The 59,526-nt window shown below is 53.3% G+C and overlaps 2 protein-coding genes across 2 annotated transcripts; one reads left to right on the forward strand and one right to left on the reverse strand.

Moving 5' to 3' along the window:
* Positions 1–973: 973 nt before the first annotated feature.
* LOC132678113 (uncharacterized) lies at positions 974–15,444 on the reverse strand. The gene is made up of 6 exons (XM_078435675.2): positions 15,373–15,444; positions 14,529–14,658; positions 10,159–10,910; positions 9,514–9,645; positions 6,144–6,285; positions 974–3,013 (listed from the first exon to the last, which is right to left on the reverse strand). Exons 1-4 carry the CDS (start codon positions 15,442–15,444, stop codon positions 9,544–9,546), a joined length of 1,056 nt encoding a protein of 351 aa, XP_078291801.2. The 3' UTR covers positions 974–3,013; positions 6,144–6,285; positions 9,514–9,543.
* On the forward strand, positions 10,510–49,950 carry ELAVL1 (ELAV like RNA binding protein 1). The gene is made up of 6 exons (XM_060630068.3): positions 10,510–10,624; positions 23,586–23,773; positions 34,593–34,696; positions 40,487–40,640; positions 45,354–45,579; positions 48,341–49,950. The coding sequence occupies exons 2-6, from the start codon at positions 23,602–23,604 to the stop codon at positions 48,663–48,665; spliced, it is 981 nt and encodes a 326-aa protein (XP_060486051.1). The 5' UTR covers positions 10,510–10,624; positions 23,586–23,601; the 3' UTR covers positions 48,666–49,950.
* Positions 49,951–59,526: the final 9,576 nt, after the last annotated feature.

Genomic DNA, 59,526 nt, shown 5'->3' on the forward strand with positions numbered 1-59,526 from the left:
CAGCGGCGTATCGGGTGCCTACGGATGTGGGGAAGGAACAAAGACCAAGACAGACCCTTCCTCCATGGCCATGGCTTCTCCGCTCTCCTGTGTGGACCTGGTGCTTTAACTGCACCGAGGAGGGTCTCCTTCCCTCTAAACTCAACCATCTTAAGCCCCTGGGCCCCAGTTGAATGGGGGAGTGGAAAGAACCCCCCCCAAGATGCCACCATGAGCCGATGACCCCCCACCCAGCTGAGCTCTCCTTCTCCACAGTGGTCCGTGCAAACTTTCTCCTCCGGACCCTCCTCTCTCCTAGACCCCACCCACCTCTCATCTGCATCCCACTTGGTCTTTCCTACTGTCCATCCCCTTGGGCCCGTACCCTACTCTCCCCCTCATTTTTCCAGCCTGGGGTGGAGGGTCACGTGCAGTGTAGGTGCGATTCTGTGCCCCACCTTGTTCCCGTACATCACGAGCTCTTTATTTAGCACCACGGTCCCAGCCGGTGGCTCCTCTCTGCCGATCTCTGGGAACGTGTGATCCTGTGCCCACTTGATCCTTCTGTAAAATGGGGCTAAGAGGACCCAGCTCAGAGGCTGACTGTGAAGACTGAACTGCAATCCACACAGTGGTCCGCCTGGAGGCGGGGAGCCCCTCTTATTCCATACGGTTGCAGGCCTCCTGTCTTTCCTAGCGGACGTAAAATTCACCGAGCCAGCCTCACCTCTGGGCATTCAGGTTGATGCCAAGCCAAAGGTGAGTCACTGAAGTCCACGAGAAGTGTCCTCCGGGGGGCGCCAGGGTGGCCCAGCCGGTTAAGCATCCGACTCTTGACTTCCGCTCAGGTCACAATCTCGTGGTTCCCGAGTTCGCACCCCATGTCGGGCCCTGTGCTGTCAGTGCAGAGCCTGCGTGGGATTCTCTGTCTCCGCCCCTCCTCCTCTAGCTTGCTCTCTCTCTCTCTCTCAAAAATAAAAAAATTTTTTTAAAAATTTATAGGAGAAAAAGTAACATCCTCCTGCAGACAGCCCTTCCACGGGTGACTCAGGATCACTGTGAGTGGTACGACCACAGGGGCAGAATATGAACCCTCTTCTGTGCTGGGCAGGTATCTTAAAATGGGTGTCTTCCCAATTTAATGGGGCTGCCGCCCCCGAAGAAAGCCAACGTGGGGGGTTCTGGCATGATCTTCACCTGGACTAGCCCTCATCCTTGGGCCTCGACAACTCGGTGGGGGAGCTGCTCTGAGGTTTGTTGACTCTCCCCTCCTGCGAACTGTTTTTGATCTTTGCTCCTTTGGTTCTTATCGATTTGTGTGAGCTTTTAATAGACTGATAACCCCTGGCTTGTTCCTATCACACAACTGGCTCTTGACACAGAGTTCAGGGTGCCCGGAGCACTCCGAGAACGGCTGCTGGGTGTGCTTTGGGTATTTTGTCTGGGGAGCTGGGAGGTTTGAAGATTTTTTATGATACAGGGAGTGTGGGTGTTGGGGGGGGGGGGGGCAGAACCTGGTAACAGAAACATCCATCCTTTGGTGCTCCTGCCCAGCTCGTCAGGGGCGGGTGGGAGGCACCGTGCACGTGGACTGCGGCGAGTACGTGAGTCCCTGGCCTGCTCCCTGTGGGCTGGAGGAAGAACGAGGCTGGAGAAGCGTCGCAGAGGCTACCTCCCTGCCAGTGACTCGCGAGCACTAAGTCTCCAGCTCATTTATAAAGACAAGATCAGGGAAGCCAGCCTGGTGGTTTCTTACAAAGTTAAACATAGCGTTACCATGTGACCCAGCCATCCACTGCTGGCTGTACACCCAAGAGCGTGGAAACCATGTTCGTAGGGGCGCCTGGGTGGCTCAGTTGGTTAAGCATCTGACTTGATTTCGGCTCAGATCTCGACCCTATGGTTCATGGGATCGAGCCTTGCACTGGGCTCTGTGCTGATGGCACGGAGCCTGTTTGGGGTTCTCTCTCCCTCTCTCGCTGCCCCTCCTTCCCTCTCTTTCAAAATAAATAAGTAATAAAATATATATGTATATGTATATGTATATATATATACACACACACACACACATATTCACATATCTCGTGGTTCGTGGGTTTGAGCCCTGCGTCAGGCTCTGTGATGACAGCTCAGAGCCTGAAGCCTGCTTCAGATTCTGTGTCTTGCTCTCTCTCTGCCCCTCCCCTGCTAGTGCTCTCTCTCCAAAAATAAACATTAAAATTTTTTTTAAATAAATAAACGTTAAGAAATATTAAAGAAATAAAAGAGGGGTGCCTGGGTGGCTCGGTCGGTTAAGCGTTTGGCTTTGGCTCAGGTCATGATCTCACAGCTCATGAGTTTGAGGCCCGCGTCGGGCTCTGTGCTGACAGCTCGGAGCCTGGAGCCTGCTTCGGATTCTGTGTCTCCCTCTCTCTCTGCCCTTAACCCACTCACATTCTCTCTCTCAAAAATAAACAAACATTTAAAAAAAAAAAAGAAAAGAAACATTCACAAAAATCACTACAGAAAACCCAACAAATACATGTGAAACATTTACAGGCAAAGCGAGAGACCTTGTTTGGCACAGAAAGGAAAAATCAGAAATCTTAAAAATGAAAAACAAAAGTGAGAGTGGCTACTCAAGTCACTGTAGGAACGCGGGTGACCGAGTGCACACACCTGGAAGTGAAAGCGATCGCTATGGGCGATACTCCAGGACAGGAGGGGAGGCCAGGCCACTCCGTGACCCCGGGAGCCAGAGCTACAGGGCCTTTCCTAGCCTTTGACCTGATGAGAGATAAAGCGTCCAGTGCTGTTCTTGCAGTGGAATGCTTACAGGTCAGTCAGATGCAGAGAGATCGTTCTGGAAAACAAAACTTGCCAAGCTCGTCCAGGTCAGTGACCCACGTTATCTCAGGTGGTGGCGGTCGAGGAGTCGCGGTTTTCAGACGAGAAGCGGGGCCGTGCTGCTCTTTGGGGCGTTAACGGCGCCACGTGCTCTGCCCAGTGCCCGCTCCCCTTGTGTCCCTGAGCAGGTGCTGCCACCTGCCTTTCACTAAGAAGCAAACAGAGGCGCAGGGAAGTTACTAGCACAGTGGTTCCTGAAAGACAGCCCCGCATCTCTTTGCCTGCTCCAGGGACGGGCCTTCCAGGTTAGAAATGTGCGCAAATGGGAACCACAGGGGACCGACACCCAGAAGGAGCCTTGGCTACCTGGTTTTCCAATTCTGAAATGATCAGGGACCTGAGCTCCAAACCGTTGCTCACCTGAAAATAAATGCTGCTGCCTGAGAAGAAATACAGCTTCTTATTTCTTTACACAACTGACCTACTCAGGACTCGAGATGGAATCAGACCGGAGTTGGGGCTGTGAAGTGCCTGAGTGCCAGAAGGTTCTCTGGGCTTGTCCAGGCGTGCCCGGCCTCTGTTCTCAGAACAAATATCTGCTTTGGTGCCTCGGCTCTGGGAGCTGACCAGTGAACGGCTGGCTCACTGGACAGCGACACCCATTTCTTATGGCAACAAAATAGCCCCCACCCACTTTGGGAACCCTGTAAATGGTTCAGATGTCACAGCTTCTGATGCGGACAGCACAGAGCCTACTTAGGATTCTCTCTCTCTCCCTCCCTCCCTCCCTCCCTCCCTCTCTCTCTCTCTCAAAATAAACGTACATACATACATACATTTCTCTTTTGCTACAAGACAAATTTTTTTACATGCTCACTGCCTATGGCAGGTGTACTGGTTCCTTGAGGCTGCTGTCACAAATGACTGCAATCTTGGTGGCTTGAAACAACACACATTTATTCTCCTACGGTCCTAGAGGTCAGAAGTCTGACATCAGTCTTGCCAGACTAAAATCAGGGTGCCAGCAGGGCTGCGGCCCTTCTGGAAGTGCTAGGAGGAAATCTGTTTCTGGCCTTTTCTAGCCTCTAGGGGCTGCCTGCATTCTGTGCCTCAAGGCGCCTCCTCCACCTTCAAAGCCAGCAACGGGATCACCGAACTCTGACCTCCGCTTCTGTCATCACATCTTCTCTGACTCTGATTCTCCTCCCCCCCTCTTGTAAGATCCTTGTGATTACATGTCCCATGTAGATCATCCACAACAATCTCCCCCTCTCTAGATCCTTAATACCATCTGCAAAGTCCCCTTTGCCAGGTAAGGTCACACAGTCATAGATGCCAAGAGATTAGGACATGGACATCTTTGGGGGCTGTTATTCTGTCCACCATAAGAGAATTCACATACTTTTTCTGAAGAGGGCCCAACAGTAAATACTGTGGGCTTTGGGGGCCATCTGGCCTCCGTTACCAGGACTGGCTACACAATTTTCAGGGCCCAGTGCAAGATAAAAAGGAGGGGACCCTTATTCGTGTGTTATTAAGAATTTTAAAACAGTGGGGTGCCTGGGTGGCTCAGTCGGTTAAGTGTCCGACTCTTGATTTTGGCTCAGGTCATGATCCCATGGTTCACGGGTTTGAGCCCTGCGTCGGGCTCTGTGCTGACAGCTCGGAGCCTGGAGCCTGCTTTGGATTCTCTGTCTCCCTCGCTCCCTCTGGCCCTCCCCCGCTCATGCTCTCTCACTCTCAAAAAATAAGCATTATTAAAAAAAAAAGAATTTTAACACGGGGACAGAGATGCAGAGCCCTATGAGATTATACAGTTTGCACAGCCGTGACGCAGGCCCTGCCTGAGCAAATTTGCTTCTGTTATGGCCAGAAAGCAGCCACGGGCCACATGCAGACGACAGGCGTCGTTGTGTCACTATCAAACCTGATGGCGACACGCAAACTGTGATTTCCTCGTGTCACAAGATGCTATTCTGCTTTTGCTTCTGGTTTTGTTTAAGTCGGCTCCACGCCCAACGTGGGGCCTGAACCCACGACCCTGAGACGAAGAGTCACATGCTTCACCGACTGAGCCAGCAGGGACCTCCTCTTTTGTTATCTTTTCAACCACTTAAAAATGGAAGCATCATTTTTACGTACAGGCCGACAAAACCAGGTGTAGGCTGAACTGAGCTATAATCTGCCAGCTTCTGGCCCACGGGATAAAATCCCGTCTCTGCCTGACTCGCCAGGGCCCTCCGAAGCTGGAGACTGACATCTAGTCCCACCTCACAATCTGCATCCAGCACTCCTGGCGGTTCCCGTTCCCTAACAGATCCCCCAAGACAGATCGTGCCTTCGTGCCCTCGGGCCCCTCCTTCCAGAAGCCCCAAGTCCCACATGCTCCCACTGTGCTCCAGCTTGGACGCTGCCCTCCACGAGGTGGCTCTGTGCCTATCCCGTCACCCTGGCTGGACTTACATGTCTGTGTGTCCTCCTCTCCTTCAGGGAGTGATGTGTTCAAGTGCGGGGGTGCAGGCCAAGTTATCTTTGGGTCTCCTGACCTCACGGGCCCTCTGAACTTAAAGTGACACCAAGAAGAATCTAGAACTTTGGTAGCTAGAGTGTACTCAGATTCCAACCCCTAAAAACCAAAACTATGCTTCTTACCTAAACCAAAAACAAAACAAACAAAACCCCAGAGCGAGAATTTCCTACCTTAAATTCAGACCAAGAAAATAAAGATCTCGGAGACCAAGCTGACCTGGGTTCCAATCCTGACTGTCCTTGTGAGACATGTGCCTTTGGACAAGTCACGTCCCTTGCACTTCAGACTGAGTCTCGATTCGCCACGGCTCACCAGGCCGTGTGACTTGCCCCTTCCAGCCCATGAGTCTCCTCTCCTGCCCCTGTCTCCACCACTGGCCTTTTCTCAGTTCCTAAGTGTGCCAGGTTCCCACCTGCCTCAGGGCCTTTTCACTTGTTGTTCTTGCTGCCTGAAACATTCTGTCCCTGTTTGCCTGGTGACCTACCCTTCCTGCCTCAGCTGCAGCCCCACTGATCTGGAAAGTCTTCCCTGGTCACTCCAAAATGAAGTCAGGCTCTCCTGCTACATGCTTTGCTGGCACTCTGAACCTCTGCAGAGTGTAATTATTTTGAAATTTTGTAATGATAGTCATTGTGTGATTTCTCATCACTGTTAACAAGAATAGGATTTAATAAGTACTTCATGCCACACTCTGTTCCAAAGGGTCTAAAAGTGGGTGATTTCATTTAATTCTCCCAGTGCCTTCACAAAGTATTATAATCACCCCCATTTCACAGAAGCTGAAGCCCAGAGATGTTAAATAACTTACCCAAGGTTGCACACCCAGTCGATGTTGGAGTTGACCTCTTACGCCTGTACCCACAGGTTGACTGGGACTTCCGTGAGGGCAGATCCCGGTTCTAGCATAGTCACTGTTGTATCCCCAGGGCTGAGCACCTACACCGGGTACACTGTGGGTGATTAAAAAGTATCGATGACCTAAGGGGCACCTTAGTGGCTCAGCCGGTTGAGCATCCAACTCTTGATTTTGGCTCAGGTCATGATCTCTGCTGACCATGTGGAGCCTGTTTGGGATTCTCTCTCTCCCTCTCTCTGTGCCCCTCCCCTGCTCTCTCTCTCTTTCTCTCTCTCTCTCTCTCTCTCAAAATAAATAAAATAAACTTAAAAAAAAAAACTTTCGATGACCTAAAAGAAACAACACCCCAGTAGCAATGAGCATTCCAAGTGCCCAGATCTTGGTTTCTTTTTATCTTATTTTTATTTTTTATTTCTTTAACGTTTATTTATTTTTGAGAGAGAGAGAGACAGAGTGAAAGCAGGGGAAGAGCAGAGGGAGGGAGACAGAATTGGAAGCAGGCTCCAGGCCCTGAGCTGTCAGCACAGAGCCCAATGCGGGGCTCGAACCCACAGACTGCGAGATCATGACCTGAGCTGAAGTCGGACGCCCAATTGACTGAGCCACCCAGGTGCCCCCAGATCTTGGTTTCTAACACTACTCTCTAATAAAAGGAACCAGGCTGGGAGAAATGACTGATTCTAGGACTGGGGCAGGAAATATGTGAGATAAACCCGAGGCAGCCTGTAGCACCAGAGAGTAAGGAAGCGCTCCCAAGAAAACCAAAAAAAACCCAAACCAAATACACAGACGGGAATGTGTCGAGGAACCACAGGAGCCAACTGAAAGCACCCTCAATGGCCAAAGCTGGAATAATTCAAATAAAATAAAGTAGTATTGGGTTATAGCCCAGAGAATAAAATAAATATCTAGAGATCACACTGATATAATCACATAATGCATAAGCTGGGGGCGCCTGGGTGGCTCAGTCGGTTAAGCGTCTGACTTCAGCTCAGGTCGTGATCTCGCGGTTTGTGAGTTCGAGCCCCGCGTCAGGCTCTGTGCTGACAGCTCGGAGCCCGGAGCCTGTTTCGGATTCTGTGTCTCCCTGTCTCTCTGCCCCTCCCCCGTTCACACTCTGTTTCTCTCTCAAAAGTAATAAATACACATTAAAAACGTAATGAATAAGCTGACAAATCAGGGAAAGAAGAGAAATCTCCCATGCAGAATTCCACAGAATTTACATAGATACCTCATTTAAGGAAGGGAATGTACCTCTTCGCTCTTTAGGTACGTGCTGCAGACAGTGACTTTCTTCCAAAGTATACAGTACAGAGAGGGAGGGGGAAGTAACTTTAGAGTGGACAAACCTGACAAACGCTACCTTGGCCCACGATCAAGGCCAACACCAACAGGCACAGAACACAATGGAAGTATATACCTTTAATGGGGTGTGATGAGAGTTACACCTTACATCTGTGGTCTTCCTCCCCACAAACCCCATCCCAGTCTTACCACAAGGAAAACACCAGATAAATTCCGACAGGGGAGCATTCTACAATACCTGATCAGTCCTTCTCAAAATCATCAAAAACAAGGAAAGTCTGAGAATCTGCCATAGCCAAGAGGAGCCTAAAGAAACAGGGTTCCTGGGTGGCTCAGTCGGTTGAGCGACCGACTTCGGCTCGGGTCATGATCTCACGGTTTGTGAGTTCGAGCCCCGCGTCGGGCTCTGTGCTGACAGCTGGGAGCCTGGAGCCTGCTTCGGATTCTGGGTCTCCCTCTCTCTCTGCCCCTCCCCACTCATGCTCTGTCTCAGAAATAAACTTTAAAAAAAAATTTAAAAAAAAAAAAAAAAAGCAGGGCATCTCAGTGAATAGGATCGTAAAAGTTCTCATTGCAACAGCAACGAGATATTTGTAATTACGGGTGTTAACTAATTGTAGTAATTATCTTATGTTATACACATACACCAAATCGTTATGCTGCACATCTAACACTAATAGTGTTACACATCGATTATAACTCCAAAAAAAGGAAGAAAAAAAAAAAACAAAAACAGAGTACCAGGACAACCAAAAGTAATGTGTCATCCTGCATGGGATTCTGGAAGTTAAGTAAAAAACAAGGAAATCTAGTAAACTATGAACTTTGGTTGACATGTATCCCTACGGCTTAGTCAATCCTAACAAATGCATCGTGCTAATGAAAGATGTTACTAACAGGAGAAGCTGGGTGTGGGGAAAACGGTAACTCTGTACTTTCAAATATTTCCGTAAATCTCCAACTGTTCCAAAAGACAAAGTCTATTCATGAGAATGATAACAAGGCATAGATGAATAAATGAAGGATTTCATTCTTCACCATGGTGACAATGATTAAAACTCCCATCTCGGGGCGCCTGGGCGACTCAGTCAGTTAAGCATCCGACTTCAGCTCAGGTCGTGAGCTCACGGTGTGTGGGTTCGAGCCCCGCTTCGGGCTCTGTGCTGACAGCTCAGAGCCTGGAGCCTGGTTCAGATTCTGGGTCTTCCTCTCTCTCTGTCCCTCCCCTGCTCGTGCTCTGTCTCTGTCTGTCTCTCTCTCAAAACTAAATAAATGTTGGGGCGCCTGGGTGGCTCAGTCAGTTGAGCGGCCGACTTCGGCTCAGGTCACGATCTCGCGGTCCGTGAGTTCGAGCCCCGCGTCAGGCTCTGTGCCGACAGCTTGGAGCCTGGAGCCTGTTTCCGATTCTGTGTCTCCCTCTCTCTGACCCTCCCCCGTTCATGCTCTGTCTCTCTCTGTCTCAAAAATAAATAAACGTTAAAAAAAAAAATTTAAAAAAAACAACTAAATAAATGTTAAAAAAAAAATTAAAAAACAAACCAAAAAACTCCCATCTCACAGAGCTTTTGTGAGGATTACACAGAAGAATGCACATGAAGATTCAGCACCAGATTCAGAGGATACGCCACCACATTCTACGAAATCTATGCCATCCGCTAGAGGAGCCACAAGCTCTATGTCACTCAATTAATTAATTGATTGATTATGGTACTAAATTTAAATTAAGTAAAAATGAAGAATGTTAAAAATTCAATGCTGTGGTGGCACCAGCCACACGTCAAGTGCCCAAAAGTCACCTGGAGCTGGTGGCTACTAAATGAGCCGTGATAAAGAACATGCCCATCACTGCAGGAAGTTCTCCAAACAAGGCACTAAACAACGAATGGCATAATTACTTGCTCAATTCCTGCCATCCCTCCGCACATGCCATCTTCTCAACCTTCCCCACCTCCCTCTTTCAAAGCGCAACCCCCACATTCCCCATACTCCCCTTCTCCAGTGTACTTCTTCTTCTTACCTCTCTCCACCACTTGATGCGGAATCCGCTTCATTTCTTTCCCGTCTCCCCAGCTAGCATTGCAGGGTCCAATGCAGGAGCCACGTGGTTGCTGAGCTCTTGAAACGTCGCCAGTCGAACCTGAGATGGGCCCTACGTGTAAGACATACAAGATTTCAGAGAGGTGTGGGGAAAAAGAAAAAAAGAATGTAAAAGACCTCTTAAGTTTTTATATTGATTACACGTAGAAGGAACATCTTACACATACGGAAATAAAACACATCGTTAAAAGTAACTGTTTTCAACTTTTCTTTCCCCTAACACAGCTACTAGAAAATTTAAATCACGCCCCTGGCTAACATTTGGGGCTAGCATTTTTGTCTGTTCGCTGCCCATACAAGTGACTGGCGTATAGTAGACACTCAATAAAACTTTAATGACTAACTGCTGAGCTGGGCCTCTGGGAACCCGCTAGCTCCAGTAGTCAACGCTGAATTAAGGCTGACCACGTCCCATGCTCCACCTCCTCACCATACCAGATAAGGAAACTGAGGCCCGGAGAAGTGACGTCAGTCCCTTCCCAACGGCACGTAGTGCGGAAACGTCGGGGTCGGGATTCGAACCCGGGTCCGGTCCCCACAGCCATGGCGCGCTGACCATTACTACCTGGCGGGGCGGCGGCGGGAAAGACAGGCGCGGGTCACACAGCATGCGCTCCACAAGGGGCGCGGCTCTTCGGCCACCGCCTTCCGCCGGCCTCCGTGGGCTGGGCGCCAGCCGGCCCCCACCGCGGCCATCGCCGGCCACCCGCGTCTCCGCCGGCCGCCGAGCCCTTCGCAGGCGGCGCCAGCCGGAAGTCCCGCCTCCGCCGCGCGCCCCTGGGCGCCGAGACAGGCACGCCGGCCAATGAGAAGCGCACCGTGGAGGACGCCGGCCAATGGGCGCGCGCGCCGGGGGGGCGTGTCCGGGCCGCGGGCCGGAGCGGGTCGTGCGCGCTGAGGAGGAGCCGCCGCCGCCGTCGCCGTCGCCGCTGCCGCCGCCGCCGCTACCGAGGCCGAGCGGAGCCGTTAGCGCCGCGCCGCCGCCGCCCGCCCGCCCCGGAGCAGCCCCGGGCCCGCCCGCCCGAGTCCAGGTGAGGCGGGGGCCTTCGGCGGCCCCCGACGGGGTAGGCCGCGGCAGGCCTGAGCTCGCCTGGCCCGGCCGCGGGCGCCCGCGGGCCTGCACCGGCCGAGGCCCAGGCCGCACCGGGCCGGGAGGGGACGCGCGCGGGCCGCGGCGGGCGGGCGGGGGCCGGCCGGTGTGGGCGCCGGCGACAGGCCCCGGGCCGGATTCCTCAGCCGCCGCGAGGGGCGGGCGAAGGGGACACGGCGTGGGCACGCGCCTGGCGGCCGGGCTCCGCGGCCGGGGCCCTAGTAGTCCTGGGAGCCGGGGGCGGGAGAGAGAAGCCAGAGGCGAGGGAGTGGGGTGAGCGCCTTCAGCGCGCAGAGGTCACGGCCCACAGGCTCGCTCCCGGGGGAAATCCTACAGATTCTTTTGTGGTCGTTGTCAGAGGATCGCGGTCGAGCGGAGATCCTTTTAGAAGTGTGCATACCCTTCAGGATGTATGGGAACCCTAGGGGGGAAAAATATATTTTTTGAACGCCATCTCTAACAAAGCTGTTTTTGGGGCGTGGGACGTTGGGATTTGTAAAATGTGTGTGTGTGTGTGTGTGTGTGTGTGTGTGTGTGTGTTGAAAACACAACCTGCACGCATTTGAACAATGGGGGATGGATGCTCTTCCTTTTCCGGCCTCCTCTGATGCTCGGCTTCTGGGTTTTGATACCTACTGTGTGCAGGGAAGGTGGAGAAGAACTTTTGCTTGTGCTGTCCCTGGAGGGACAGAGCCCCCACCCCCACCCCCCCGCCCCTTAGCAGAAGTGTGCACATAGGATCCATATGGCCATTGCTCCAGAAGTGGGAAAATGAGAAAGATGATCCGACCACAGTAGGGTTTCTCAACCTGGGCACTAACATTTTAGGTCTATCACGCTTGGTTTGGCAGGGGGAGGGCTGTCCTTTGCGTTGTAGGATGCACGTTGTAGTATTTATTGACTAGCATTCCATCAGATGCCAGCAGCATCTCCCCCCCCCCACCCCCCCCCCCCCACCCCCAGTGCTGAAGATCAAAAATGTCTTCAGACGTTGCCAAAAGTATCACACACACGAAAACCACCACGGGACTGAATGATCTTTTACTAAAAGTTGCTCCAGCCACAACGCTGATGCCTTGGTATCCAGGGCTCCCAAGACCTTGTACAAATTCAACTGTGGGAGCCTTAGTTTTCTTATCTGTAAAATGGGGTGGAAAAATTGCTGTGTGGATTTGAGAGTGTGGGAAGCTCCTAGCAATGGCCTGAGTGTGGGAAACACCGAAGAGGTAAAGTTTAAATAATCGCCAGTATTTAGTGAGGGTTTGCTATGTGCCTGTCACTTCACAGAGCTTTATCCCCAGGCCCTTGAGATGGGTGCTGGCGTACTTTACATCTTCGGGACAAACAAACCGAGGCTTAGATGGGTCACTTGTTTTGACCAGGCTCGCACACTAGGGTAGCTGAAGCGGGATTTGAACTCAGGACCTCAGACTCAAAGTCCTTACTCCTAACTACAGAATTTTATTGCCTTTATGATCACAAGTGGCCAGGAGAATTCCGTCCAGTTGTCATTGAGCATCTTCTGTGTGTAAAGTGTTGTGTTGGGATCTGTTAACAAAATTTTGTGACCTCAAGGACCACAAAGAGGCTGAGATATAGGAATACCTCAGAATGTGGAAATAAATAATGTTTATGTTGAAGCACTGGTTTTGAGGAGGCAGAGTTTCAGTCTAGGTGTGCTGCCTGTGAGGTCATGGTGCAGCAAGTGGAAAAAGAGAGCATTGTGAAAACACTGGCTTTTTGCCGCTTGCTTATTGCTTCTCTTGTTCCCCACTTCCCATTTGCATGTTTTCATACTCCAGCAAAAGTTGTCTTTTTTTACTGCAGATCTGATCGTGTCACTCCTGATTAAAAGTTTTTGGGTGGAAGAAATTTTAATTTTTTTAATCTCTGTAGGTGACTTTAAAGCCAAAGTTTGGGATCCCAGGTCTTGCACATTTTAACCCTCCCTTCCTTTTGCATTTCACCTGCACCTAGACCGGAACCTCTGACCCTCTCTGCCTGTTGTCCCCACTGCCTGCCACGTCCCAGTTCTCCTCCACCTAGAGATCCTTTCCTTATGCTCTGTGGCCCCACTCAGGGCTCACTCACCATTTGAAGCCTCCTCTGATTGCTACTCTCCTTCTCCTCCCCTCTCCCCCGCCAGAATCAACTGTTCCTCGCTTGTGTCCCCATCCCATTCAATGGAGTCAAATGTTGAATGGTGAGGGAAGTGCAGTTGCTGCCTTTTGCCCCTAGGTGGCAATAGTGAGGCAGCGAGGCTGACCCGAGCCTGTAAGTCAGGGGAAGACCAGAGGAGAGCAGCCTGCAGAAGGGAAGTGAGTCTTGCTCCCCTCCTTTAACCAACTCTCCCCGCTCCACTGCTAGGCTCTGGGAGGCAGTGGTGATTACAGTGTGCGGGCAGATTGTTTCAGTTATATACTGACTGGTGTGGAAGCACAGGAAAGGAGACTGTTAACCTAGGCTTTGGTGTGCAAAGGAGATCACAGAATGCTTCCTGGAGGAGGTGGAGTGGGGCGGGGAGAGGGGTTAGCCAGGTACAGACCACAGGGAACAGCTTTGCACGATACAGGAACAGCATCTGCAAAGGCACGGGAGTGGGAACCTCTTGGTTTGTTCAGGGAACCACGTGGAGTCTGGTAATTCGGGGGCAAGCAAAGTGAAGTAAGCAGGGCACGAGGACTCATGCGGCCACTGTGCAGAGGGGTTGGATGTTGTCCTGTAGGCCAGCCATGGATGATTTTAGGCCATAAAGTGAAGAAGTCAGATCTGTTCACAGTTGGAAGAGTCGGAGGGGGATAATGCTGAAGGCCAGCACACCAGTCAGGAGGTGATCACTTCCCTCTATGTAGGAGAAGCTGTGAATGTGGCCCAGAGCTGTAGTGGTAGGGAAGGAGGGGGGATGGGTTCGAGACATGGCTGGGTATGTAAGAGACACAGGACTCAGTGGGTGTTTAGATGTGGGACGTGAGTGAGCAAGAGAGGACAGCAGTGGACGATTCTGGGTCTCTCCCTGAGTGACGAGTAGAAGGATAGTGGTCAGTAAGAGAAACAGCGAAGGCGAGAGGAGTGGTTGGGAACGTGGACGTAGACAGGAAAGTGCCACTGGAATAGAACGCACGTACATGGACATGCTGCGAAACAGGAAGGGGCAGAAGGTGTTGTCCGTACTTGTCCGTGCGTGTCCGTACGTGCTGGGGGGGGTCTCACTTTTATGATAACTGTCCATCCCCACTTGACCCCGGGCCTCTGGGTGCCTTGGCCAAGTCAGTGGTCGTACTTTTGTAGATTCAAGACACAAAACGCAACTGTTTGCTCATTGTCTGGGGAACAGGGAGAAGGGGAAGAAATTGCCTCCTTGAGGAAATTCTCACCTGATGTAGAAGATGAGGTAGCGACCGGGAGAAGCAGCGGGTCGTGACAGCATTGAGAGCGTTGAGAGAGATGGTTGTCTGCTGCTTGGTTCTTGTGTTTGATGAAAGAGCTGCTGTCCATACTGGTTGTTGTGATCAGAGAGGCGTGGGCAGGAGTTTTCAGGCGCAGCCAACAGCCCCGGGTGAGTGAAAGGAGGGCACAAAGAGGTCCGGAAGCCTGAGTGGACTGGTTTGGGCAGGCAGAGGGGTCGAGAAGGTGAACTCGGAGATGACTCTAGAAAAGTATGTCCGGATCAGGTGGTAGAGGGTTTCTGGACACAGTCAAGAGGTGATCTTGGAAGTTTGTGTTTCTGGGGGAAACTCCAGGATGGACGGACTGGTCAAGAGGCTTTTGTGGTACGAGGTGGTGGGTAATGGCCTGAACTTGGGGGCTGGGATGGGTTCTGTTCCTTTATCTTATATACCCCGTACCTTGCTCTTTGGCTGGCACACGTTCGGCACTCTGTGTATACTTGGGAGAAGGAGGGCCAGAAGGGGGCTCGGGAGTGACTGGATCCAGCAGCCCACCAAAAACGACATCTCTACTGGAGGAAAGACATCTCTACAAAGGAAGGAAACAGTCCAGGATGATCCAGTGGCAAGACTGATGTCACCACGAACAGAAGTAGGGAGACAGGAGGTGGAGGAGTGATTTGGACGGAAAAGACCTGATTGGGTTTAGAGAGATTGGGTTTGAAATAATCATGTGGCAGGGAGACCACTTGGGAGTCTGTCTAGGCAAGAGATAACAGGGACCTGAACAAAAACGATGGCAGAGAGATGGGGGAGAGGGCGACATATCGCTGATGTGCATCTGGCGGAACTTGGTGCCTACTTAGGTATGGGGGACAGAGACAGGTGGCTTGGGAGATACATGTGTCCTGCCACCAGAGGAAGTAATTCAGGGGAGGAGGAGGTTTGAAGAGGGGGGCAAGGATCGGAGGAGAGGGTTTAAAGGTGTCTGCGGTTGGGCACAACGAGGTCAGGGAGGCGCATGTTCCTCTTGATTTTGTTAATGAAGTAGGAGTAAGGAGATGGGGTCAGAATAAGATTGATATCTCTATTGGGCAGATTGAGAGGCGAGCTGACCCATCAGCTTGCACGTGCGGTTGATGGTGAGGGAGCATAGACCACCAACCGGGTCTTCCACACGTGTGGGGCTGTAGTCGTGAGCTCTGTGACTTCCCTGGAGTCCCGGCCCATTAGAAATGGCATCAGAGGTTTGGATCACTTCCAGGATCCCAGGGGCAAAGAGGCAGAGTGCTCCTCAGTGGACCTGGAGGCGGTGAAGTGGCCACTTGCCGAGCACCAGGAAGCGTGCCAGGCGCTGTGAAGCAGGCGGCAACATCCCCGTTTTGCAGACAAGGAGACTGAGGCTCCAGGAAAGGAAGTGCCATACTCCACGGTAGTGTAGCTGATTAACAGTAGGGTTAGTGCTGGAGCTCAGGTCTGTCAGACTCCGCAGGCCAGTCCTTCCCGCCGTGCCGTGTTGCTTTGCAGCTCTGCACGAGAGCCCTGGAGTGGCCTGGACCAGCCAGAAAGAAGCTGGAAACTCTAGCAGGGCCGTGGAGCCGATCCTGTCTCCTCCGGCCTGTGGAGCACTTGGACTGGGCCAGACACCAGCCTCACCTGACCTGCTGCTTCCCGGAGCTTCTCAGCCTGGTGGATATGTAATTGCTGTCACGTAGCCTTGGCTGGCCCAGTCAGGTGGCTTTACCGGCCACGGGCTGCAGGAAGTGGCGAGTAAGGAAATACGTACCGTGTTCACTTAAGCCCTCCCCTCACAGAGCAGTTGTAATTGGGTCAGGTGGTACGTTCACTTTTTCTCTGGCACCCCAGCGTGTTTCCTGGGTGACCTTACATTCCTGAGGCTTTTACCTTGGAGAAGTCAGAGTTTTACATCTGGAAAGGACCTTAGAAATCATTGAGTCCGAGCCTCATCATGTGATGTGTGAAGTGTCAGGATTGAGCCTGAGGATCTCTTCGACTGTTCTAGTTTTGCTCTGGCTGGAGTAGTTCAGCACGCCTGCTCTGGTGCCTATAAAGTGAGACGGATTCTCACCGGGGCGTGATGGGAGCTAGTCTTGCTGCTTGACCTGTGTAAGTTTTTTACACACACGTCTTGCCTCTGTGCACGTAGCGCTTATATGACTGATGTGAACAGTATTGCTGGAGTCACAGCTAGGACCTAGCGGACAGCTAGGGTTGTTGAAAATAGTGCAGTGGGACTGAAGACTCTCAGAGATCATCCAGGCAGGACTTCTCCATAATGTATGCAGTTACTGGAAACGTTTCCAAATCACCAGGAATTGCTTTGCTAAACGAAGTTTCCCCTTTTATTCCCCATGATTGAGTTTGATTCTGTGGGATGGGATGGATGATCCCAGAAAAGTAAGGTACCGAATGAATGAGTAGGCTATTGATACAATTTCCACCCGCCCTTTAACATCAAGTGGCAAATACACGATTCCCAGGTGGGTCTGAGACCCAGTGTCTGTCTGTCCCCCATCACCCCCAGCCCCCCCACCCCACACACACACCGTGTGTGCCTGGATGACTTATCTACAGTTTGCCAAGTAGTGTGGGTTGGGCAGGGACCCTTAGGGGACACCGCTGTAGGTTTGGGCCCCCAGGCTGTCAGCCATGATGTGGGTGAAAAGCAAATAATTAGGTGTTAGAGTGATTTGCCCATCAATAAAGGTTTGGGCTGACGGTGAACGGGCCCAGGGAACGGAACGGGCCCAGGGAACTAGGGCGACCTACTGTCCGGGGGGACTTTTCACAGATAAGTGAGGAGGTGATGGAGAGGGCAGACACTCTCTGCAAGAGGAGCAGCCAGCACAGAGACACGGCAACAAGGTCTGCAGCTTGCTGGGGAGGAAGTTGGAGCCAGGGGCCCCATCACGAAGGGCCTTATGTTTTGTCCATGGGAGGCTCTCTGGAGTGACCATCAGAGGCCTGGCTGGCCCTGCCGCTTCTTAACAGCGGGACGACTGACCCTGAGCAAAGTCATGAATCTCCGAGCCTCAGTGAGTGGGGACACCACTGACAGGGAATGCCCAATGTGTTGACCGGGAGGAGTCCACGTGCAGAGACCGCTGAGTGAGAGGGCACGGCCTGGTGAGCTGCGAGGTGGCCAGAAGTGGCTATGACTTGGAAGTCACTGATGGTCGGACAGAGACGAAGGCCCAGCTGTGATTGGTGCTCGCCAGTAGCGAGCTTGGGCTGGGTTAGCGATGTGGATTTGGAAGGGTCAGGGGAAGGGACCCAGAGAGCAGGGTGGGGCAGCCCTGAAGCATCGAGAAACCCTGCGTTTAGAGTTTGAGTTTCTCCACTGTTGCCGGTTGACCAAGAACTGGGCCTGCAGGGGCTACTCAGCCTCACCCAGGGTGTCAGGAGGAGGCAGGGTGCTGGGGGATAAGGTCCACTCTTTAAATCTTTTAAAATTTATCTTCCAGTTCGCTCCTTTTGTAGAGTTCTTTGAGTTTTGGCAAATGCATAGAGTCGTGTTACTACCTCCACAATCAAGACCTGGGAAAGTTGCACCCCCCCCCCCAACTCCCCCCACGAAGCAAAAATGCCCCCTGGTGCTCCCGCTGTGTGCCCCATGCTGCCGTTGCTCCCTGCCCCTGGCAACCACCGATCCATCCCTATGGTTTTGCCTTTTCCAGAACGGTCTCATGTGGTATGTGGCCTTGGAGTCGGGTTTCTTTCACTCTGCGAAATGTATTTGAGATTCATTCAAGTTGCGTGGATAGGGAATGCTGTTTTATTGGTGAGCAGAACCACATTGTGCAGCCTTCCATAGTCTCGCCACTGATGGCTTGAGGGGCGCTTGAGCTGCGCCCGGTTAGGGTGTTGATGAATCAAGCTGCTGTAAACACTTGTGTGGGGGTTTCTGTATGAGCACAGGTTTGCATTTCTCTTGTATGACGACTAGTATAGGATTGCTTGGTTTCACGGAAAGTGTTTAACTGTCAGGCGCTGCCCGTACATTTTCCAAAGCGACTGTAACATTTTTGCATTTTCCACCAGCGATGCACGAAAATTCCCCGGTTTCTCCACATCCTCACCAGAACTTGAGATTGTCTGTTTTGTTGTTGTTTGCCTGCTTTTGTTTTATTTTGTTTTAGGCATTTTAAATGGATTGGGAGTATTCTCATTCCAGATGAGTAACGGTATCTCAGTGTAGTTTAAATTTGCATTTCCCTAATAAGTAATAATATCAGGCATCTTTTCACATGTCTGTTTGCCATCCATATATCTCCTTTGGTGTGTTGTTTGTTCACATCTTTGTTTATCTTTAAAATTAGTTTAGTTTAGGGGTGCCTGGGTGGCTCAGTCAGTTAAGTGTCCGACTTCGGCTCAGGTCATGATCTCGCGGTTTGTGGGTTCAAGCCCCGCGTTGGGCTCTGTGCTGACAGCTCAGAGCCTGGAGCCTGCTTTGGATTCTGTGTCTCCCTCTCCTTCTGCCCCTCCCCTGCTCACACTCTGACTCTCTCTGACTTTCAATAATAAATAAACATTAAAAAAAATTTTTTTTTAATTAGGGGTGCCTGGGTGGCTCAGTCTGTTAAGCGTCCGACTTCAGCTCAGGTCATGATCTCATGGTTTGTGGGTTTGAGCCCCGCATCAGGCTCTGTGCTGACAGCTCAGAGCCTGAAGCCTGCTTCAGATTCTGTGTCTCCCTCTCTCTGCCCCTCCTCCATTCTCTCTCTCTCTCTCTCTCTCTCTCTCTCTCTCAAAAATAAACATTCAAAAATTTGTTTTTAATTAGTTTAGTTTAATTTTTTTTACCCCTCCCTTAAAATTAGGTTGTTGTCTTGTTAAGTTTTGAGAGTTAAAAAAAAAAAAAAGTGTATATTCTGGATACAAGTCCTTTTTCAGATACCTGATTTGCAATTATTTTCTTCCAGTCTGTAGACTGTAATTTTCCTCGCAGTGTCTTTTGCAAAGCAAAAGTTTTACATTTTGATGATACTCACTTTATCAATTTTTTAAAGTGGATTGTGCATTTGGTGTGGTGTCTAAGAAATCTTTGCCTCACCCAATGTCACAAAGATTTTCTCTTAGAAATTTTCTGTTTTTGGGGTGCCTGGGTGGCTCAGTCAGTTGAGCATCCGACTCTTGGTTTCAGCTCAGGTCATGATTTTGAGTTCATGGGTTCGAGCCCCACATTGGACTTTGCACTGACAGCGTGGAGCTTGCTTCAGATTCTTTAGATTCTGTGTCTCCCTTTCTCTCTGCGCCTCCCTTGTACACTCTCTCTTTCTCTCTCAAAAATAAATAAATATTAAAAAGAGAGGGGGAGGCATCTGGGTAACTCAGTTGGTTAAGCATCGGACTTTGGCTCAGGTCATGATCTCACAGTTTGTGAGTTCAAGCCCCATGTCAGGCTCTGTGCTGACATCTCAGAGCTTGGAGCCTGCTTCAGATTCTGTGTCTCCTTCTCTCTCTGCCCCTCTCCTGCTTGCACTCTGTCTCTTTCTCTCTCTCTCAAAAATAAATAAACATAAAAAAAATTTTTTTTAAAGAGAGAGAAATTTTCTGTTTTTATATTTTAGAACAGAGGTCGGCACACTTCTTCTGTAAAGAACCAGATGGTAAATATTTTCAGCTTTTTGGGCCATATGGTCTCTGTCACAACTACTCAACTATGTCACTGTAGTGCAAAAGCAGCCACAGACAATACATAAACAAAAGAGTATAGCTATGTGCCAATAAAACTTTATTTGTAAAAACAGGTGGTGGGCCATATTTGGTCCACAGACCATGGTTTGCCAACCACTGTTTTAGAAAGTCATCTTTTTGGGGCGCCTAGGTGGCTCAGTTGGTTTATCTCCAACTCTTAATTTCAGCTCAGGTTATGGTGTCATTCATGGTTTGTGAGATTGAGCCACACATTGGGGAGGGGGGGCGGAGGCTCTGTGCTGACAGCGCAGAGCCTCCTTGGGATTCTGTCTCCCACCCCTGCCCCTCTTTTGTGCACGCACTCTGTCAAGTAAATAAATAAACTTAAAAGAAAAAAAAGTCCTTTTTTTACCAAACAGAGAGGACACTGCACTCTGAATAATGAGAATGGGGTAATTATTGCCCAGTTCATCACTGGTGAAAGCAGGGGGAGGGAGAAGGCAGAACAGTAGGTGCCTAACTCAGAACAAAGGTGAGGAGAGGGAGAGAGAAAGGAGAAAGGAAAGAAGATAAATGTTTGAATCACCTTTTGAGCAGACTTCCTTGTGCATTTTAATTTTTCAGAGTTAACCCTTGCACTTTGGTTCAGGCTTTAGCAGACGTGGTTGGTTGGTTTGTTTGTTTTTATGCTAATCTATCTTAAAGACTTGTGGCTGCAGATGCTTTAACAGATTCGTAGAGTTTTTCATGAGTGAGTCCAGTATTGCTGGTGGTCCCATGCCTTCTACTGAAAATTCGTATTTATTTAACCATTCTCTAACTCACATTTCGATTCTGTCTACCATCGTATGAGCTATGGGATCATGGGTTCCTCACATACTTCCCTGCACGTATGTGATTATTCGTGGAGAACAGATTCCTACGGTTCTAAATCAGAGGGTAGCATTTGTATTAAAAATTTTCATAGGGGCATACCTGGGTAGCTCAGTCAGTTAAGCGTCCGACTTCAGCTCGGCTCCTGATCTCATGGTTCGTGAGTTGAAACCCCACGTTGGGCTCTGTGCTGACAGCTCAGAGCCTGGAGCTTGCTTTGGATTCTGTGTCTCCCTCTCTCTCTCTCTCTCTCTCTCTCTCTGCCCCTCCCCCTGCTTGCACTCTGTCTCTCTCTTTCTCAAAAATAAATAAACATAAAAAAGTTAAAAAAAATTTTTTTTCATAGACACTGCAGGTTATCTGCCAAAAAGGTTGTACCATCATATACTTGTATCAATGGTGTGTGAGGGTGTTTTCCCCCCTGATCCTTAGTCACATTGGATTTTATCCATTCTGGGTGGTCTTCTGTCTGACTGCCAGAAGGTGGCATCTTTTTTGACATTTTCCTCATTATTCATGAATTTGAGCTCTCCATGGTTTATTAGCCATTTGAATTGCCAGCGTCTATTAGTTGTGACTCATATCCATTGTCCACTCTCTGTTAGTGATGTGTCTTTTTTCTTATGAATTTGTAGATGCTCTGAATCAAGTGGTCTCAGCCTTGGGAGTATTGACATTTGGGGCGGGACGTTTCTTGGTTGCAGGGGGGCCATCCTGGGCCTTTTGAGATGTTTAACAGCATCGCTGACCTCTACCCACTAGGTGCCAGTGGCACACCACCACCTGTATTCGTGATAACCAAAAGGGTCTCCAGACCATGCCCGGTGTCCCCTGGGAGCGCCAGGTCACCCCAGCTGAGAACCACCGACCTAAATAATGTAATAGGTGTAGCACGTATTTTCTCCAAGTCCGCTGTTTGTCTGTGTATGGTGTCTTTTGCCATACAGAAGTTCTTAATCTTATGAAGTCTGACTTTCCAGTCATTTCTTTCGATGCTAACCTATTTTATAGAGAACAGGGAGAATAGAACATTTTCAAATAAATAAAAGAAATGCTGGGAGAGTGGACTAACTTTGCACGTTGTGTGTGGTCGGAAGCAAATTAGGAAGTGGGAAGGTAGAGAAGAGCCAAATGTTTCCCGCAGGAAAAAAATAAAGTAATAAAATACAAAACACACCACACCTAACTCCTTTCTCAGTGCTGACTCAGGGGGGGAGGTGGGAGCTGTGTTCAGGTTTTTACATAACCGCAGGCAAGGCTATTTTTGAAGAAGGCTGCGTGAGTGCTCCTGACAGCGGGCACCGGGTTCTCAAGCGTCAAAACAGGGCTGGGCAGGAGGCATCTGGAGAAAGGGATGGGCCGCCCCCGAGACCTCCCGGCTGGTGGGCCGCAGGGCCCCTTTCTCAGAGATGACACTTCAGCCCCATGGGAGCGAGTGCCTGCATAGTTAGAGGCAGGGACGTGGGACATCTTAGATGTGGCAGCCGCACGGCCAGTTGTGCCTCCAGAGGAGCCGTCCTGGTGCTCTCGGCTGCACTGATCTGGACTCCGCTCTGAAGCCATCTCTGTGCTGTGATGCTTCCCCCCGAAAGTGAAGGCTTCTGCGGGCGGCCATCGGCATTCCAGAGCCTGCAGCCTCTGAAGACCAAGTGCCTCTGGTGGAGAAACCCTAACCTCTCCCAGTTCCGTGGCTGTGGCCTTCGGAATAAAGGGATGCAGATTGCCGTCGTCTGCCTGCCTGAGGCCAGACAGGCCGTCTGAGTCAGGGTGCTCAGGTGCACGTCGCGGTCTCCTTAGTACCCAGCTGCACCAGTAGTGCACGCGGAGATGAGAGAAGGCTCTTGAGATGAGCCGAACGCTTTTCACAGGAGCTTGAGTTACGGCGCTAGAATTGTTTGTGGGTGGTGTTTTGTTTTGTTTTTTAAGTCAGCTCTGTGGAACCCATGACCCTGAAATCAAGAGTCACACGCTCCAGGGGCACCTGGGTGGCTCAGTCATTTAAGCGTTGGACTCTTGATTTCGGCTCAGGTCATGATCTCACGGTTCATGGGGTCGAGCCCCCTGCGTCAGGGCTCTGTGCTGATGGCGCAGAGCCTGCTTGGGATTCTCTCTCCCCCCCTCTCTCTGCCCCTCCCGCACTCGCACTCTCAAAGTAAATACAGAAACTTAAAAAAAAAAAAAAAAAAAAAGCCACTTGCTCCACTGACTGAGCTAGCCAGGCCCTCCTATTTGTAGGCTTTTAGAAGCTCCTTGGGAAGAGAAATGGTTGAGCTTGAAGCTGCTTTGTTTTGTTTTAGAGCGGCTTTCGGGTCGCAGAAAGGTTCCGCCCCCAGCGCACAGTCTTCCCCGTTAGTCACATCTTGTGTTGGTGTGGTGCTTTGTTAGAACTAAAGAATCTGTACGGTTTGCCTTAGGGTTCCGCTCTTTGTGTTGTACGTTCTGCGGGTTTGGACAGATGTGTGATAACACGCACGCACCGTGAAAAGATCACACAGAATAGTTTCGCTGCCCTAAAAATCCTCTGTGCTCTGATGTTCTTCCCTCCCTCCCTCCTAACCCCCGACAATCACTGGTCTTCTTACTGGCTTTAGAGTCTCGTCTTTTCCGCAGTGTCATATAATTGGGGTCAGACAGTGCGTAGCCTTTCACACTTAGCAATGTACATTTGAGGCTGCCCCAAGTCTCCGGCCCCGTAGCTCATTTCTTCCTGTCACAGAATAACACTCCGTTGTGTGAACGCACCAGACAGTTGGAGTCTCTTTCTCCACTCGCCTGTTGAAGGGCAGGTTGGCTGCTTCCGGTTTCCGGACGATTACGAATGAAGCCGCTGTAAACATCCGTGGGCATGGTTTCATGTGGACCTGAGTTGAACTTGTAGCGTTGAAAAGAAAACCCCGAAGTGCCAGTCACGGTGTTTTGCCTTAATGTCCTGCAATGTGGACACTTGGAATTTACTTGACTTTTTTTTTTTCTTCTCTGTCTCAGATTTTTAAAAAATACAATGTCTAATGGTTATGAAGACCACATGGCCGAAGACTGCAGGGATGACATCGGGAGAACGAATTTAATTGTCAACTACCTCCCTCAGAACATGACCCAGGATGAGTTACGGAGTCTGTTCAGCAGCATCGGTGAAGTCGAATCTGCAAAACTCATTCGGGATAAAGTAGCAGGTAAAGGAACCGAGAGGGTTTGCGAGGGGAGCTCGTGGTCCTCCCGCGGGGCACTGCCTCCTTGGCCGGCGGCTCTGCAGTGCTCCTTCGTGCAGAAGGGGCCGCAGCCTTGAGCCGATGGCTGTGAAGTTTCGTTTTTATCTCAGGCTCTACTTTGCCCTGGCCCTGGCGTTAAGATTTGGACATAGGTTCCCAAGAGTTCATCGTAAGCCAGAGTGCGCGTACATACAAAGTGCAGTGGTGGGAGGGGAGGGAAAACGAGGAAACCCCCGCAATGAGGACCGCTCAGAGCTGTAAGAGACCAGAGAACGACAGCCTGGCCCGGCTCGGTCCCACCTGTGGAAGCGACGCTGGCCCGTGGCAGAACATGGAGCGTCCCCCTGGGCGGCCCTTCCTGGGCCGTGGGCTGTGCTGTTTGCTGTCACGCAGTCACATCAGCTGGAACGTCTGAGACGCATAGAGCTTGACCTCTTGTGGAGCCGGAGCAGGGCAGCCGATCAGCAGGCAGGCAGTAGGGTCGGGTGCCGGCTGCAAACCCCGCTCTCCCGCTGCCTCCGTGTGCGACCCCTAAGCCTCAGTGGCACCCGACGTAAAGTGAGGATGGTGGCTCCCACATCCTGATCCTTAGTCGCCTCGAACGGGTTTGCAGACACCTGAGAAGGCCATCCTTATGGAGCAGCCTCTGTCCTGAGAGCATGGTTTCAAGGAGCAAAACATGGAAAGACCAGGTGCTACAAAGCGCTTCCTTCCTTTTGTCCCCAGGGAGGAGCATTGTTTTAGGGAGCTGCCCTCTTCCTCCTCCCTCTTCCTCCTCCTCCCCCTCCCCTTCTTCCCCCCCCTTCTTCCCCCCCTTCTTCCCCATGCCCCTGTTCTCCTCCTCCCCCTTCTCCTCTCCCTCCTCCCCCTTCTCTCCCTCCTCCCCCTCTCCCTCCTCCCCCTCTCCCTCCTCCCCCTCTCCCTCCTCCCCCTCTCCCTCCTCCCCCTCTCCCTCCTCCCCATCTCCCTCCTCCCCCTCTCCCTCCTCCCCCCTCCCTCCTCCCCCTCTCCCTCCTCCCCCTCTCCCTCCTCCCCCTCTCCCTCCTCCCCTTCTCCCTCCTCCCCCTCTCCCTCCTCCCCCTCTCCCTCCTCCCCCTCTCCCTCCTCCCCCTCTCCCTCCTCCCCCTCTCCCTCTTCCCCCTCTCCCTCCTCCCCCTCTCCCTCCTCCCCCTCTCCCTCCTCCCCCTCTCCCTCCTCTCCCCCCTCCTCCCCCCCTTCCTCCCCCCCTTCCTCTCTTCTCTGGTGAGCTGAGCAATGGGCAGTCCCCCCAGGAGGGCTCTGGCTGCCACCCTGGGCTGTGGGGCTATGATTCTGTCACTGAAAACTAATTTAAAACTTAAAAAAAACAACAAACCTTTATTACAGAAATAAGATAATACCTTGTTGTATTCAAATCTACATAAAAGTAGAGTAACGTACGGGACCCCAGGTACCCATCGTCCTACTTCATCCACTCTCAGCTTTTGCTGGTAACCTGAAGATTCCTGTCCCTGGGATAAGTCCTGGAGAGGCCAGCTGACTGCTGTACAGAGAATTAGTTCCTCAGAGGGGGCATTGAATTCAAAAGTCTTTTAAGGACTCTCCCAATTCTGAGAGTCTGTGATTTTAATAGAGATCTTCTAAATAGGAATTGTAGCTAATACCCAAATTGAACAGTGTTAGAATGTTCTAGAAGCCATTATCTTTCTCCTGTTTCAGGAGACCATCCTGAATAAGAGAGTCCTTGTTCAGAGGCATTTTAAAATTCTCCTATGCTACTAACAAGTCTTGCCTTTCTCCTTTTGTGTTCTGGTGGAAGGGAATTTTTAGCCCCGTGGATGTTCCTGAGCCTTGCATTCCGATTTTGCCAGCATTCTCGTGGTACCTGGCTTCTTTGTTGACTTGTTGTGGTTTTCAAAGGAATGTGAGCTATGTTAATAGGAACACCTAGGTTTGGCGAGATCAGGCCAGAGAGAGCTGGTTCGGGGAAGGAGGTAAAAGCAGCAAAGAGTAATTTGGAAATTATTTCACTTCAGAGATAAACTTTTTCTTCTCTTCGGGCAAGATAAGTAAAGGGTACCAAGAATTGTGGAGTAGGTGAGCCCAGGCTCGATTTCAGCTCGGCATCTTGCTAGCAGTTCCTTAAGTTGGATGACCGGACCTTCCCGGAAAGCTTACTGTGTTCCCACCTCTGTCCTGCCGCCAGCGTGTGAAAACCTCGCCGGCCTTGCTGCCCCTTTGTCCTCTGTTCCGCTGCTCTGGTGAAACCCCAGACACGGATACGTTCACGGCTTCTTCCTCCTGGCCGGAGAGAGTCCTGCATCCAGACACACAGGTGCCCCGTGGAATCAAATTCCCAGCTGAGCTCAGCCTGCCACACAGGCCTCCCTGGCCCTCCCAGCAACCACTTCAGGCCCGTTTGCACCCTTCATTCTTGGCCCATGACTGCCTTTCACCTCGTAATGAAAATAACAGCCACCTCTACCTCTGTTCTATCCTGGCGCTTCTCCATCCCGGGAGCCTCTGGCCAGGCAAGTGCGTGCTTGCCTGGGTCTTTGGGGCCGCCTGACCAGCGTTCCGACACGCTCCAGCATCTGTCCTCTTTGAGAATCCTTGCTGAGATTCTCTGACTTCCTCTAGCAGGATTTTTCCACTTGAGCACTCCTGACATTTGGGACTGGATCATTCTTGGACGGCAGGGGGGGGGGGGGGGGGCATCTTGTGCATTGTGGGATGTGGAGCAGCATTGCTCGCTCCCACCTGCTATGTCCCGTGGCATCTTCTGAGTCACGACAACTGAAACATGCCCCAGACATTACCGGGTGTCCCCAGAATCCTCCCCCTCCTCCCTGTGAGAACCACTAGTTGTTGTCCTCCCTCCCCTCCCATTCACAGAGCTGTCAGTGGACTGTCTCCTCTTCCTTCTGGAAGCTTCCTCTCCCCCTTGGCTCCCACGAACCACCTGCCTGAGGCCTTGCTTTGCCTCTCCTGCAGCTCCTTCCCAACCATTCACTTAGTCTTTCGGGTTATTCCCACGCTGCTCCTCCCTAAGCCCGTCCTGGGGAGAGCAGACGCCCCTCCATAGCTTCACTTTATCCTCAGTCTGCCGCCTGTGTGTCAGGGGGACTGCTCTCCCGAACTTCACACCCCTCGACCCCTCAACTTCAGGGTTTTCCAGACTGACCTGGACTCTGTCCCACCAGCTGCTTTCTTGTTTCTCAGCATCTGCATCTTAACAGACGACACCGGGTTCACTCAGTGACTCCAGTCAGAGATCTAAGCATGACCTTTGACGCGTGTCCCTGGCATTCATCCTTCTGGGTGCTTCCACCCCTTTTCCTCCCGCCCCCACCCGCTGCCTCAGATCTAGATGAGGCCACATCACTGTCTGCCTGCACTAGCGTTCTGGCCTCTTAACCAGCCATCTGTGTTCCCTCCAGATGGTTCTCTTCACCGCGGCAAAGGAATCTCTTTATCACTCCACATGTGACCCTGTCACTCACCTGCTTTAAAACTCTTAGTCCCCGGCCCTGCTTGCTTTAGGGCACCTTCTCTGCTCAGCCATGTCAGCATTAGATGCTGCTCCTGGTCTGGGTTCCCATAGCAACCAGGCAGCTGGCAGTGTGGGCTTCCACACTGTACTGAAGTTAGAACTTTTTGGTCCAGTAGGTCCATATGGTTCTCAGAAGCAGAAACCCCATATGTCCGTAGATACGACCATAATCAGTGCTTGTTGAATGAATGAATGAATGAATGAATGAATGAATAGGTCTAGCGATTGGAGAAGAATGCAGATCAGCATGGACGTTGATTTGCTCCGCAAATATTTATTGAGTGCCAGCCATTGGCCAGGCACTGGTGACGGGAGGAACGAGGAACGGGTGGTGGCTGGGTTATCGGGAATATTTGGGAACGTCTGACATGCTGGCTTCCAAGATGCAGCATGTTTCTGGCTGGCCAGGCCCCAGGCCCTGTGTTGGGGACATGTATTTATTGCTGCCTGTTCCATCCACAGTCCCTAGCTGGCCCTACTGTGCAGCCCTGTCCCACTCTCTGCCTGGGGTCTGGCCCCTCTGCAGATGCCATATGGCCCAGGAGCCAGCCTCCACCCTCCTGGACTGTCTGTCCTGCTGGCCACTTGGTCCCCAGCCTCCAGCCCATTCGCTCAGCTTCTGGCTCATTGCCACGCACCTCTGGTCAGGATAGAGCCCACACTCCTGCCTGTGGCTCCCAGGTCTCTGGGGCGCTGTCCTCCTCCTCCCTAGCCGCTGTGCTCTCCACTCACCCTCCTCTCAGCCCTGACTGAGCTGCTCGTCACTCCCCAGACAGGCCCTTCTCTTACAGTCTCACGATTTTGCAGATATTGTTCCCTCTGTAGGAAAACCCTTCCACACCAAGCCAGCCTGGCCGCTTTTTGTTTTCTTCATGTGAATCACCTTTGTTCTGTATATCAACAACAACAGTGTGAGGCAAAAAGGAAAAGTTTAAATTACCCCAAATCCCACCACTGTTAGCTTTGTGGTTTGTGTCCTTCCATACTTTTTTCTTTCCACGTTTGTGGTCATAAGCAACTACGTGTTTTTAGAAAAATGGGCTTGCACCACTCAAGCTGTGCTGGAAACTTTTCTTCCTGTACCTGTGAATGCTTTTCTATCATTGAACATAAAGCAGTTTCGTCAGAAGAGCGGCACAGTGTTCTGCTGTATGGAGATTCTGAGTTCACGGCAGCTTGTGACCACATTTCCGTATTTACAAACCCCGCTGAGAAGTATCCTGGTGCAAACCTTCCCTCACCGCTCGTTCGCATTGGGGGTCTTCTAGAAATGGACCATTAGATGGGAGGGTGTGTACCTTCCTGGACCCTGTCACCAGTTGACACTCGTGCCGTCGACTGGGCCAGGGGCGTTTCTAATCTTGCCCAACCTGAGTCACAAATGACATCTGATTGGGGTGGTCATTCACTCTAGTGACGTTCTAGTGGCTGTTTGTACTCTTCTTTTATAAAATACCCTTCTTGTCCTTTGCCCATTTTCTTTCTTGTGGGGGCATTCGCTGTTTCTTGCTCATCGTCTCATTAACTCGCCCAAGACCTACTCCTCCCGCTGTGAAGTCTTCCCTTGAACCCCCGCAGACATCTAAAAAGGAAGAGCTCTAGGGGTGCCTGGGTGGCTAGTCGGTGAAGCGTCTGACTCTTGATTTCAGCTGAGGTCGTGATCTCACCGGGTTCGTGGGATCGAGTTTTGCGTTGGACTCTGCGGACAGTGTGGAGCCTGCTTGGGATTCTGTCTCTTCCCCTTTTTCTCTGCACCCTCCCCCCCAAATAAATAAACTTTGAAAAAAAAAAAAAGGAAAGTAGTTTAAAAAAGATAAAAGTAAAATTTTCTTTTAACGTTTATTTATTTTTGAGAGACAGAGCACTAGCGGGGAAGAGGCTGAGGGAGAGGGAAACACAGACTTCAGAGCAGGCTCCAGGCTCCGAGCCGTCAGCACAGAGCCCGACGTGGGGCTCAAACTCACAAACTGTGAAATCATGACCTGAGCCAAAGTCAGATGCTTAACCAACGGGGCCACCCAGGCACGCCTCAAATTTTTTTTAAAATAAAGGAAGAACTGGGCTCTACGCGCCCTCTCACGTTGCAGGGGAGTGCCTGTCCTCAGGGTGTTCCCCTCCCTCAGCTGTCCACCCCAGGTGGATTTGAGAAACACTGAGGGATGAAAACATTATATCTGGCTGCTCTGGATGGCAAATGTAACACGAGATGCCAGGGCATTGTCTCTAGGTTTTAACCTCTTCTAGGGGTGCCTGGGTGGCTCTGTTGGTTAACCGTCCGACTCTTGATCTCGGCTTGGGTCGTGATCTCGCGGTTCATGGGTTCGAGTTCTACATCGGGCTCTGCGCTGGCTGCTTGGGATTCTCTGTCCCTTTCTTTCTGCCCCTCCCCTGCTCGCTCGCTCGCTCTCTCTCTCAAAATAAATGAATAACCTCGTCTAGAGAGAGTGGTGTTTGGAAATGGAAGAGCATTGGCTCAGAGGCCACCCGGCAGGGCATGAGTAGTGCTCGCAAGGAGGCAGCCTCCATATTCTCCAGGCAGCGGCTCTTGGCCTGCTGGCCACCAGGAGAGACCCTAGTGTCAGGCCCTGCCCAGGCCTGCTCAGTCAGCCAGTCTGGGCTGTTTGAACATCTGTGATGTAAGCTTTCTGGAGGACGGCAGTTCTGGTTCAGGACCAAGTGAAAGAAGCCAAGCTCTTCCCGCAGTGCGGGGATGGCGTGAGCTGGGGGGAGCACTGGCTTCTGGGATATCCCTTGGCCTCAAACCCAGAGCTTATTCATGCTTCATCCTTGGCCGTTTTCTTTCTCATCTGCTGCCCCCTCCCCCTCCCCTAGATCTTCACCCTGGGGGTCTGCTTGACCTCCCCTGCCAGCACCGACCCCAGGCAGGCCCTGCCTGCCCTCTGTAAGTCCCAGCAGCCTGTGCAGGATCCGTGCCCTGCCTGAGCGCTGCCCCTGTTCCACCACCAGGCCTCAGACCTTCCTCTGTCAGGGCTTGTCTTCCATTGCCCTAAATGAGGGAGCAGCACCTGATGGGTCTTCGCGGCCTTGATTCTAGCAGGGTCACCGTGTCTAAGGGACAGGAGAATCATCCGTAAGGAGATTGGAAGTACACCTGCCTGACCTCTTGGGTCCTTGAGCTTGAGGCAGGCCCTCGGGAGCTGTGTCATTACCCTGCACGGCTTATAGACCCTGTTAGAGAAACAGGAACTTGGGGGCCTGCTTTGGGAAGTGAGGGCCTCCCCCAGGTGCCCACTCTGAGTATAGACCATTGAGGGTCTGCAGAACTGGGGAGCCCCACTCTTCCTCATTCACTTCCAGCAGCAGCTCTCAACCTGGGCTCTACATTGGGATCGCTGGGGGGCTTTAAAAACTGCTGAAGCCACCCCCACTCTTACGACACCCCACCCCCATGCTGATACTGGTTCAGGTTCTGGCCTGGGCAGTGATAGTTTTTAGAAACTGCTCTGGTGATTCTGGCAAGCAGCCGAAGTCAAGAGCAGTTGGTTTATGGTGAGCGGCCAGGTGGAGGCAGGGACTCGGCACTGTGTTAGGCACTTTCGCCAGTGGCCTCATCCGGTGGGTGCCATCCAGGGCTCCTCTTCACTCCTCACCTGCCTTCCCTCCCACAGCATGCAGGCGCCCGCTGTCGAGGGTCGGATAGACTCTCAGGGGACAGGGCCAGCCCAGAACAGGGTGTACAGAGGTCCCTCCCCATGAAGCTCCCTCCTACAGCAGCCCATCCGTGGGCCTTTCGGTGGCTCTGCCTTCTGCTGCCCGCCCCCCGGCACCTCCCTACCCAGCCTCGCTCCCGGGTTCTGCCTGGCAGCCTGTCCCCCCCCACCCCCACCCCCACCCAGCAGCCACCTCTGGGCCATTCCCCAGCTCGTCTTGTTCGACTGTGCTGGCTGCCTTTCGTTTCCTGGAACACACCAAAGTCTCCTCTGCCTCACGGGCTTGGCACCTGCTCTTCTGTCTGGGCTGCTTGCCGCCAGCCATCCCGGGGTCATGCCGCAAGTGTTGGCTCCTCACTGGGTGCTTCTGACCACCCTGTCCACCATGGGCCTCACACCCATGAGTCCCTCACACCACCGTGGAAATTTTCCTTATAGCCCCCCGGGCAGCAGTTTTGTTGGTTAGTTTCTTGCTGCTTTGCCGTCGGCTGGCCCGTCAACCGTTAAGGCACAAACTGTCTTCCACTGTGATCATCAAACCCCCTGGCCAGCCTGGCCTGGGGCCTGGCACATAGTAGGTGCTCACTTAATACTTGTCAACTCATCGACGAGAACCGGAGGGGAAGCAGGCCTAGGAAAGGAGGCAGTGGCCGCTTGAGGGTGTGTGACTTCCTGGGTGACGTTGGCAGTTGTCCTGGGAGGCTACCCAGGAAGAGTGCGGCTGGCACAAGAGCCAAGGGCAGAAACCTGGGGGTCATCTCAGTGGGATGGGTAGAAGACTAAGCTTGGGAAGGGACAGCTGGGGAGAAGGAAAACCCAGAGAAAGAAAACCTGGCGTTGCTGTTCCATTCTGGGGGAGGTGACCCCTCAAGTGAGTCGGCCGTGCCCAGTGCTGCTGAGAGCTCGGGGAGCTGCGTCCTGACCGTCTCTGGGGGTGGCACCTGATGGTCGGACTGCCTTGGTAGACTGGCAGTCTGCAGTGACCACCCTGGGGCCAGGCCACCAAGTGCCTGGGAGGTGAGGAATCAGGACCCGAGAGTCGGGCAGGACTCATGTTTATATGCCAAGAGCAGCCAGCTGTGGCTGAGACACAGGAGTGTGGCCCAGGTACGAGTCCTCATCAGTGTCTGGTCTCCCCTAGCAGGACTTGGGCCACCTGTGGCACTGGCAGTGGAGGAGATCGGTGGTCTAGGGTTGGGCTTGGCCTTGTGGGAAGAGCAGAAAGACGAGAAGACACAAGTGTGGGTCGTGCCGACCGAAGAGGCAGAGTCCATCCGGCGGTCAGGCCAACGGGCTCCATGGCCTGGGCGTGGTGACAGATGGGCAGAGCAGGGGTTGGAGAGCAGGTGTTTGGGAGTAAAAATCCCAGCAAGCCTGGAGTTCAGTCAGGAGTCTGTACCATAGACATTCTGCATTCTCAGCTTTAATGTTTGTAGTTTGGACCTTTTGCGAGGGCCCTAAAGTTCCCAGCCTGGAGCCAGTTGTGGTTTTCTGTACTGTTTTCTGAACTTCTGATTCTGACTTTCTTGCTAGTTGGGCGCCAGCCCCACAGCCCTGCTGCTCCGGGGTCCTCGCTCTCTGGGGTTTAAGAGCTAATAAGTCTCTGAGACCCATGGGGTTTTGTTAGAAATATGGTTGTGGAAGGGCAGGTTTGGGTTTGTTTGTTTCAAAAGGAAAGCGGCCCATGCAGCACTGCAGGTGGCTTGTGTAGTTGCTGTGCCCTGAAGGAGGGAGTACACCTCCGCGAGGTGCTCCTGGGGCATGGGCCACGCACGGACTTCCTTCCAAAGCCTACGGTTTTGGGGGAGGGGGGGACTTTTCAGTGGAGGAACCGCCGGCCTCGGGGGATCCTGGCCAGCGCCAACGCCAACAAAGCGATAGGTCATGGTGACAGCACGCAGCCCCCAGTACGATGTCAGGAGGAGGGCCCCTCGCTCTGGGGTCTTCCTCCCAAAACCCGTCACCAACTGCAGTCTCGCCATGAGAAAAACATCTGACAAACCCAAGCTGCAGGAGAGTCTACAGAATTCCTGACCAGTCCTCCTTGAAACTCTCAAGGTCATCAAAAACGAGGAAAGTCTGAGAGCTGTCCCAGCCAAGAGCAACCTAAGGAGACGTGACGGACTACATGTCACGTGAGATCCTGTGTGGCCTCCTGGGACGTAAGAGGACTTTGGGGGGAAACTGAGGCAATCTAAATCAAGTGTGGACTGTGGTTAATTGTAATGTATCAGCATTGGTTCCTCGGTTGTGACAGATGTCCCATCCGGATATAAGATGTTACCACCAGGGGAAACGGGGTATGGGGTCTGTGGGAACTCTTTCTATTATCTTTGTAATTTCTCTTTAGGTGCAAAAAAATAAAAGTGTTTAGGGTTTTTTTTTAAGAAGTGACAAAACTGGGTTAGGCTCTCTGCTGGGTGCCACATCTCATTATCCACCTGAGGGTCTGGGTTCAGCCGGCACCCAGAGACCCCCGCCTCATGCGGCTCAAGGCCTGGCATGTTTTCTACCTGCTTGTTATCGCCCTCCACCAACCAGAGGAATGGAGCGAAGCTCACCACTCTATCTCTGTGCCCAGAGCCATGCCTAGCATTCGGTGGCTGCCCGCCAGCACGGCGTGTGGGTGGGTAAGCAGTGGGCATGTCGGTTCTCCTCTCTGGGCCGCCTCCTGCCTGTCCTCTGTAGCGAAAGGACAGGCCTCCTTCCACTGGGCCCCTCGGCCTTGGCTGCTCTCTGGGCTCCTGGGAACCCACAGCCCCTCCCCTGCTGGGCTGCATCCCTCCCGTAGCATGCCGTTGGCGGTCACTCCTGCCACTTCAGTGTTTCCCAAAGAAGAGGTGGGGACACCCACGCGTAACCTTGGCTTCCTTTGGGAAGAGCTCAGGTGTTGTTATCCCTTGGACTTGGGCTGATGGTGCTGTCACATGACAGCCGCTGCCAGGGGAAGCCTGGAGGCCTGGCTGGGGCCGTGAAGGCAGGTGCACGGCCGGACGGGGACTTCCCTCAGCTCCAGCTTCCCTTTGTGCTCCACGTCATCTGCTTCTTAGCTGGGTTGTAGGTGTTCGGGCAAGTGAGGGAACCAGCACTGGGTGGCACTACAGCCTAGCAAGCCTTCCCGCTGTTGGGGTGCAAGCAGGGGAGAAACCCCTGGACGCAGACGGGTGGCCATCATGCAGCTCTCCCCACCTGCCCATCTCGCCCACTCGTGACCGTCCTCTCTCCTCACCCTTGGAGTCCCCACATCTCAGCCGGGACTGGGGGCACCGATCATCATCATTGCTTTTGTGGTGGGTTCCACGGGATGCCGTTAGTAGCACAGTGTTTCTTTTCAAACGGCCCTTTTAAAGAAAAAAAACATTAACAAAAGCAACACTTGTCCGTTGTAGAAAATTTATATGTCGGCCAAAGAAGCGTAACAAAAAAACGGTATAGATGGTGACCGTGGGTCTTCTAACCCCACTTCCAGGAGGCCATGGCTTTTAACGACCTTGTCCTTTGGAGCCCAGTCGCACATGGTCCTGTTCACCCTCCCTGGCTGTCGGCCGGTTTACCAGTGTGCACGTGTTCTCCCACACAGGGCACAGCTTGGGCTATGGCTTTGTGAACTACGTGACTGCCAAGGACGCGGAGAGAGCGATCAACACGCTGAATGGCCTGCGGCTCCAGTCAAAAACCATTAAGGTAAAGAGCTGCCATCACCACCTCGTTCCTGGCCTCCAGGGGTCTGTGCTGGGCCCCCCCGGCCTGGGGGAGCGACCTCCCTGACCTCACCTGGGCGAGGGATCTTCCCCTTACTTGACCATCACTATCAAAGGGACCATTGGCTTGGCCATTTCTCGGAGCCCTGGTGCATTTGGGGCATCTGGGGTGCCTCCTGTCTGCTTAGAGTTGAAGCATTGCATGTCAGACCACCCCAGGCCATGCTGGTGCCTCTCAGCCTCCTCAGCCCCGTGAGCAAAGGGAGAGTCACCGTGAAGGGCACTTAATCGAGGGCAGTCCTCTCTCCCCGGCCCAGGGTGTGCTGTCCTTGTGCCGAGCGAGCATGTGTCTGGCCTTGCCCTCCTGTTCTCTCCTGGTTTGTTGCCGCAGCGACAGCAGCAGCATTGTCCCTCACGCCCTCCCTGCCAAGGTCTCTCCCTTCCTCCCCAGTCACAGCCAGGTCATCGAACATGCATTTGCTAATGTTTCTTGAGTACCTGCTATGTGTCAGACAGTGAACAGATGAATTCCTGCTCTCGTGGAGGGGCGTGTGTGTGTGTACGCGCATGTGTGTGAGCACGCTCCAATAATAAACCGAAAGTCCCGTGTGGCAGAGGTAAGTGTTGCGGAGGTACATGGCGGGGGATGTTCTGGGGGGTGGCTTCGTGTTGACCGGTGACTTGAGGGATGCAAGGGAGCCACCAGAGTCACTCCCAGTTGAAGGGCTGTGGTGGCTTCCTGGGACGAGCGGGCAGGTCCCCCCGCCCTCATGTTCTCAGCTGCGGCCACTTACCCCCCAACACTGCTCTTGGTCCAGAGCCCCGTCTCCTCCCCATCCCCATGTGTCTGTCCTCTGGCTCATGTGATCTTGTGCAGCTCCAGACCCAACCTGGACGACTTTGGTGTTTTCCCGACCTTTACTCCCTACTGCACCCTCCTCGAATAGGCCTCCTCCCACTGCCCCAGGCTGGTGCCCTGACCTTGCTTCTTGCAGCAGCCTGGGGTACCATGCCCACCCACTCCACCTGTAGATCTGGCAGGTCAGCCGTTGTTCCCGAGACGCGTGCCTGCCGGCGTCCTCTCCCTCGACAGGAAGCCACATGGAGTGAGATTGCCCTCTGAGCCTTTGGACCTGCCGGGTCCTCCCACCCCATCTCCCATCCCTCCGCTTCATGTGGGTGTCCAGAAAGGTCCCTCTTGGGCCTTGTATCGGGGCTGGGCTTCCTAAGCTTCCCTGGACATCAGAGCCGCCTGGGGTGCTTTTGCCATAAAGGTTCCCAGGGTTGCGGCTTGGGCCTCCCCAGTCACACTGTGGGGTGGCCCTGGGAACCCGGATTTCTTCCCGCCTGCCAGGGAAGTCGTGCAGCCTGGCTGTTCGCAGCACCTATTCATTTGGAGGGCGGTGTTCCATTTCTGCTGTTGAAGTGTTTGTGATATGGATTGCTCAGTGGTTTAATCGTCCCTGAACCCCTCTGTGGACTAGACCTGCGTGTCGCGTGGTGCCCGAGGGCAGGAGCGCTGCCCACACATCTCTGTGGCCAGCACGGGCTCCCAGAGGCTCCTTCCACTGTGGAGCCTGGTGAAGGAAGCCACATGTCACAGCCTTTCCACGTGTCTAGTGACTTTTGTTCCCCTCCACCAGCTCCGCGTTGTTTATTCTCAGCCCAAAGCTCCCAGTCTGTTAGGAAAGATCTGTTGTATTTAGAAAATGTTTGCTAATGCCAGGAGGGCAGACAGTTACTCTTATTCAAATGCTGAAAACTCTTCATTACACAAGCGTGTTCTGGGGGCCAAGCCCTCTGCCTGGCGCTGGGTTCCATGGCCGATGGGTGCCCTCAGCTAGCTCACGTGTTAACACAGATGTTAATTCCCAGACCACCATCTGACTGGACCTCACGTGGGCTCCACCCGACTCGTAAGGCACTGAGAGTTTCCCTCAAAGTCAGAGTTGAGACATAGGAGAGCAGGAGGAGGTAGGGGTAAGGAGGGCCGGGGTGGGGACACGAGGGTGTTCTGGGCAGAGGTGTCTACAGGGCTCAACGTGTGCCTCTTATGGACACAGGTGTGCTGCAGGAGACATACTGGCTGGCACATTACGGGAACTGCAGGCTACCCCCAAGGTTGATGCCCCGCTTCTCACCCACAAAGGCAGGACCTTTCCAAAGGCTTGCCTGCCCCCCAGGCTCTGCGATCATGGCACCCTGCGGCCCGCCTGGATGTGCCCTTGACCTCACTGGCATTCACTCTGTCCTCTGCGGTTGTAACGTCATTCCTTGATCTGAGTAGGGTGTAAGGAGTTTCCCGATCTCTGTGCCCTGTGACGGCAGTCCAGACAACCCCACTGGGTGTGTGTGTGGAGGTGACAGGCTGAGTGTGGCACAGCACTGATCTTGTGTGATTCACATGACCGGTACCTGTCAAGGGCCTGTAATGGGCCAGGTCCTTCCATACCTTGTCTCTGTTTTCCTCACCCCAGCCTGGGAGAGATGATCCCCAATTTAGGGTTGAAGAAGCTGATGTGTAGACTTGTGACAGGTCTCCCGAGGTCACACAGGTAGAGCGGGGCAAAGTCAGGGTTTGAAACGAGTGCTGCGGCTCTGGGCACTTACCACCCCTGCCTGGCAGCTTCCCCAGCCCAACGTGGGAGGTGAACACCAGGAACCAGAACAGTGTAGCTTGGATGAGCCGCAAACAGAGCCCAGGAGCCTGCGGTGCAGTTAGGCGGGCGTTATTAATAATAACAGCAGTTGCTTTTATTCCCTCGTTCGGCATTTAGTCGCTGAATGCCTGCTGTCCACCTGCATCTGTTCTAGGTGCTGGTGATACAGCAGCAAAGACAAAAGTTGTGCCCTCATCGAGTGTTCTACACAGCTAAATAAGTGAAACACATAGGATGTCAGACCAAGATAAATGTCATGGGGAACATTTACACGGAGGCCGTGGTGGTGGAGGGGGCTGGGCACTGCTTGTGGGTGGGGGGCTCCGGGGCGAATCAGGTGGTCAGGCAAGTGGGTTTGTTTCTTAGGACCGCCATAACAAAGCACCACAAATGGTCTTGGGGGGTGGGGGTGTTAACAGGGATTTGTCCTCACAGCTCTGGAGGCCATACGTCCAAGACCAAGGTGTGTGGCCAGGTTAGTTCCTTCTGCGGCCATGAGGGAGAGTCTGTCCCGGGCTCTCCCCTGGCCTGGGGGTCGCTGGCCACTCTGGCGGTCCTAGGCTCATGGAAGCATCACCTGGGCCGCCGCCTGCGTCTTCACTTGGCGTTCTCCCTGTGCGCACCTTTGTCCAAATTCCCCCTTTTTCTGAGGGCACAGTTACTGGATTTGAGGCCCATCCTGCTCCGGTGTGACCTCATGTTCATGAGTTACATTTGTGACAACTCTTTCCCAATAGGGCCTCGTTCTGCTGTGCGGGGTGGGATTAGGACTGCGACATATGAATTTGTTGGGGGACAGCCCTTTATAGGAAGGTTTCGTGAGCACGTGCCAGGAAAAGACCTGCCTGGGGCAGAGGAGCAGGTGATGCCGAGACCCCGTGTCATGGAGCCTCTGGGGCGCCAGGTGCTCCAGTGCAGTCTTCTTGGAGGCTGACCTGACTCTGAACTTGATAGTGGCCGGAGAGGGAGGGAAAGCTGCGGTGGTGGTCGGGGGCCTCGAAGAACCTGTTGTCAGAAGCACATTCGGCTGTAGAAGGCGTTTTTCTCTCTGGGGCTTCATCGAGGGATGATCATGGTCAGTACCAGCCTCTGCACTGCTTCCCCGGTGCCAGGGTCTTGGTTTGAGGATGCTCTTTCCCACAGTGTCCTTCAGTAAAGGCCAAGGGCAGACCCCAGATGTAGCCCCATCCAGACAGATCTGCAGAGGGCCAGACAGGATGGTCGTGGGAGGCCTGGCCTCCCGCTTTGGCCGCTGACTGGGGCCTTTGGTGAAATGGGACAGCCAAAAATTGCAGCCACGTCCTCTGGCAAGAGTTTGAATGGGGGTGTTCTGTGGGCTGGTGATGCAGACCTGGAGAGTTGAGGCCCAGATGTGAGAGTTGACACCCTTCTTTGGAAGTTGAGGAGCGTGACCAAGCCCCAACTGGACTGGTCAGCCACCTGCCGCTTTGGAGGGTGCTGGGGAGAGCCCGCAGGCCAAGGTAGCCTCTTTATCTCAGGGGACATTGCCATAACTGCCCCACTTGGTTGGAGGCCGCCTGCCCCCAACGGGACCTGGTGCTCTGGGGCATCTTCCCAATCAGATCAGGGCCACTTTTGTTCCACTCTCTGACGTTCAGTCTCCATGATCCTTGGCACCTCTCTGGGGGAGGCTGGGCTCTGACCACACCACATAATTTCTCATTCGTTCTCTGTCTCCTGCTGGACCACATTCTGCTCTGCCGGCAAAGGTTGTGTCTGTTGTCGCCTCTTAGGGAATGTCATAGATTTGGACTCAGCAAGCACGTGAATGCTGGGGCCGGTGTGGGGTGGGGGGCAGTGTGTTCCTGCCCACGTGTTTGGCACTGAGGGGCCACACTTCTGCCCCTTCTGGCAGGCTTGAGCGTTGCAGTGAGAACACACCTGTTGTCTGTGACCTTGTGCTGCCTGGTGACGCGTGAGAGGTCGTGTCATTTCCTGGATTATGGTCTCAGGCTCTTGGTCTCCTGAGCTTGTGACTCTCAGAGAGAGCATTATTGTGCATAGGTTCCAGTCCCCGACCCTTCCAGAGCATGACTCCCTGCCTCCTCCCTTCTTATTTCCCAGCCTCCTGACTCAGATCTGACTCCATTGGGTGTCATTGAGCCCTGTCCCTTCAGGCCACACAGGGGCCTTGTGCCAGCTGCTCCTTCCCAGCAGGGGTGTGGCCTTTGTCCCATCCCTCCTTTTTTTTGTTGTTTTTTGAGACAGAGAGGGCCCAAGTGCCCCTGTGCGAGTGGGGGGAGGGGCAGAGGGAGGGAGAATCTTAAGCTGGCTCCAGGCCCAGCTCAGAGCCGAGAGAGCTCGATCTCATTCATGCCTGTGAGATCATGATCTGAGCTGCAATCAACTTAACCAACTGAGCCACCCAGGCGCCCCTCCCATCCCTGCTGGCCTGCACAGTCCATGGCCATCCACAGCCATCACGCTGACCTGGGAAAGCACCAAGGCCTATCTTGCCATCAGCCCCTGAAGCCTCCCGAGTCTATGCACACACCTACCGTCTTATCTGAGCGGCCGCAGAAGTTCCTTGCAGGGTTTACTCGGTTTTGCAGAACAAAACCCCAAAAAGTATGGAGTCATTTAACGTCAAACACTGAGTGTTAGACTGCGGGCTCCCCAGCACCCCAGGGTCCCCCGTGGGCTCCAGTGGTAGGTTTGCCTGTTGGCAGGTGGTGTCGCCGCGCCCCCCCCCCCCCCCCCCGCCCCCAGCAGCACCCAGCTCCCTTGCCTGCTGCCCTTTGGGCTCTTCACTGTCCAGAGAAGGGAGAGGCCACGGTAGGAGAGACGGCCGTGGTTGAGTCCTGGCCCTGTCTGCAGCCACCCATGGGCCCTCAGTCTCTCGGCTTTGAAACTAAGACTGTGTCTGCCTCATTGTGGGGCGTGAAGTCCAGGTGAGAAAATGCTACGGGGTGTCCATCTGGCTCGTGGCTTGGCCCGCGTGAGCTCTCACGCATGCTGCCGCAGATGGTGAGTGTTGGAATGATTTCTCACCAGAAGCGTGGCTTTTTCTCGCCCCCCAAATCTAACCCCATCTCCCTCGATGCTTTGGCCACACACCTGCCCTAACCCCAGAAAGTGGTTTTGTTTTCAAGGTGTCGTATGCCCGCCCGAGCTCAGAGGTCATCAAAGACGCCAACCTGTACATCAGTGGCCTCCCAAGGACCATGACCCAAAAGGATGTGGAGGATATGTTCTCTCGGTTCGGGCGAATCATCAACTCCCGGGTCCTCGTGGATCAGACCACAGGTACGGTGGGTGGCCCAGATGTGGGTGAGGTTTTCCTCCAGACGGACTCCAGAGTTTCCAGGAAGACAAACCACTGCTTGATTTTCAGCATCAGTAGTTCTTCCACCAGGGAGCACAGAATCAGAATGAGGAGACACTGGCTTTTGTTTTACGAGTCCGGGGACGGAGGATGCAGTTTGATGCATTTTATGGTGAAAACACCAAGAGATCCTGGCACCTTTCCTCAAGCACCCAGATGGCCCAGCCTGGCCTGTGAACGGGCGGAAAGGCCACCAGTCAGCCGTTCGCGACAGCTCTTATTTCAGGCACTCGGGGTGCAGTGTGGGACAGTCTTCGCTCATGACCCAGAGTCCCTACTTTTGACTGGCCCGAAGCCACAGGTAGCTGCTTCTGAGGAGCTGTTGTCGTCTCCATGATTTGGATGTCCCCCTCGGGTAGCACATCCAAAGCTCAGAGAGCTCAAGGCAGTAAATTCCCCTCACTGACCAGCCTGGCCACTTCGCCAGCCCCTGTCAGGTCACCTCAGCCCAGGACATTAGCAGCCTGGGCTCTGGACCTTGCACGAGGCCATCAGACACAGCCGAGCGGAGGCCCCTCACCTGCCCCTGGGAGAGCCCCGCGCAGGAAGCTGGTGCCAGTCCTGACCGTGCAGCCTGCCCACCCCACTGGCCTGGGCACTGGGGTCAGGACATCTGCTGTCAAGCCCCGTGCGTGGCTCTGTCTGGGGAGAGGTGAGCTTGGGCCACACCTGCTGTAGGACTCCTCTGTTCTGCCCCAACCAGGAGTGGGAATCTGTTGACAAACCGCTCACATTGCTCAGAGAAGCCATTAGAATGATCTGTGTTTGATGTTCATGTTCTTCCATGTCCCCGCCCCCCTTGGCTGTGATGTGAAAACAAACACTGGGTAGTTTGGTCCCAGGGAGTCATAACTGTGAGGTGACTCCCTTCCGAGAGGCCAGCGGCGCCCCTAGGAGGCTGCAAAGCAGATCCCAGAGAGCAGGTGGGCTGGGCCCTCCTGGCCTGTGACAGATGGGGTTAGAGACGCACACACATCGTCCTTGTCCCTCCGAGCTGTGTGCTTTGGGGTGGGCAGCCTCACTACTCGCCCTCCCTTCTCCACCCCTCCTCTGGAAGCTCAGCTCCGCATCTGCTGGCCCTGCTGCCCAGGCTGCAGTCCTGAGGCATAAGCAGCTCGAGTCCCCGGAGGCCTGAGTGGAAGGGGAGCCTTCTGGAGTGTGGACCACAGGTGCAGCTCGCCGGGTAGCCCTGTGCCTAGTGCAGATGCCCACTCTGACACCAGGCTCTGCCGGAGGGACAAGGACCACACCACGGCCTCTGTTCTGCAGCTGTGCTCTGGGGCGGGGAGAGGGGTGAGGGCGAGGATCCTGTTTACTTGGTGTCAACCCCTTTGGTCCACACCAGGACAGTTTCCTGGGGTCCTTGAAGCCCCCCGTACTCACCTTCAAGTGCCAATTGAGAAGGAACAATGCAGTGGGCTGGTCAGTGTATGTGTTTGTCCTCAGCCCCATCTGCATAGGAGCACCTGTGTGGGCTGCCTGGGGACCCGGATGGTATGACCACGCTGGGCCACATTCTGTTTCCATCGCCCTCCTTTTCTACGTGTCATACATACCGCTTTGCCTCTACTTGTGTCTGTCCAGCCCAGCATGACTGAGTGGAGCTGGCTGTCTCCAGGAACACCCCCACCCCGGACATCTAGCTTTCCCCAGTGGCTCTCACCACCCTGAGGGAGGTCACTTATACAGACAGTTCCCCTCAGCCATTTGTGGGGCATTTGGTCTCCTTTCCCTCTGTAGGGCTGGTGTCTCTTAGACATCAGGATTGCCCCCCGGGCTCAGCCATGAACTCAGAGTGGCGTCCATGGGCACTTCATGCTCTCTCAGGCATCCCACCAGCCTCTGCTGAACAGCAGAGGGACTGTCTTCAGAATCTTTGTGAGGCCCAGAAGGAGGGGAGATGTGAGGGAGTCCCTGGGGCTCCCTGTCCAGGCCTGGGGTGTTGAATTGGGGAGTTAGAACGGTGGACCCCCAGGACTGTGGACTTCCATTCTATCCTCTGCTCCAGAGGGGGCCACCAGCGGGGCTTCTCTGCTGGGACCCAAGGAGTCCCAGGGGACGAGGGCAGAGACTAGCAATGCTGGCGGGTTTGTGGGTCCAGTTCGCTTCCATATGATGTGCCTTGTAGCATTAAAGGGATGAGGCATCGCTCTTGGAAAAACTTAACAGCTGACAGAACTTAATTTTTAAATTTTGTTTTCTTACCTGTTTTAATTGTGAGCCTTATAGGTTACTCATATGGAGATCATGCCATTGATTGACCTCTGCTCTTGATTCTAAAAACAGTAGAGGGGAAAAAAACACCACCACGGGCCCCCTTCAAAGGGTGTCTACCCATCAGATCATTTAGTGAACATGTTCTCCCTCACACTGACATTTTCTCTCTTGGGTTGTCTTCGTTTCACTTGGGCGGTTTCCATTTGAAAGTCATTTTACAAAACCAAACAGGGAAACCACACCGCACACACACTTTTCCTCTGTTCCATCTCAAGGTCCTTATCACTAGGATGGAACCTTCTCCCCGAGGGCAGCTTCCTGCCAGAGCCAGCCAGCGACAGCTGTCAGTGTTTTGCCTGAAGTTAAATACCCATTCAGGCGTCTGTCTGTCAAAGGTGCCATTCATGCTGTTCAAGAGTAAATAAAAACAGTGTGTGTTGAGTGTGTGTTTTTAGGTGTTCCTTCTGAACTGAAATTGAAAATGAGTTGAGGCTCTAGAAGTTTCTTGGCACACATGTGAATTGTCAGGTTGGATCTCATGGATTCAATGAGTGTCTTCGGTGAATTTTAAATTTATATATATTTCAACGATCGTGGAGCCCAGATGGAGGCAGCCTTGAAGCCACTGGGGGCAGCTGTGTGCCCTCCCAGGGCACTGTACTGGGGGGAGACCAGGAGGGGCAGGTTCCCAGTCGGGTGAGCTGGGATACGAGCTTTTGGACTCACCATGGAGTGTCCGCTGTGCGTTACAGTTGTAGACCGAGATTCCTTGGCCTGAGGCTCCCTGACTGCTGCCTACTTGCTTGAATGGGGCCCAGGCCCAGGCCCAGGCATGGGATTCTAGGTGCACAGTGGGGCGGCCATGCCTCTCACCGTGACGCTGGTCACTTCAGCATCCCACCTGGCATGCCTGAGCCTCTCTGTGCCCCTCTGCGGCCCTTGGGCCAGCTGGGGAGACCCACATCCTGTGCCCATCGTGGGGCACTTGGTGGGACTCTGGGAAGGGGTAAAGAAAGGTGTGGGAGATGAAGCTGCTTGGGGGGGGGGCATCTGGTGTGCTCACTTAGCTGGTGACCCCCCCAGATCCTGGGCTGTCCTGCTTTGGTAATTGTCATGCACTGGGAGCTGAAGGCCTTTGTCTAGAGACGGAAACGTGACCCCAGGCAGGCTATAACTGGCAGTCCGGATGAGAATGTGCAGGATAGGGCTGTCTGCTACAGTCCCCCAACCAGGGCACATCCAGGACTCGCCCTCGGCTGTCACCTCTCCACTGCATTTTGATCTTCCCACCTGACCCCTGTTCTCCCCAGGAGAAGGAGCCAGGCCTCTTCCCCAGCCCCACCCTGTTCATCTAGTTCTGCAGGGGACAGTTGTCATCGTTCCTCCTAGGCCTAGAACATGGATGGATTGGGGTGGAGGATGGCCAAACCCCTCTTCTGCCCGGTTTGTGCGGGTCTCGAACCCGTGCTGGGCTGGCCAGACCTTCAGCAGGGCCTTGACTCTCAGGCAGCCTGGTCCCGGTCCACATTCTTGCTCTGTCGAGGGATTGGGTTACAGCAGGGACCCAGGGCTTGACTGCAGGTGGCTCAGTCTATGTGGCGAGAGATGGTGCCTTCCTGAGGCAGCTGGACACCATGGCGGGGGGGCCCCGGCCCTTCCCACTCGGGAACAAGGACAGGTTTGGTGTGGGCCCCAGGCAGGGAGTCTTAACCTGCGGGGAGTCTCGGGCAGGTGGCAGCACCACTGTGTGCACCTGAGCAGTTTTCTGGGGGAGAGCGAGGGGCTTCACTCGATTCTAGGCAGTCCTAGGACATTAACAATGGAACATCCCAAAGGTGAGTGAGGTGAGGGCAGGAGGAGGAGAGGGCTGTGGGCCGAGGCTTGTTCACTGGACTCTGTCCCCTCTGGGGATGGTAAAGGCTGAGTGAGCAGGGACTCTGTCAGGCCGGCCGGGGCGGGGACAGCCTACAAAGGCCTGGCTGGGCTACACGAGCCACCGTCACTCCTTGTTCACAGGGCAGGCCGTGGGGCCCCGGAGCACAGGGAGAACCCTGCAGGCCCTACCTGGTGGGCGCTGAGAGCGATGGAGGGTGTCCTCTCCTCCAGCATGTTTTTTTTTTTTGTAAGAAAGAGGCTGGGGTGTCTGTCTGGGACATCTGTCACCAGAATGTCTGTTGGCACTGAGGCTGTGTAGTTGCTGCTTCAACTCAGAAGGACGTCTGAAAGCTTAATCTTGCTGGTCATTGTTTTTTTTTTTTTTTTAAGTTCATTCGTTCATTTCCATGTTTAGGCTTCATTTTTGTTTGCCTCGTTACCTGATTTGAAACCACAGCTGACTGACTTCGCTTTTGCTTTTCAGTTTTAAAACTCCTTGTATTTTCTCCCCTAACTCCCATTTTTGTTGGTTTGTTAAAAAGGTTTGTCCAGAGGGGTTGCGTTTATCCGGTTTGACAAACGTTCGGAAGCAGAAGAGGCAATTACCAGTTTCAATGGTCATAAACCCCCAGGTTCCTCCGAGCCCATTACAGTGAAGTTTGCAGCCAACCCCAACCAGAACAAAAACATGGCGCTGCTCTCCCAGCTCTACCACTCGCCGGCCAGACGGTTCGGAGGCCCCGTTCACCACCAGGCGCAGAGATTCAGGTGGGTCGGGAGGCAGCGCTCTCATCAACCCAGCTCTTCCCACCGCGGGCCGGCCGGGTCCACCTGGCTGGTCAGAAAGCCGCGCTCAGAATCACTGTGTCTTCACGCCCCTGCCCCCATGGGAAGGTGTCTGTGTGAAAGGCGTTTATGTCCATCCGAGTATTGCCTGAAGTGGAATCCAAAAGGTGGTCGCGTCTCCAGCCAGCCCCCCGCCCCCGGGGGCAGAGCACGTAGCGCCCCAGGGCCCGGTGTTCAGTGGCCGGAGCTCGGGGCCATGAGTGTAGCAGCCAGAAGATGCAGCCTCGGGTGTGCGTAGGGGAGAGCTGCTCTCCTCCTCGGCGTGCAGCCCCTGCTCCCAGCCCTCAGGTAGCCCTCTCACTCACCTACCTGGGCGCTCACCTGCATCTCTAAATATCACACGGCTTCTGTTTTAAAAGCCCTGCCCTGGAGGCGAAAGGTTTTCTGACATTCCCTCGTCTTTCCAGACTGAAAATGACTCCAGTTGCCAGGCTCTAAGAGAACAGAGACGATGAGGGTCAGGAACTTGGGCTCCAAAATCGGGCGTGTTCTGCCTCACAAGCAGTGGCAGTCCCGATTTCCAGGCCACTTGGTTTTTGTTTTTGTCAAAACCTCCATCAGTGGCGTGAGGCATGTTAGGGATCTTTATCTCTGCGACTTTGCAGGTTTCCCATCTCTGTCCTGGAGACATTGGGCAAAACCCTGCACAGAGGCCCCCTGGGGAGGCACTGTCTTCAGCGTCTAGTAACGCAGAGTTCTCAACTCGGCTCAGGTTCCAAAGCTAGCCTTCCCTCATTGGCTTTTCTAGTTTAAAGACAAAGGCCGGGGAAGCGTCTTGGGATGGAAGTGAGGTAAATCCACGTTTGAAGGCCAGCTGACATAGTCTGTGTCACTGCTGGTCAGGTGGGACGTGTGGATGGCAGCGTCCAGCAGGTTCTCAGTAACCAGACTGGACAAGCAGGGAAGAGGGTACGGGAGGAGGCGGGGACTTTGGTCACAGGAAGGAGGAACAGAAAAGAAAGGGGACCAGAGCAGCCAACACTGCTGGCCAGGCAGGAAAGGGGTCTTGACAATTAGAGGCTCACAGCGAGGAGAGACAGAGGGAAGCAAGGATGGCAGGAAAGGTGTGAGGAAAGACTGGCCACTGGAAGGCGGACTAAGATGAGAGCAAGAGGGAGAGAGGCCCAGCCGAGGGGAGAGTGCAGTCTGCATCTCACAGCAGGAAAGACCTCCCCCCCCCCCCGCCCCCCCGCAAATACTGAAGAAGGGCTCAGGTCTCCTTTGTACATCAGAGAAAAGAATGGGAGGTAGGTTTCGCTGCAGCCAGGATGAAAGAAATCAGCTCCAGTTAGCAGGGGAGAAACCAACTAACAATAATTAATAGGAATGAGAATCACGTCAATAGAAAATAGTAAGGTAAGACTTCAGGTTATTTTCAGTATAACAGGTACATGACGATTCGGGTTAGCTAGTTTAACTCGGACCCACATTTGGTTTCCCACAAAACTGGAGGCGGGGGACAAGTCCATTAAAGTCAGAACGTCTTTCCAGTTTTTATTGAAAACCAGCTTGGCTTAATGTCACACAGATACAAGGGTGCCTTTACCCACCCCCTTCAGTGCCACTGTGGTCCCTGTTGAGTCGAGACCACTAACAAGCCACTGGAGTCATTGAACCAACTCCGACCTCCTGATGCAAGCTGTTTAAAATTCCCCCCGTACATTCAAAGCCATGGCCAGTGATGTGTCTTGATTCTTCCATACCTGCCTTGAAGAGATCCCCTGGATAAGTGGGCTGCACCTGGGGAGCTGGTCGGTCCGTCTTGTTGTTATGTCCGTCAAAAGAATGAATCTGTTGATGGCCCTTGAAAGCACCTGCTTACCCCTGGGTCAGCCCCACAGCGCGAAGCCTGGTTTTATTTTAGAGCAGGTCATGTTTCTTGTTTCTTGCACGGTGCGGCCCCCCAGACGCTCTGTCACACTTGGGTAGTCTTAAGCCGATCCTAAGGCCATTACTTTTTAATTTCCGAAGCCTTTCAGAGGGCTGTGTGGCTTCGGTAACGATTTTGTCTTCTCCCTTAGTCCTACTGCAGTGGCCACACATTTGTAGAAGGCTTATTTTTTATGCAGCTGGAAGCGTTGCTTTGGAAAGAGGCCCACACTTTTGGTACAGCTTGGCAGACCTGCAGGCCGCAGGCATTGCTTCTGGGATGCCATGAGCCAGCAGCGGAAGGTCGCCTGGAGCTGTGGGAAGGAATTCCCTGTGCCCTGCGGTGGCCCTTCAAGGGGTGTGCTCGCCTGGGACCCTCCAGCAGGGGCAGCCAAGATGAGGGCAAGATAGAAAATTTGGAGAAAGAAAAGGAAAAAAATCCTGCCCCCCACTCCCTGACGTACACACATACGGAGGCATAGAGTATGAGGATCGAGCTTCCTCCAGGGAGGTCCGAGGGTGGAACAACACCCGAGAGGACGCGGAGAAGCTTCTGTCATTCAGCTAGGGGAAACCTGGGACTCCCCCCACCCCCACCCCCAGTGATGGAAGGTACTGGAGGGAGCATGGCTCCCAGGGAAGCTGGTCGAGGCTCTGACCCTCTGAGCTGGTGGGCAACAAGTGTCTCTCCCCAGGGTCCACGGTCTGTAGTGCAGGGAGCCCCCTCCCCCCATGCTGAATTCCTGCCCGTGACGGATGGGGGCGCGCCGGCCTGCATGACCTTGACCTGCATGCTGTGCTCTCTGTTTGCTAGGTTCTCCCCTATGGGTGTAGATCACATGAGTGGGCTTTCTGGTGTCAATGTCCCGAGCAACGCGTCTTCGGGCTGGTGCATCTTCATCTACAACCTCGGGCAGGACGCCGATGAGGGGATCCTCTGGCAGATGTTTGGCCCCTTTGGGGCGGTCACCAATGTGAAAGTGATTCGCGACTTCAACACCAACAAGTGCAAAGGCTTTGGCTTTGTGACCATGACAAACTATGAAGAAGCCGCCATGGCCATAGCAAGTCTGAACGGCTACCGCCTGGGGGACAAAATCTTACAGGTTTCCTTCAAAACCAACAAGTCCCACAAATAACTCGCTCATGCTTTTTTTTTGTACGGAATAGATAATTAAGAGTGAAGAAGTTGAAACTTTTTTGTTAGTGTACAACTCATTTTGCGCCAATTTTCACAAGTGTTTGTCCTAGTCTAAATGAGAAGTGAAGAGGTTTTTATACTCGGGGATGCAACCGACATGTTCAAATGTTTGAAATCCCACAATGTTAGACCAATTTAAGTTTCTTAAGTTATTTCCTTTAAAATATATATTAAACAGAAATCTAAGTAGACTGCATTGACTCACCAGTCCCTCGGGACGGTGGTGAACCTGAAGCATGCTTTACCCTCTAAGACTGTCTAACACTCATTTCATTCGGTGTCTCCACAAACTGGATTTAAAAAAAAAAAACAAAAACAAAAACAAAAAAAAAAAAACAGAAAAAGGAAAAAAAAAAACCAAAAAAAAAAGACCTGACCTTTTAGTTCTAGTTTCCAGACTAAAGATGTTAGACAGATGCTGAGTGTGTGCTTTCCTCAGCCGCTTCACCATTTTTAAGCGATTTCTGCTTTTGGTTGACGGGAAATTGCTTTCCCGAGCAGGTGCCATCGCCACCTCCTGCTCCCTCAGCCCCGGGCCCTGCAGGGGTGCCCGCCGGGGGGGTGGGGGGGCCGCCGCTGGGGAAGGGGGGCCGCACGTTGGGCCCTCCACGGAAGGACTCGAACAGGTCTCCTAAAGCCCAGGCGCCAGTGGGAACGGACCAAAGAGTTTCCGGGAAACTCCAGTATATTCCCCAGTCAGACCTAGCTCCCGGCACGCCCGAGGATGTGTTGCTACCCTGACATCCCGCATTTCTGTCCACACACGGCATGCACGGTGCCCCGCACATCGGACACCGGCGTTCCCCATCGTTTCGCCAGTCCCCCAGAGCATTTCACACGGCTCAGATGCGGAAGACCGCTCCATATTTTACGACCCCAGAAACATTTGAGCATTGTATTTCTCGCATCCCTTCTCGTGAGCGCTAGACTTTGTTTTGTTTTGTTTTGTTTTCTATTTTAGTCGGATTTTGTTTTGAAACTTTGCTTTCGTATGAACACTCAGCAGAAAAGTACTTACTTCTTGCCAGTTATCTATTAACAACAACGAGAGAAATACCCCTTTGATTTGTAGTTTTAAAGATTAACCCTCCCAAGTTCTCTTCATAACTGCCTTGACATTTTGGGTTGTTCTGTTCTGTTAATTTTCTTTTGCTTTTTTGTGTTTTTTGTTTGTTTTTACTTTTGCATTTAAGACCATTAAATTTGATTTTGTTTTGCTCGAATTTTGTTTTGTTTTTTATTTTACCTTTTCTTTCTTTTTGGCTAGGTAAGGTACAGATGGCCAGCATTCAGGGAGGATTTTAAGTCCTTAAGAAACAAAAACTTGCCTGGAGACCAAGCATTTGCACATCTGTGACGCAGGAGTGCACAGTCGCAGATGGCACTTAGTTTTAAAACGGGGGAGCCGGTAGGGAGAGGCAGAGAGTGAGCCTGAGAAGGGGCAGGGCCAGATCTCCAGGCACCTCAGGAGTGTGAGCTGACTTTCATAACTATCTGGTGTTTAGAGAGGACCAGAAACAGGGGAACTCAGTAGCAGCAGTTTTTAGTCTCTACAAAAGACTAAAAACGGGTACCGGTGGGTAGTTTTCATTGATCGGCATCATGGAATTGCGGCATTATCTATCTGTCTACCTGCCTACTACCTACCTACCTATTTATTTATTTATGTATTTATGTATTTATTTATTTATTTATTAAGTGGAAAAAATTGGGCACAGCCTTCTCCAGAGCAGGTCAGTGTTCTGAGAAGCCCCCGGACAGTTTGAGGCTCCCCGTTTCCCTCAAACTCCGTTGAGGGCCTGCCGACCGCTTGCATCGTCCTCCCCAACTTGAGATGTTGCCGTGTTCTCTTCCCACAGAAGGGCCAAGTGCATACCTTGAGGCCTTCTCATGAGTTGGCCACGTGCCACGGAGGACCTCCCCCTGCCCCATCTCACCCCCAGCGGAAGTTTCCAGACCCTGAGTCAAAGCCAGCTTACGTGCCTCCTTCTGGAACCCAGAACCGAGGCCCGTTTCTCTGGATTTGACACAGAGTGGGTCCCCACTCTGTCCACCCCAGAGCGCCCTTCACCACAGACCGGGATGTTTTCCTGGAAGAATATGCCTTTCAGGTTGCGCTAGCCTTGGGCCAAGCATCTTCTCTGCGAAGGTGAGATTCCCGATTCCGAAAGTGACCCTTCGGTCTCTTCCTTGACACACATTCCTGCCTGCCCTCACTAGTGTTGGATTTCTTACTCAGATTCCCGTCGGAAGCGTAAACTGTGAAAGACAGTGGGCTTGAAGCCAGCACTGGCATTTCCCTCCCCTCCCTGTTATCTGGACCATATCGATTATTCTGATGTTGGCACTGAGGAGGAGGAGGAGGAGGAGGAGGAGGAGGAGGAGGAGGAGGAGGAGGAGGAAATGAGCCTTTGAAAGCGGCCCAAGGGGTAAAATTGTCCTTTTACGTGGTCTCCACTCTTTAAACAGCCTTCTAGCTAAAACCCCAGTGCATTTCTTTGGGAGTGTTACTTTGCAAGTTGTGTGGAAGGATTTCACTTTTGACATGTGACTTAACCCTGAAAAGCAATTGTCACTCCCATCGAGGTACCAGATGTTGGCCCTGTGTCCGAAAAGTCCCATTATATCTTCCTCAGGCTTGTTTGCAAAAGGAAGATCCCATTTTTTTTAAAGTCAGGATCCAAAAGAAACTTTTTTAAAAAAATTTTTTACATAGATCTATCACATTTGTATTTCTCAAAATGAGCGCTCTCCTTTTATTTGGGAATTTTGATGAAAAAGAATAAAGAGTAGATGATGTTAATTTATCGAAAGTTTGGTTTGGTACACAAACACCAAAGAGGCTTTGATAGAATTTTCTTTTGGCCTGCGTAACTTCCCCTGATGGTTGTTTGCTGAGAAGCTCCCAGATTTGTGAACCTGGTTCCAGTTGAATTATTCATTTTTTACGCTCTGGCTCTGCCCTTCTTTAGTTTTTCATTGTAATATGCCAAGCTGTGGTTTTCTACGCTGGCTGTGCCTCTAGTCGCACACCCTGTGACTGGGTTCCCCTTCCCCTTCCCCGCCCCCTGCCCCCCCCCCCCCCCCCGACTGCCACCATCTTGCCAGAATAGCTGCAAGACGGGCTTTCTTGGCCTGTGGGCAGATGGTGCTGTGTGGGCTCCACCTTCTTTGTTCCCCGAAGGTGAGTCTTTTCCCTTTGCCAAGGGCAGCTGCCTTAACCTTTGAGAGTCTGCGCTTGGCGTTAGTGCTGGAAACCCAGCGCGCAGGGTCTGGACCGTGCTGCTGTAGGGAGCTCTCTGAGCTGGCAGCCGGGCAGGGGGCGGTCCCTGTTGGATCAGACAAGTCGATGAACCTGAAGACAGTTCCTGGCAATAACTTGTCCTGGTTTGCTCCCACACTAGGACTGTTGACCGACCCCCAAGCCTGCTGTCGGACTTGAAAATCAAAGTTAACGTCACCTAGCTGTTGTGTTTTCACATCTGATCCAGCCTGGCTTTATTTCTCTGTGCTTTTTGCAGCCTCCCTGGGTTGGATGAGAGAAAGAATAAGCTGCCAAAGGTCTATTTTCCCCAGCCCTCCCCCTGAAATCCTTCCCGCCTTCCCAGGACCTCTGGCACCTCTGGGACCTGAGGCAGCTCCTCAGGAAACACCTCCCGCTGCCCGTCAGATTCCCAGGCCCGGCCCCCAACTCAAGTCCCAAGTGCTTGCCGTTGAGTGGCATTGATAACTGACCCTCGCTTGCAATAGCCGTAGATAGACCCTGAATCCCGGACACCCGCCCTCCCTCCCACAGCCCCCCTGTAAGGTTCACATCTCCCAACCTTTTCATTTGCCTCTGACTTCTAATGATTGTATTGCATATTTTCCCACAGCCTTTTGGGGGCATAGTTTTTCGTTTCCCGCTTGGTCATTACAAACAAACAAACAAAAAACCCAACAAGTTACTTGTAGGGCACCGCAGGGACCCAAGTTAGGCTCACGGATGGTTCGAGCAGCGGCTTTGCGAGGATTGTGTTGCATTCCGCCAGGAGACCAGGCTCGTCCGCTGGGCGGGGCCACCTCTTTACCATGTAACGTTGCGTTTACAGTGACTTGCTCTGGGGGGCGGGGCGCTTGACCAGCTGGCTCCCGTGTTGTGCAGTAGACGGGCAGACGTTTTGTATATTAGCGTGTTTTAAGTTATTGATTTGTTTTATATGAAATAATTTATTTTTCAGGTACCATCTTTCCTTTTAACTTTGTTTTTACATGGGTTTGTTTTCAATAAAGTATGACACTGCTGTCCAAAAGCCACCAATAAAACGAATCCCCTTGTGTTCTTTTGAGGAATGTTTATGTAACTAGCTCTTTTTTTTATTATTTTCAGGGAAAAACAAAAAACAAAAACAAAAACAAAGCCCTTCTCAGTTCTCCCTCTCCCCATTTGCCTTTTTATCCTTGTGAATAAATGTTCTTTAGTGTTCTAGGAGGAAAAAGCAAACCTAGATTTTGATAATCCAGAAGATTTCAGCTTAATAAGGAAGCTTTGAAAGAAGACCGTTTTTCAAAATTTTAGTGAAGTGTGACTATTTTCTGTCAACCGCTTTCTCGAAGAGAGTGACACTTTTGCACCATTTTCAGAGTTTTTATAGAGATGCCAAATTGATATATTTACATGTAATGGAAACATGAAAACGTTTTATTAAACAATTGTTCATAGCTGTGTAGACATTTTAATTCAGCTTCCAAAGCTCTCAAAGCGTATTTTTTGGAGTACGGAGCGATAACCGGGTTGGGGTGTTGCTTACGCTTCCCAGTGACTCGACTGTCCGAATACTTCGACCTTTCCGCAGGGATTAGGTTCGTGTTAAACGCTGTATGTTAACCATGACTGGAATTCTGTGCTATTTTGGTAATAAACGAAGTGGGCTCGTTGAGACGTGGTGGTGTGGGGGTGATGGTGTGTGATCGTTAGCGGCCAAGCTGAGCGAGGCGCCGGCCGGGGCTGCGGGTGACTTCCTCCCGCCTAGGTGAGCGAGGGCGGCCTCCTGCCAGGCTGTCCCCTGTGTGCCAGGCCACAGAACCCTGGGACAGCCTGCCCCGGGGGGGAGAGAGAGGAAGGCCCCGGACTGTGTGACCGGCTTTCCCCCACCGCCCGCTGCCTCTGCCCGGGTGTGCCCCTTCCCTGGACGCACTCACCAGCCAGCCCCCTCCCCTGCGAGACCCAGGGGCCTCTTCTCCTGCGCTTCCCTCAAAGGTTTGTGGGCCTCCTTGTGTTGTCCCTGGGCGTTGCCTGTCCATCCCCTCCCCGTGGCCCTGTGGCCATTCTGACACTAATCTCCTTTGGTGACAGGAGAGTGACTTTTAACTCCCCTGGAGGCACAGCAGAGCTCGAGGGCCTTAGGGTCAGAGTCTGCAGTCTGAATCCTGGTTCTGCCCACTCCCTGGTGTGCAGTGCGGACAAGCCACCGACTCTCTGGGTCTCCGTTGCCCCCTCTGTGCAATGGGGTCCGTAACACCCACCCATCTTGCTCTTCTCCAGATGTGGCTAAGTGGTCCCACGGGTGGCACTGTAGCAGGAGGTGGCTCCAAGGGTGTCCCTCGGTTACTCAGACCCAGCGGCCAGCTTGGGGCTCCCAGCAGGAGCTCCTGGGGCTTCTGGGCAGCCTCTCCGGTGTGGGCCGTCCTGGTCACCAGGGAGGAGGGATCTGGGTATCAGCCCTTCCGCGTGAGTGGGGCACAGGACTGGCCGGACCAGAGCGTGTGTCCACCTTCTCCAGAAGCTTCGTTTCAAAGCAGATTTGGCCTCAGCAGGTCTGGGGTGAATCGGAGCATCTGAATTTCTAATGAGCTCCCCACCCCCACCCTGCCCGCTGGTGATGCTCATGCTCCAGGGACCCACTTTGAGAAGCAGAAGGCTTAAGAGGAGGCTGTGAGTGCCTTAGGGAAGCCTGCCAGCCCCCACCCCCCCCTGTGGTGATGGCTTCCGCTTCCCCCTCACCCCAGAATGTGGGGCCCTGAGAGACGGAGCCCCGTGTGCAAGGTGGGGGAGCTCTCGCCACCAGACTCTCTCCTCTCGGGCTGCTTTCGTTTTTCTTTCCGTTCAAGGTTAAGGTGCTGAGAGCCTGCATCCCTTCATGTTTGAGGTTTGGGTTTTTTAGCTTATAGCCTCAGTAATATCTCTGCGCAGTTTAAAAGGATTTCCAGAAGAGAAGGGAGAAAATCAGCCCCCGGTGTTGTCTGGGAAACCACGGTTTGTGTTCAATGAGAAGAAGAGCCAAGTTGTGACGTGAGGGTGTCTTTTCCTGGGGGGTGGGGTACCGGGAACCGACCCCCGATCTTCTGCCACTGGCCTGGAGCCTCTGACCGGCGGCAGCCTGCCACTGGCCTGGAGCCTCTGACCGGCGGCAGCCTCCGGCTTGGGAAGCCACGTGGGAGCCCTGCACCACAGGTGGCGCCGGCCGGGGAGCATTTCCCCCAAGTCCGCACCCTGCTTTCCCACTGCCAGGGCCTGGCAGACGCCAGGGAGAACCAGCCTGAAGATCCCCTGCCCCTTGTGGGGGTGCTGAGAGCCGGGCAGGCGGGGCAGCAGGGGAGGGGAGGGCATCGGAGCGGGAATTAGCTGACCCGGGAAGAGTTCCCAGTAGCTGGAAGGTGGTGATGGGCCGTGATCGCGACTCTTAGCTCTTAGCCATGCCGTTCGTTCGCTTTGCAAAGTACTTCACTGCCCTTCGTGGGCACGTGCCTGTGAGGGAGGTGTTACTCTTAGTGTTGTTCGAGTACCCATTTTACAGATGATATGACTGAAGCTTAGCTGGTTGGAAAACAGGTCATGAGTGCTGGTGATTTTTTTTTTTTTTTTTTTTTTTTTTTTTTTTTTTTACCAATTTGGTATAGAGCATTCTAGGTTTGGGCCGCCCCTTAGTTTTGTGAGCATAAGTTTCCAGAAATAGTCTGTGCAGGGCCTGGAGCTCCAGGACCACCAGGGGCCCCTCGGGAAAGACTCTGGAATCCAGGGCAGGAGGGCGTGCTGCCTCCCAGTTTTTACCCACAAATGAATGTTTCGGCCACATAAATAAAATTGCCACGTCCCAAGGAAACTGCCACATGGGTCGTCACCAAGTGCGGATGGCGTGATGGGCATGATGTGACTTGCCACACCGAACTCACGGCCACCAGGAATTTCCCACAGAGGCCCCTCAGAAAGCTGGGGTGCCCAGCCCAGGCCCACGGGACTCCTGAGGGGAGTCACACGTGCTCAAACAAGAGGCTCTGGGGCAGACACTCTGAAGGCAGGTGTAGACGTGCACACTGCCTTTCCCCAGGGCGGGGGTGGGGGTGGGGGGGTCGGGGGCTGCTCGGCGTGTCTACCTCTGCAAGGTTCACAGGCCTCCCCAGCAAGCTGGGCTGAGGAAAGGCAGTGGGGGCCTCGAATGCCGAGGCCACTGCCAGCCGTGAAAGGGGACTAGTGCCCATGTCCCTCCCCTGCTGGGAGCGGCTGCCCTCTCTCAGCAGTTGTTTGGACAGGATGAGGGCTGGGAGCCACCAAGGCCACCGCAAGGGTTTTCACAGGGCATCTGTGGTGCGTGTGCTGACCGGGGATGCCCGGGCTGACAGACAAACGGACCACAGCATGGCGGTTCCAGGTGAAAATTAGAAGTGAGTAAATAAAGGAACTCTTAGAAAGGGATGTGTCCAAGGTGGAGGGATCACAGTCCCCCGGGGACCATCAGTGGAAAATAAGGACGTCCCGAGAGACCTGGTCTGAGGTGGAACATGTCAGCTGTGGAGGTATCTGGGGCCCAGACCCACGGACCCACGGACCCACAGAAGCACAGACCTTAAATCTGCTTTGTCAAAAGGCTTTCAGAGTGTGTGTGTGTGTGTGTGTGTGTGTGTGTGTGTGTTTGGTAATTTTTTTTTAATCTTAAAACATTCCACTCATCTGCTTTTGTGACTGAAGAACAAAATCTCAGTATTTAGCAAGTTATTTTTAAACCCTCCAGCACACAAAGCTGCAGTCTTAAAACATTTTGAATTTAAAGAGATTGTGTGGAAAACATGGTGCTTTTAATCCACCCTGCCCAGTGCAGGTTATATCCCCAAAAAGCCAGGAATAGAATAGAATAGAAGGTGTGGCAGCTTGGCAAGGACAGTGGAGGTGGGGGACAGAAGGAGAGGACAGGGCCATCCCAGCCACCCCCGGCGGCATCCTGCGGGCAGGCGGGGGTCTCACGGTCCCCGGCATGAGTCTCAGAGGAAGGGGGGCCGTCCCCCTGTGCCTTCACATCGTCTCCCCTGTGTGTGTCCGTCTGTCCAAATGGCCCCTCTCTACGACCTCAGTCCATTGGGTCAGGACCCACCCTATTGACCTCATCTTAGCTCATCTCAATTGACCTTAGTGAAGTCTCTAAGTCACGTGCTCAGGTCCTCGGGGTCAGGATGCCAATCAGGGGACACAATCCAACCCATGACCTGCCCCTTCCACGGTTTGTCACCAGGCCTTCTCTGTTCTCCCCCAAAGCAGTGAGTGCAGTCGGGGTTCATCATGTGCCCCCCACTGAGTTCCGCTCGGTGACTTTCAGGGAGGAGACTGACCAAGCTGTCTTGTCGCCTAGAAGGATTTCTCCTGCTCGATTTCATGTGACAGTGGCCAACAGCACAGACTACGTAATCTGTGAGGCTCAGCGCAGAATGGAAATGCGCTTTGTTCAAAAATCTCAGATCTGGGGCGCCTGGCTGGCTCAGTCGGTGGAGTGTGTGACTCTTGATCTCGGGGTCGTGGGTTTGAGCCCCACGTTGGGTGTAAAGCTTACCTAGAAAAATTCAGGTAAAATCTGGTTCAAGCAATGGAATATATTCAGCTTTAAAAAGGAAGGACAGTCTGACACCTGCTACAACATGGATGGACCCGGAGGACACTGCACAGCGTGAGAAGCCAGACACAGAAGGACCCGTCCTGCGTGACCCCACTCACAGGAGGTCCCCAGAGGAGCCCCATCCATAGAGACAAGAGAGCGGATGGCGGGAGCCAGGGGTGGGTGGGGGCGGGGGGAGTCCGTGTTTCATGGGGACAGAGAGTCTGGGGAGATGGAAAGTTCTGGAGACGGACGGCGGGGGCGGGTGCACGACAGTGTGAGTGTGCCTGATGCCGTTGAACTGGACATTTAACGGTTACGATGGTAAATTAAAGTATAAAAAGTATAAAAAAAGGTACTAAGAACTCTGAGAGGGCAATGGCACAGCACGCGGTCCTATGGGTCCTCGGGGGTCGCTTGCCCCCCCCCCCCAAGCCATCCAGCTGGCTGCGTCTTGCACCACCTACCGTGGGCAGCCAGCAGGGCTCCCAGTGCAGCCAAGACTCCCTCGCCCGTGGTGCCCGGGTGGGGAGGACCCCGCACCCCGCGGCCGGGCTGGTGTTTACAGCAGCCAGACGTTTCCATTCCGCGGGGAAAAACGCACGGGAAAATCCACAGCGCGTTTGCTGGCGGGCGGTAGTTGATGCCAAAAGAAGGCAGATGGGCCGCGACGGGGTTCCCAGGGCCTCCCCCAGTCCGGCTGTTGGCCTGGGGGACTGCGCCTCCTGGGCTCCCAGCCCACCCGAGGGCCCCTGCCTCTGCAGGCAGCCTGGAGTAGGGGGAGGGGGCCGGGAAGTCAGCCCTGGGCCCTGAGCGTCTGGAGGCAGGAAGCCTGCAGCCCAGCCCCCTCTGCCGGGGGAGGAGCCAGTTCCCTGGGGAACCGTAAGTCTGGGATCGCTCCCATCCTGCCCTCTTATTCCAGAGGAGCCCGGTGTCAGCTCGCGGCTGTCTGTCCCTCCGCCACCTGCTGTCCCCTGCCAGCAGCCCCAGCTGCACACCGCTCCACACGTGCTCGCCCTCAGGTCGGAGTTGCTGCCCCCCCCCCTCCGCCCCCCCCCCTCCGCCCCCCCCCCCCCCCCCCCCCCCCCCCCCCCCCCCCGTCACCAGCCACCTCCCTCCTTTCCCACGCCCCCAGGGGGGCCCCGACTCCCCACTGGCTTCTGGCCCACATGCGCCCCTCCCCCACCATGGCCTCTACCCTTCCAGCCATCCTTGTATTCAGTCCACACATAGTCATGGTGTAAATCATCTTAGAGCCGTGGGTGGTCCATCCACGCAGAAGCGTATGACTCGGGCCGTAAAAAGGAGTGAGGTGCTGACACTCTACCACGCGCGTGAACCCAGGAAACACACTGCGCGAAGTAAGCCAGACACAAAGGTCACGTCTCGTCTGATTCCATTGACGAGAAATGTCCAGAACAGGTAAATCCATAGAGAGTCAATTAGTCATTGTCGGGCTGAGGGAAGAGAGACTGGGAGCGGCTGCGTCATGGGGACAGGTTTTAGGGTGACAGAAATGTTCTAGAACAGCGGAGTGTGGCGGTATGCCACTGAATTGCTCACTTTAAAGGGGCGAATCTTCAGGGCGCCTGGGTGGCTCAGTCGGTTAAACGTCCGACTCTTGATTTGGGCCCAGGTCACGATCTCCAGGTTCATGGGTTCGAGCCCTGCATCGGACTCCATACTGCTGGTGGTGCAGAGTCTGCTTGGGATTCTCTCTCTCTCTCTTCCTCGCTCCCTGCCCCTCCCCTGCTCTCTCTCTCTCTCTCTCAAAATAAATAAACTAAAAAAAAAGGGGGGGGCAAATTTTCTGTTATGTGTATCTCACTTCAATCAAAAGAGAAAAATCATCCCAGGTGTTGCAACTGCCAAGGATGTGACGCACAGGAGAGAAACCAGCCGAGTCACCCGTGGGTGCTCAGCCCAGGTGGGGTCACCCTTTAGGGCTCCAGATGGGTT

The sequence above is a fragment of the Panthera onca genome, chromosome A2 (assembly GCF_046562875.1).
Source record: "Panthera onca isolate mPanOnc1 chromosome A2, mPanOnc1 haplotype 2, whole genome shotgun sequence".
Classification (NCBI taxonomy): Eukaryota; Metazoa; Chordata; class Mammalia; order Carnivora; family Felidae; genus Panthera; species Panthera onca.

What these genes read in the sequence shown, in the direction of transcription:
- LOC132678113 (XM_078435675.2), bottom strand. Translation starts at nt 15,444, where the DNA reads ATGTTGCCGCCTGCTTCACAGCGCCTGGCACGCTTCCTGGTGCTCGGC. An exon ending in GGCCACTTCACCGCCTCCAG is followed by an intron (nt 14,659 to 15,372) that starts GTCCACTGAGGA and finishes CTTCCTTTGTAG; the next exon opens with AGATGTCTTTCCTCCAGTAG. An exon ending in TCCCGCCGCCGCCCCGCCAG is followed by an intron (nt 9,646 to 10,158) that starts GTAGTAATGGTC and finishes TCTTACACGTAG; the next exon opens with GGCCCATCTCAGGTTCGACT.
- ELAVL1 (XM_060630068.3), top strand. Translation starts at nt 23,602, where the DNA reads ATGTCTAATGGTTATGAAGACCACATGGCCGAAGACTGCAGGGATGAC. An exon ending in CCTCGTGGATCAGACCACAG is followed by an intron (nt 40,641 to 45,353) that starts GTACGGTGGGTG and finishes TTTGTTAAAAAG; the next exon opens with GTTTGTCCAGAGGGGTTGCG. An exon ending in CACCAGGCGCAGAGATTCAG is followed by an intron (nt 45,580 to 48,340) that starts GTGGGTCGGGAG and finishes TCTGTTTGCTAG; the next exon opens with GTTCTCCCCTATGGGTGTAG.